At 40.3% G+C, this 71,878-nt stretch overlaps 2 protein-coding genes across 7 annotated transcripts; one reads left to right on the top strand and one right to left on the bottom strand.

Moving 5' to 3' along the window:
• Positions 1–16,171: 16,171 nt before the first annotated feature.
• On the bottom strand, positions 16,172–35,604 carry MFAP3 (microfibril associated protein 3). Of its 2 annotated transcripts, none has more exons than XM_032851626.1 (3): positions 35,561–35,604; positions 23,530–23,994; positions 16,172–20,538 (listed from the first exon to the last, which is right to left on the bottom strand). In XM_032851626.1, the coding sequence occupies exons 2-3, from the start codon at positions 23,822–23,824 to the stop codon at positions 19,745–19,747; spliced, it is 1,089 nt and encodes a 362-aa protein (XP_032707517.1). In that variant the 5' UTR covers positions 23,825–23,994; positions 35,561–35,604; the 3' UTR covers positions 16,172–19,744. The 2 variants fall into 2 exon arrangements, with proteins under 2 accessions (XP_032707517.1, XP_032707516.1); XM_032851625.1 differs by lacking the exon at positions 35,561–35,604 and adding an exon at positions 34,135–34,229.
• A 20-nt stretch (positions 35,605–35,624) lies between these two features.
• On the top strand, positions 35,625–70,739 carry FAM114A2 (family with sequence similarity 114 member A2). Of its 5 annotated transcripts, none has more exons than XM_032851624.1 (14): positions 35,625–35,694; positions 40,077–40,312; positions 40,650–40,749; positions 41,197–41,289; positions 42,744–42,835; positions 43,997–44,131; positions 44,635–44,793; positions 45,834–45,957; positions 52,602–52,681; positions 60,313–60,435; positions 60,946–61,085; positions 62,970–63,042; positions 66,203–66,256; positions 68,222–70,739. In XM_032851624.1, the coding sequence occupies exons 2-14, from the start codon at positions 40,091–40,093 to the stop codon at positions 68,321–68,323; spliced, it is 1,497 nt and encodes a 498-aa protein (XP_032707515.1). In that variant the 5' UTR covers positions 35,625–35,694; positions 40,077–40,090; the 3' UTR covers positions 68,324–70,739. The 5 variants fall into 5 exon arrangements, with proteins under 5 accessions (XP_032707515.1, XP_032707510.1, XP_032707511.1 ...); XM_032851619.1 differs by having other exon boundaries at positions 40,077–40,321; XM_032851620.1 differs by having other exon boundaries at positions 35,656–35,715; positions 40,077–40,321.
• Positions 70,740–71,878: the final 1,139 nt, after the last annotated feature.

Below are 71,878 nucleotides of genomic sequence, written 5' to 3'. Positions count from 1 at the left end.
AGATTTGAGTGCTAGTTTGTCCAGTTGCAAGTTGTTTCAGGGCAAAAGACTCCTGAATAAAAAGAAGAAGAAGAAGAAAAAAAAAAGGCTCCTGAAAGGGGTCCACAAATGAGGAGGCTGCACATGGATGTCCTAGAATCCTAGAAACAGAGTTAATGCATGTTGCAATATCGATGTGCATGGCACTGTGCCACACCAGTCCTCCCAAAGAACCGTATGCACTGGGGGCTAACAGTATCCTCCTTCAGCACATGTGGAAACTGATGCTCCTAGACCTTAAGTAACTTGCCCAAAGTCACTCAGCTGCTAAGAAACAGGCTGTGGTTTGAATCCAGGTCAAACTCACTCCCAAGCCCACACTCTTAATAGGGTTTATTGTTCAGCCCAAAGCATCTTTTTTTTTTTTTTTTTTAAGTAGGCTCCATAACCAGCATGGAGCCCAACATGGGGGTCTGAATTCACACCAGGAGATCAAGATCGGAGCTGAGATCAAGAATCAGAGGCTTCATGGCCTGAGCCACCCAGGCGCCACTGACCCACAACACTTCTGAGAGTGAGAGTCGCCGTTAATGCCAGGACAGAGGCAGACACGGCGATGTGTGGTCATCCCAGCTCTCGACTCCCGGGTCCTCCCCATCCCTCAGGACCACCACGAATCATTGTGCCAGGAAGAACCTACCGCAGCTGACAGCACCACCGTTTTTATTAACAATTAACACGTACATTGATCTCGGGAAGCATTTTAGGAAAGGGGCAAAGTCCTGTGGAAGTGAGGCATTTAGGATTGGGTACTTGAGATTTTGAAGAAGGGTGAGTTTAATTGCCTCTGGGGTTGCGACAAGAAACATCAATGAGCGGCTGCCACCTCCCCCCTGCTTCCCTTCACACTCTGACTGTAGGCGCAGGATGAGAAGGAGAGATGGATTAAAAGAGCAGTCCAAGGCAATGAAGATAAGTGACTTCAGATTTGGTACGATAAGAAGACCAAGGCATTTCTTAGATCCAGAAAAGAGACCAGACCATTATTAGGCTTGAAACTGCACGTACCTGTGACTCAAGGCTATTATCAGGTTGGGGCAGTGCTGGGGAGAATTGTCTCATCAGAATTCCCAGAATTCTGCCATAAGGCCCTTATCTCTTTGCATAAAAGTTTCATTCCTCTAGGACACTGTTTTTAAAAATAAACAACCCTAGAACTGTTTGAATTCATTTTCAGTTATAAACATGGGGAACTTAGCACACATCAGATTTCCTTCTGAATTTGACAGATGGCTGAGAGGTAGGAAAGGTAAGTTTTGACAGAGAAATGGGCAGAGGGGAAGCTTCAGGACATGGGTTTTTGCCTGAGGAGGTTACCTTAGCATGGGGTTCCTGGCAGCCAGGAGGCAGTGAGAAAGGCTTTGGGGCCTACGTGCTGAGAAGATGGCACTAGGAGGGTCAAGCCCACCTCTGCTGCCTTTACCATGCCAAGCTCCAGGGCTGCCACCCTGCAGAGAATGATGAGGACATGGGAGTCAAAGTGGGACAAGGCAAAGAGGCTGAGGAGCCTGGGGTGCTGGGCGGCTCTGCTCACGTGAGACTCCAGGTGAGTTAATCACCCTGGGACGCCTCATTGACCAAGCATGAATCTTGGCTGAAAATGAATAATCTCTGAAGTCTTCTTCAGCTCTCCTACCAGATGAGGTTCTAGACTGCATCACTAAGTGCATCTCCCTGTGCCTAAGTCAGTGGCTTGGAGCTAAAAGGCTCTTGCCTGGAGTGTAGGTGTGGCCCAAGCCAATGGCCTCCCCCAACCACAAAGCTCCTTCTTGCCTTCATTCTCTTGGTGATCAAGGGGGCTTTTCACCTCTTTTAGTCCCATTTCTTCTTTTTGATCTCTGAAGAGGGGACAGGAAAGAAGGGCCAGCAAGAGGGGAGTGAGGGTCCTACCTTGGGGTGTGGATCAGAAATTGTCTAAGAGAGAAGTGAGGAAAATAGTTGAGATCTTTGACTACCAAATGGCAGCAAAGATAAAAATCTTACCTGGAGATGGCCAAAGGACTGACCACAACATCTAAGAGGACACGTTCGGTAATATCAGCTAAGATTTAGCTTCTTGGTGCTCTGGGTTTTTGTCATCTTTAATGAGGAATCAGGGGCGGACTATTAATATGAAAAGGACATCTCCTCGGACAGGAGCTGGCTCTGTGCTTTATTATCTCATTTAGCGCTCACAACAACCCTACCAGGGAGATTGTATCTTCATTTTACACAGCGAGAGACAACAGCTTAGAGAGGGGAACTCATTTGCCCAAGTTTATACAGCTCAGAGGTAGAAGAGCTGGGATGCACACCAGGTCTGAGTGACCTTACGACCCAAGGCTGGGCCCCAACATTGTGCTACCGTTTTATGAAGGAGCCAGATTTCATGATCCCTCTAGCTCACTCAACAAGTTTTGGTACAGGAAGAGGGGGAAGGGAGCAGCCTGCTGGGGTCCCAATGTCATTTATTAGCCTGTACTTGGGGCAAGTTATTTAACCTCTCTGAGCCTTAGCTTCCTTACCTGTGCCCGGTGGGATCAGAATAGTCCTGATCTCACAGATGTGTTGTGAGGATGAAATGAACTTTCATTTCAAGTATGAAATGGGTTTACAGGCCCATAGTGAAGGCTCCATTCCTTGTAGCCATTATTATAATTCACATTATTCTTATATAGTATGAAAATCAAATGGTGGCTCCCCTGACTTCTACATGGGGGGGGGGTGAGAAGTGGGGTGGAAGGGGGAATTCTGATAAATCTCTGCAGTTTTCAAGGGTCATTTGTGAAAGCTAAGAAGTCAATCCCACCATCACCAGAAAACCCGACCTGACATGGGGCTGGTTCACCAGGAGCTTTCACTAGATTTCTTCCGCATGACTCACCCAAGAGGTGAGGTAGGGAACATGGATGTGCTGACCCCTCTGGACAGATAAGAGGAGTGGCCACAGTTGGAGGTGGGATAGAAGACCCCTTTTGGATTTGTTCTTAATTCCCAAACCTAGAGTGTTCATCTCATGTGTCACAGAGAATGAAAATAGCTTTTCTTGGACCCTTCAGGTGTCTCTGTACGTGGACCGATAGATGGCTACCTTAATGACGAAAGGGGAGAGAGCAGGCCTTGGAACATTCCAGATGGAGAAAGGGATGTATTCAAGCTAAGAGCTTCACCTAGCCTGCTGGAATTCTTGGAAATTTGGTTTCTGGACTTGGACTTGGAGTGACTACCCACTCGACCTAATTCCGACCCTGGGTTGTGTCTACCTGCATCAGTCCAAGTCCTTCCCCTCGGCTTTTCCCCAGGAGCTTGTAGCTATCAACCTCCACTGGGGACTTGTGGAAATGCACCCACCCTGTTGTGTTCCCTTCCCAAAGCTTCCGGGGTTTGGGTTGCAGCTGATCTCCAAGAGCCGCTTAGTTTGGTGTTGGCCACAAGGCTTTAGGAGTTAATAACTTGTGACATCTCAGCTGGGTGTGCTTGGCTACCCTGGTGCTTTCTGCTATTTCCCATTTAGGACTCTATATTAGACGGGTGGGCTGTGGGAGGATGGGCAGCTTCAGGCCTGTCCATTCTGTGACCCAACAGCGGCCTCTTGTGTCCATCACCAGAACTACAGGCACTTTCGTCTGGTTTCCCGCTGTTTCTGTTTTCTTCCGTCTTTCTGTTCATCTTTGAGACCTACTGTGTGCCAGCCATGGTTCTAGACAGAGTGGACACACCAGTGAACAAAACAAAACACTTTCAGTCATTACACTTTAATACACGTGCTGGGAGGCAGAAAATACACACACATGTATGAGCAGACAGATGCTGGATGTTCAGAACTGTGGAAAAATAAAGCAGGGAAGAGGGGTCGGGTCATGACAGGGCGGAGGGTAACACTTTTTTTTTTAATTTTTAAATGAATGTTTGTTGACTAATTGGGTATTCTTTTTTTTTTTTTTAAGATTTTATTTATTTATTTGACAGACAGAGATCACAAGTAGGCAGAGAGGCAGACAGAGAGGCGGAAACAGGCTCCCTGCAGAGCAGAGAGCCCGATGTGGGGCTCGATCCCAGGACACCGGGATCATGACCTGAACCGAAGGCGGAGGCTTTAACCCACTGAGCCACCCAGGTGCCCCAGGAGTGTAACACTTTTTGATAAGGTGGTCAGGAAAGCCTCAGCGATGAGGTGACCTCTAAGAAGGACCTGAGAGCGATGGGGAGGGGCATCTGGCTGGGTGGAAGGGCAGGAATGAAAGTCCTCCAAGTGAAGGATCACCAGCTTGTTTCAGGGACAAGGAGGCCAGTTGGGCTGCAAGAAGAGCAGCAGGAGATGCTGTCTGAGAAGCTGTGGGGCCAGGCGGCGTAGGGCCTGGGTCCTCAGCCTCGTTTTAGTGTCATGTGGGAGCTGGTTCCAAATGCAAATTTCCGGGGAGGACCCCAGACCTTTTGAGCACAGAGCTCGATGACTGGGCTCCAGCAAGTCCTCCTGTTGAGGCGTGGCGGCTGCGGTCTGAAAACCACTGATTTGGGGCCTTAGAGGCCATGGCTTTGTCAGAGTTGAAAACTTTGACTTTTATGGAGATGAGAAGCTGTCAGAAGTTTGGGGTGGGGGTGTGCCATGATACGACTTTAACAAAAATGTGGTTGAGATTCCAGTTTAATGAGTCGGATTGGGGCTCGGCAATGAAATTTTTAAAACTCTCCAGGTAATTCTAAGGGGCATCCAAGCGTGAGGTCACTGGCTCCGGGCTGGAGAATGGGCTGAAGGGGGTCAAGGGAGGAAGCAGGGAGCTCAGTGGGGAGGCTACTGCTGTAACAGCTTCGATGGGAGTGGCAGGAGCAGAGGTGGGGAGAAGTGGTCCGATCCTGGATATACTCTGAAGGTCGTAATGCCAGGGTTTTCTGAGGGGTTCGATGGAGGGTATAAGAGAATGTGAAAAGTTAGGATGACTCCAGGTTTTTCCCTTGAGCAGGTGAAATGATGTGGTTTCCATGTGATACCGTGGGGGAAGAACTGCAGGAGGGACAGGTCTCCCCAGGCAGGGCAATCAGGAGTTTGACTTCGAACATATTAAGTTCGACATATCTATTTGAGAGCCAAATGGAGATGCCAAATAGGCTCTGCGGAGATGGCCAGGCTGGACGTCCAGGTTTGTGCCTTATCAGTGAGATGATGTTGAAAGTCATACAGGACGATACTTAGGGAGGGAATATAGGTAAGGAAAGAGAAGGCTGAGGAAGCCTTAGGGGCACTTTGATGTAGGAAGGAGGGAAGTAGGGAGAGAACCAAGGGCCAGCGGTGTCCCAGGAACCCAAGTGAGAAACTACTTCAAGAGGGCTCAGAGAATGGTCCATGGTCACGAGCGGCTGACCTGTCATGCAGCATGAAGACTGCCGGACGTAGCAGCCTCTAGGTCATGGGGGCCACAGGGACTGGGGACAATGTCAGTGGAGGGGCTGGGCAAGGGTGAAGGCCTCTTTGTAGAATGGGAAGAGAGGAGCTGCAAACACAAAGGATAAATAAGTCTTTTGTAAGATGTTGCTGTAAAGGGAGGGCATTGAGGAGTACAGGGTCAAGAAAGCCCCTCCCCTCTTTGAATATGAGAGAAATAACAACATGTTTCCACCTTTGTTAGGAAAGATCTTTCAGCACAGGGAGAAATTAATAGACATTTTTATAACAACAAATATTTATTAAGCACATTTTTATGCTCTTGGCACCATGTTTAATGTTGCACATGAATTATTTTCCTTACAACGTTTCCTCTTCTCCATAATCCTAGAGGAGGTTCTATTATTAACCTCGGTTTATAGACAACAGAGCTTGAGTGCTGAGGAATGAACTAATGTTCCCAAAGACACAGAGCCAGTGCGATGGGAGAGCAGAGGTTGCATCCTGGAGTCACTTTCAGGGCTCGAGCCTTTGACCCCTGCTCTAAAGCCTAGATGCCAGGCTCCCTGCCTGTGGGACACCCTTCCAAAGGCTTGGATTTTGGTGTTCAGCTAGAAGAGACAAAATGACTCAAAACTGTCCCAAAGAAACCAACATTCAATTAAAAGTCAACACGAGGAAAGCGCTGCTATCAAGTTTCCCTGTTTTAACTGAGAGAAGCTTCTGGATGGCTTACTCTTTACTCTGTCACCCCCAGCACAGCAATGCTGTTGCATGGACCTGTTTACTGCCCGGGACATCCCAGTGTTCAGTCTGGTAGTGCTAGTCCTAGGGTCCCTGTCTGCAAGGCACAGTCGCTTTGATTCCATTAAACGCGCTCCCTTGCTTCAGCGCCAGCATTGATGCTCAGCTGTACTCCCAGCCCCTTCCTCATGGAGGGCCCCTCTCTGCACAGCCCTGCAGGCTGCCTGACCTGTCCAGGCCAGTGTCTGCTAACGGCCACTGCTGTAACAGTTTGTATCCTCAGCAGAAACAGAAAATAGCTCAACAGACCCTCAGGGAGAATGCCACGTGGGCATGGAGTCCGAGATTTGAGTGATACAGCTACGAGCCCAGGAATACCAAGGATTGCTGGCAAGACCAAAAGCCTAGAAGAGGCGAGGACGGATCCTCCTGAGAAGCCTTGAGAGTGTGGCCTTGCTGACCCTCTGATTTCAGACTCCTAGCTTCTGAAACTGTGAGGGAATAAATCCCTCTTGTGTTACAGCCACCACATTTGGGGCAATTTGTTCTAGTAGCCCAAGGAAACTAATTCAGTGCCCACTGGTTGGGACACGACAGTAGGCCAGTGAGGTAATGCAGGTCAGGCAGCTTACTTTAAAGATGTGCAAGGTAAAGTCCAAGAAGGGCAAGAGGTTTCTCCAAGATCCCATGGCTCTCTAATTGCAGGCCTCTGTATATGTTTGGTTCACATTGTACCCTCTGGAACCTGGAGCCCTGCCTGGTACCTAATAGGGTACAAATGTTTTTTTGTTGAGTGAATGAATGAGTCTCTGGCTCAGGGTTCCTTCAAATCATGTTCTCATGACTTGCCAAGTTTGAAACCAACACTGCTTTTACTAAATTGGCAATTCCTTTTCTCCCAATGTTGAGATTAACACCTACCTGTGATGGATTGATTTTTGTTGTTGAAAATGTCAAGGCTTCCTGGAGAATTAGCCAGAGAAAATTTCTAATATGGAAGCATAATGCTTTATAGGTTTTCCTTTACTACCTAAAAAGGACTTTCCTATCCCACCAGGCATTCCTCTTAAATAAAGGCCTGAAAACAATGCCACCTAAAGTTTCCTAATATTGTGCCAACCCACTGACTCTAGTTACATTCGGCCTCAGGCCTTGGGGATAAATTCTTGACTGGTTGTTCACAAGGATAAAGGCAACATGACTGATAGCCACCATCTATCAGGTAACTATGGGGTGCTGGAGATTTGTTAAGGACTTCTCTATGTTATCACCTATCTTACAATAAAGATTAATGATACCTTTCAAGGTATTGATTGTACCTATGTTGTCCAATAAGATAGCCACTCCATGGAAGGAGCTCTTTTTGGAGGCCTGATATTAGCAGTGACAAGCTTATGGTTTTGTGAACATATTGGAGGATGCTATGCTGGGTTTTAAAACTTCTAAGAACTTATTTTACAGATAAAGTCCCTCAAGTGTGCAAAGATATATGCCCAGAGATATTTTTTACAGAAATGTCTATAAGAGCAAAAGATTGGACACATCTAAAATGCCCATCAGCAGGAGTTGGTTAAAGGGTACGTTCCATTAACGGAATGCCAGAAAGCCACTCAAAAGAACGAGGCAGATTGATAGGTATTCCTACAGGAGAATGTTAAAGATACAGGGTCTGAAAAGTTCCATTTGTGTATGGTTCCACTTGGGTAAAATAAACACAGTGATAGAAGATACATATAGGAAGGAAGGTGGGAAAGAAGGAGAGTATAATATTATTTGTGTAAACTGAAGACAATTATGTAGAATATACAGAGAAAGAGAGGGAGGAAGAGAGAACATTTCTGGAAGAAGATGTAAATTACTACTAATATACAGGGAGTACAACCAGGAAGCATGCTGTGGGAAACAAAGAAAAGATTTTTTTTTTAACCTAAAAACCTTCTATACTGTTCATATTTTAAAATAATATGCTTGCATTCAACTTATCATTTAAAACCCAGTTACTTAAAAATAATAAGAAAAATAGAGGGTGTGTGACTTGTTATTAACATCCTTGGGGACGGCAAAGAGAGCACAAAGAAATCATGCAAACATATTTCCACATGGGTGCTCAGAAATTAAGACAACATTGGCTCTTAGCAGAATTTATACTGATACATGCAAAGCCCAGGTTAATAACATGCTCAGAATAGATAGACCAGGGATAGCAGCAGTGAACACATGCAGAACAGAGTTGGCCAAGCTGTTAGAGGAAAGATATTCCAGAGCACAAATGTTGGACAGATGGATGGTGCAAGATGCTTTCCAAAATGTTACCAAGTCCCAAAAGAATACAGAAAAATATAATATGCAACATGGGTTCTTAATTCATAAGGGGTCTCTTTTTTTCCTGGAGGAAACATTCACTTCCAAATTCTTTGTCCTGTTTCATTGGGCTAATGCGTTAGCCGTCAGATATTACGCTATACGGTTACAGAGTGATCTTAGTATTTCCCGACTGCTTTCTCTATGCCAGCTGTTTTAGCCCTCATAACACTCCAGTGAGGTAGGGTTTTCTCTTCTTTTCTTTTTCTTTTTTAAGATTTTATTTATTTATTTGACACACAGAGAAAGAGAGAGACAGTGAGAAAGAGAACACAAGCATGGGGAATGGGAGAGGGAGAAGGAGGCTTCCTGCTGAGCTAGGAGCCTGACATGAAGTGGGACTCCATCCCAGAACCGTGGGATCAGGACCTGAACTGAAGGCAGATGCTTAACGACTGAGCCACCCAGGCGCCCCTGAGGTAGGATTTTCACAAACAGGTAAAGTTGTGTTCAAAGAAGTTACTTACGGTTACTTGGTCAATAGGTGGCGGGAACTCCTTTGAGCCTCCTGCCTCCAAGCTGGCTACCTCTCAGCATTGCTGAGAGTGGGGGTGCCCCTTAGGTATCTTATTCTGAGGAGAGAAAACTGAGGCCCAGAGGGGGAGAGACTTGCCCGAGGCCAGCGCATGTTCACTCATCCTAACAAACCTCTCCTTATAACAGAAGGTTCGGATGACGTCGAACTGAATTAAACTGGACTCTTAACATGAACAATACTGCAACAGGCCTCCAGGAATGAGGTTCCTTTCTGAAACCTGCATTTTCCAAGCCTGAATACCTACTTCTCGAATTTTGCGCCATGTCTGTGACCCTGAACACCATCTGTCAACTCCACAGTTTGTGGAGGGCGGACGAACTGCGGTACACCTATTTTAACTTCGTCTGAACCAAAAACACGCGTGAAAGCACACATGAGTTTAGTGGGTGCTTAATTTTCTTATAATACACACCTTGAGGTATAATGCTGACCGTGCTACTCCTCTCTTTAAAAGCACTTCAGTTGTTTTTAGAATGAAGACTCAAATCCCTAGCCTGGCCCTCGGGGAGGCGGGGCCCACACTCTGGCCCCTCTGACCCTGCCACTCTCAGGAGCCGTGTTGGTCGACTTTCCTCTGCTCCAATGCACCTTGGCTCTCGGGGTTCACAGTCCCTACACAAGCTTCCCCATCTTCTGGCAGCACACTTCCCCTGGGTGACTTGTTTATAAGAGTCAGCTAAAAGGCCATCTCTTTGGGGAGGCCTTTCCCAAGCACCAGGGAAGGCCTTTGAGATTCTTGTCGTCCTTACTTGTTCACTGTACTTTTCCCTGGCAGACTGTGGCTCCAGGAACGCGGGGACCACATTCCTCTTGCTTATCACTCTGGGTAGGGTCCTCACTAACCAGTCTGCTGCTGGTGCTAATTACCCTACTTGTTAAAGTCAACGAGAGAAGAGAAAAACTAGAGGCCCCAGAAAGCATAATAGTTCTACATTTCTGCGATTTCAGAGTATGGCACTATTTGATACCCAAATATAATAATATAAGGTTATAATGATGTCCCCAAGTTAGTGGCAAAAAAGGCTTTGTTTAGTGTGCTGAGAAAGTGGCACTGAAATTCATTTGAAAACTATTTCCATTAAAAGAGTCAGAGTGAGGGGCGCCTGGGTGGCTCAGTGGGTTAAAGCCTCTGCTTTTGGCTCAGGTCATGATCCCAGGGTCCTGGGCTCTCTGCTCAGCGGGGAGCCTGCTTCCCCCTCTCCCTCTGCCTGCCTCTCTGCCTGCTTATGATCTCTCTCTCTCTGTGAAATAAATAAATAAAATCTTTAAAAAAAAAAAAGTCAGATTGAAAAAAGTCTACTTACAATGGGAACATTAACTATCTAAAAAAACAAAAAACACTTAGCAAAATACCTATTGATGCCAGATAAACAAAGTATTACTCTACTTCGAATTAATGTAAGCTGTATTTATGAATTTTTATATTACGAATGGGTACATTTCATTTTCCCCCATCTTACACAGTCCCCAGGAGGTTCATGGGTAATAAAACAAATGAATTTCTTTCTCCATTAGGCTGTCATTGCCACTTTCAAATGGCTCCTTGCCCATACACTTCAATAATTTTCTCATAATAAGTGGTAAAGCCTTCAGCCTTCCCATTTATCTCAGCTACCACCTTTGTGTTTCAGGAGACACAGGAATATAATACCTTCAACCTACATCCAGGAAGGAGGTAAGTTGAGGCAAAGATGCTAAATGATTTAAGTTCACACAATTATTCAGTATTCACCCACCCATCTTTATCGATCATGCAACAAATGTTTAGAGACTGCCAACCTTGGTGCCAAGCTCTGTTTTAGTTGCTAGAAATAAAATAGGAAACAAGATAGATTAGGTCCCTGTTTTCATGTAACTGATCCTCTAGCTGAGGGAAATTGGATTGACAAGTAAACAAAGACATAAAAAATTAATATCAAATAGTGTTGTAGACTGAATATTTGTATCCCCACAAATTCATATGGTAAAACCTACCCCTTAGTGTGATGGTATTAGAAGGCATAGATTTGGGGAGGTGATTAGGTCATGAGTGTGGAGCCCACATGAATAGAATTTGTACCCTTATAGGAGAGGCCCTGGAGAGCTCCCTCACCCCTTTCCACCTTGTGAGGACACAGAGAGAAGACAGCCCTCTGTGAGCCAGGAAATGGGTTCTCACTGGAAACCCAGTCTGTTGGCACCTTGACCTCAGATTTCCCAGCCTCCCTGTGAGAAAGAAATGTGTGTTGTTTAATCTACTCAGTCTGTGGTATTCTGTTCTAGCAGCCCAAATGGACTAAGGCAGACAGTGACCAAAACTGTGATGATAATAAAAGGGAGTTGTGTAGCCCCAACTCTAACTCCAGCCCTGGGTGGACCTTCTGTGGTGTGGTCAGGGAGGCCTCTTGGGAATGGGGACAAATGAGCTAAGATCTGCATACTAGGAAGAAGCCAGTGAAGGGCCCATCTTGGGGAAGATCACTGTATGCAGAGGGAACGAGACCAGAGGTTTCTGAGGTGGGAGCAAGCTTGTTGTGTTTGAGGAACAGCAAGGAGCACAGGATGACTAGGGGGTAATGAGTGAGTTGGAGGAGCAGGTGAGGAGCTCAGACACACAGGAAGGGTCTACCTCCTACACTTGTTGTAGTGTGGAGAATGGATGACCTGGGAAGAAGCATGGAAGCAGGGAGCTCAGAGGGGCCTCATGTAGTATGGGCAAGAGGTGATGGTCTCTCAGACTGGGATGGTGTCAATGGAAGGAGAGAGTAGTGGGTGAATTAGATACCGATATATTGAAGTGAGACAATATAAAGCGCTGATCTACTAGATAGGAAGAGTAAGGCAAATTGACTCAAGCATGACACAGGTTTTTGGCTTGAGCAAATGAGTAGAAGGTGGTGCCATTGGCTGAGAGAAGATGGTGCAGGTAGACACTGATGTATTCTTTTGGTATTAGGGCAGGGAATCAAAAATTCTGTTTTGGGTTTATTAATTTTGAGATGTCTTTTAGAGATGCCCAGCCAAGTGGAGATGCAAAGTAGGGAGGTGTTAGATCCATGAGTCTGGAAGAGAGCATTTAGAGCCAAAGATATCCATTTGGGAGTCACCAGTGTGAAAATGGCATTTAAAACTTTGAAAGAGCGTGATGCCACCAAAGAAGAGAGTGCTGTTGGAGAAAGGGCAGGCACACCCCCACAAGCCCTCAACCTTAAGTCCCAAACTGACCGATGGTCATGGTCGTATACCATAACATGAGAGTTTCACCCCTCCAATTGCATTAAATCAAACAAACATTTACTGTCTCTTCTATATGAAACGTGTTACCCTAGGGGCCATGAAGATAGGTGACTAAAGCATGATGCCATCTCTCAACCTGGTCACAAGCTGGCAAGGAAAGAATAACTATAACATTAAAGGAAGGCTATGTTAGTGTATTTCTAAGGGGGTGAAAGGGTCCTCAAATGATAAACTTGGGAAGACAGATGCTGAGCAGATCCTGGAGGGTCAAGAAATTGGATGTGTTTTCTGCTTCATTCCTAGGACACCTTCAACGATTCCCGAGTTCCGTGATCAGATTAACCCACGTCTTTCGCATCCATGACTTCTTCGCCCTTCTGTGTCTAGCTCAAATCTCCCCCCAACCACAAATATTGCCTATCCTCTGCTACCACTGACTTTTCATCTTTAGCTCTTCTGCACTTACTATCTAGTGCTAATCTATTTAGCACTTTCAGGTGGCTTACTGCAGAAACATCTTACCTTTTCCACGGATCTACAAATTCCTTCTAAGTGCAATCCATGACTTAAATCCATAGTTCCTTGCTCAGGGATAGGAACATAATACGCCCTCAAGCTGTGCCTATTGCTTCAAGTGTTCCTTCTTCAGTGAATTCTTCCCTAGCCTCTGATGAGATTAGGCTTCTTTGTTCTTGGCTCTCACTGAATCATTTTCCAGCGCACGTCTCAGTTTTTAATTATATACCTTCTATGTAACTATCTGAATAGGCTCTGTCTCCCCATAGGCTGTGAGTTCCCAAGAGCGGAGATCACCTCTGATTTTGCTTGTGGTAGCATCCCTAGTTTGTGTGCAAGAAATATTGGCTGAAAAATTGAAAAGGCATGGCCTGTGGTGCTCAAGGGGTCAAGGGGGCTGAGTGGAGTAGCCTCAGGCATGGTCCAACTGTCTGCCGGCGGTTTCTGAAAGAGCAATGAAATTCACATGGCAAAACTACTGCACAGAGAGAGTTTCTACTGATGAACTTCCCTTCTGCTTAGGGACAAACTATTTCCCAGGGGGTGGCTCTTCTATCGGAAGGAGGCTGATTTATCACCACTCAGGGCACGCGAGTCCTCCCTTTTGCACAACTGAGCAGGAGGCAAAGCAGAGTTTCCAACTGTTGGGAAGAATAAGCACACTGGCGTAGCCGCAGATCTTCCAGGCAGATGGAGGGACATATGTATATTTACATATATATTTCCTAATCAATAGGTTCCAGCAAAAACATGAAAACTCAAGAACATGATTGGAATTTAAGAAACTCTGAAGGAGTTTAATTCCTTAAAGGAAATTAGCACAATTGTTTCTTTAGCTGCAGAAGACTTCAGGACAAAATAGTGCTATTGAATGATCAAACTTTCCTCCCTAAATATGTAAATCCCCTCTTCCAAATTAGGTACTTTTAGCATTTCTTCATTAAAAAAATGCATTTCTGGGGCCAGCCAAAACAAGCTTTGAAGTCTTTTTTTTTTTTTTTTAATTTATTTGACAGAGAGAGAGAGAGATCACAAGTAGGCAGAAAGACAGGCAGAGAGAGAGAGGGAAGCAGACTCCTACTGGGCAGAGAGGCCGATGTAGGGCTTAATCCCAGGACCCCGAGATCATGACCTGAGCTGAAGGCAGAGGCTTAACCCACTGAGCCACCCAGGTGCCCCAGGTTTGAAGTCTTTTAACCATATTTCTGGTCCCTGCCTGCTTCTCCTTCTCACCTCACCAGCCATGCAGGCCTATTTCTACTCTTTCTCTCTGACAGGCCGAACTTGATCCTTAGGAGCTTTGTCACTGCTCATTCCTTTGCCTGGAATGCCCCTTCCTCTAACCTTTGAATGTCCATGCCCTCATAAGTTGGGTCTCAGTCTGCTTTAGAGAGGGGTCTCTGGCCCTGATTAAAGATACCTCCCGCCAGTTACTACCACTGTGGAGTCCCTGGCCCATGGGAGCACCTGGCATATAGTAGGTGGTCAGTCCGCATCTGTTAATGAACTAGATTAAGATAAGACAATGATGCCCCAGGAGAGTCCTATTATCTATTTGAGCCCTCTGTATTGGAGACAACGTGACAATGTAAGTGATGGCTTGAAGATTAAGACTTAAGATTTGTTTCTGATTCTTGTTTTGTTGATGCATGTGAATATCTTCAAGGAATATGGATTGCAACTTTATCCCCTACAGAACCCTATTTTGCTCCTGTTAACTCATGTGAGGATGACCTTGTTGCATATTACCAGTTGCCTACAACTTATGTTCTATCCCTACTTCCTTCATAATAGAACCCTTTAAGGCAACATGCCCAGTTAAAAAATACACATTTCCTCTTCCCGGGCTTTCTTACAGTGACAGCAGGTAGCTATGTAATCCAGCTCTGGCAGTGACTGACAGGAGTCAGGTGAGGCTTCAGGAAAGCTCTCTTCTTGATAAAAGTTGCTGTGTGTCTTTGCCCTTTGACCCTCTACCTTTCCTCCTGCCTGGAATGTAGACATGATGCTGAAGGTGCAGTTATCTAGTGTAGCGGGTGTTGTCAGCGTTTGGCCCATGACCCCGACACTCATCATTCCTATGTTCAACACAGCCTTCCCTCCTGAAAGCTCCTGTAACTCCTAGAGCTTTTGTTGGTTATAGGATCATGCTAGCCTATGTGTGGCAGGTTGAAAGTGCCAGAGTTAGTGAACCTGGGGGCAGCCCTCAATGACAGATGGGAGTTGGTGCATAAATATCTGAGCTCTTTGGCCTTCAGGTGAGATCTTTGAGGCATGAGCTACATATACTGGGAACAGACAGAGCTCCCTGAGGTCCCCAATGGGACTGAATGAACAGCAGGGGCCCAAAACAGTAACCCAGTCATTAATGCACCCTGGATTTGGTTTTCTTTTCCATTTCACTTCCCTACTCTATCTCGGGATCACCTTCCAAATCAACTACTTACAGATGAATCCTTGTCACAGGCACTCCTGGAGGAACCCAATCTAGGACATTTTGTGACCATGTGGATGAAGCCACATCCTAAGGGTGGAGAGGAATCTAGAAGCAGCCTGAGTCCTTAATGCTGGACTTGAGCCCTGTACCAGCCTGGGACTGGCTTCCTCTGGACTTCTTGTTATTTGAGAAAAATAAATGTCTTATTTAGGTAAGCCACCACAACTGGTTTTCTGTGGCATGCAGCCAAATGTAACTATAACTGAGAGAGATCTGGAGGAAGTTTTAGTTGACTCCAAACACAACCAGTCATGGCTGCTAGCAAAGTTGATGCTCTGAATGCACGATTACTGATCGCTTACCCTCTATTGGCATGTTACAGCTAGCACAGTGTTTGCTGATGTGTTGCTTTGTTGAAGGCCCATGTTAATTTTGTGAGGTAGGTATCATCACCTCCATTCTCAAGTCCAAAGAGGCCAAGTCACATTTATACACGGCTAGTGGTGGAATCGGGATTCCCAAGTCCAGTGATCTTTTGCCATAGGGACAAAGAAACTAGGTTTTCATTCTAAGAATGAAAGATCCGTGGTTTTTAGGTGATGAGTTGTAGCGTTACCTGTTCCCTTTGCCTGTCTCCTGAGTTCCTGTGCTTTTCCATCATCGCCCTTCACTCCCATGGCACTGCGGGCCTTTGCTCATACCACAGGTACCCCTCCTACATGCCAAATCTCATCAGACTTTATATACTAATTGTGTTTTCCAAAACATGTGCTAAGTCCTCTTTAGGCCTTTGCCAGGAATGCTCTACCTCAGAAGTGAAAACCTGATGCACTTGGGCCTGCTAACTGCCTCCTCATGGTAACTGTGGGCAAGACATCCATCTCAGTACGGCCCATAGCATCAAAAACATACAGATGCTCACTAAATATCTACAAAATAAAAATGCGCAGCCATGGAAGAATCCAAGTTGAATTCAAATTTACTCCTGTTTGAAATCGTTAACATAAAATTCCATCACACATAAAAATGAATATATACTCAGTAGAAGATTTCAGACAAATGAAATAATAGTCCACTGAACATTCGATAAATATATTCAAGCATGACTTTTTTTTAAAAGAAAGGACAAAATCATAATGAAAGTGTTCATTAGAATGGTGACCATTTAAATGTCACCTGAACCATACCAAATAACACTCACTTTTATGAAATGTGTTGAGAACCTAGGAGTTTGTGTATAAAGCTGAGCATTTTCAAAATTCCTGGGCTAGATAAGACAAGGTTGTGTTCTCTTACCGGTGACTCGGGAGATATCATATACTTGTGTTGTAAGTGCTGGTGTGTGGAGACAGGGCTAGCACCCATGACCGGCCGTGCTCTGGAAAACAAGCATGCCATGCTCCCATGCTATTCTGGGACCCGGGAGACAGAGTCTGATCTAGAGTAAAACTACATGCAGGGTGTGGAGAGAAATGCACCAAGGGGTTCACGAGGCTGGAGGACCAAACAGAAAGCAGCATGCTTTGACTTCAAAATGCATGTTAAGTGAGGCGAAGAAGCCAGGAACCTTCTCACAACTGTTCCAGATCAGCAACTTCTAAGGTATTTATACCGGGGTAGTTGGAAGAAACACAAATGCTCACTGGTCCTGAATCAAGAATTTAACTATCAGAACAGATGCGACTTTGAGGATAGGCTTATCAAACTACCTAAAACTCAAGTCAGGTATCAGCTCAAAAGATGCCTGTCCTGGTATCAGCTGGCAAGCAATCTATAAAAATGTTTACATATGTATTTTTGGTAAATTTATTTCACAAAGCCACCGTTTCATTTCATAAGGACAATAAGGCTCATTAAGTTACAATACAAAATTTATAAATGAGATGACAGGACTATTGAAACACATTTGCTGAGTAAAGGCATTTTTACTAACTATAAAATCCAGTGAAACAGAAGATTAATTACACCACGGTTATTGTCAAAAGACTTTTAGACTGTAGGTTAAGTTCAAAAGGTTAAGGATTTTATAAAAACGATAACATGAAACTATTAATTATATATGAAAAGTATTTGATTAGATACAGAAAATAATAATTGCGGTTTTCTTCCTCTTGGAAACTAGTTTCAGAAAGTAACACCATCTCCAATTAAATTTTGACTATTGTAATTCTTTATCAGTGGCACTATAAATTGGAAAATTCAAAATAATCCAGTTATTTTGGCCTCCAAATTAAGTCACCATTATGTTTCTGAAGTAATTCAACCAGGACACACTGGAGTAGCCTATAGTTACACAGTATCATGCAAGCTTAGATTTTTTTCATTAGTTCTTCTATTTTTCCTAAGTCTCATTTCCAAGAACTCTGACCTTTCAATATGTTTACCTAAGGTTCCAAACACTCATGTCCATTGTGAGAATGTGGGGTAAATCCATTTTCTTTAATGTGAGAAGCTACATTCTAAGAAATGACCCCGAACTCACTACACTGGGACAGGGTTGGAACTACTATCTAAAAAGATCTGAGGGATGGTCAGGGAACACACCTCAGATAAGAGATTTTTAGCATTTTTAATTTTTTAAGATAAACAGCCTGGGAAGGGAAAAAGTGTTCTGTAATCTAGGGTATGATGAAGAGCCCTTGCTCTCATAGCTAACCGTATGAAAACATTATTCCTCAAAGACACGCAGGTCTACGAGCCAAGGCAAGCTTTGGGTGAATGATTGGTAGCTTTTGTTTGGCTCTGGAGGTTTCCATGGAAACAGCCTGAGAGACAGAAAAGGCAGCATTATCATCTTTATCCATAATGCCATCTGATAAAACTGCACACTGATTCATTCATGCTCTCCAGAAGAGATGTATTACTTGAGATAAGCCTGGACAAAGGGAGGTGTGAGCTCTACCTGGTTACATTCTCTATTTCCTTGCCTTCCTCCATTTGAAACCTTAAATTATAATCCTCATAAAACCACTTCTGAGCATTTCCCTCAGGAACCTCTAGTTCAAGTAAGGCTTCAATAATCAGAAGCCAAATGAAGAAACGTTAAGCACCAAATGGAGCTCCACTGCCAACTTCTTAAAAATCATATGACACCAAGCTTCCTGTAGCTTAAGAAATTATTCTGAAGAATATTTACAATTCTATTATATATCAGGCCTCAGCCAGGCAAGAAATACTGTCTCAAGTGTTCATTATACATAGTTGAATCAGGTGGCATCATCCATAATTTTTCTCCCTCTTTATATCTAGAACATTTGTGTGTGAATATAAACCTATGTACTGGTACCTATCTCTATGCCTACATATTTAATATATTCATATATACCACACACCATTACCTAATCTCAGTTCAGGTTAGTGCTTTTAAGAAAGACCACAAAAGCAGCCCTAGCTCAGAATTCTGTATCTGAAGTACACAGAAATAAAAACCTTAACAACAAAATATAAACACAATAAACCAGTTAATGAGGCATGTAGCCTTTAGCACCATATTAACGATCAAGGAGGCCAAGAGTATTGACAGAAGTCTAAAGATGAACCCAGCTCTGAGTTTCCCCCCTGGAATGGGATCCCAAACACAGAAACCTCTTACGGAGTCCAGTACTTTCAAAAAGGGAAAGCCTGAGAAATTCTATTAACAGAAATGTCAAAAATCCACGATTTGCCAAAGATAGATATATGATTTGACATTGTTTCTTATTCTAGAAGCACTGAAGACATTATTCCTTAAGAACAAACTGCTCACTTTTGGAGATCAGTTGGGAAATCACTGCCAGTTCAATGAACTAAATGGTACTTCAGTAAGTTAAAAAGACATGATATATCCCCCAAAAGGACCAATTTACTCATGGAAAGTAGTTTATTAATGAGCAGTTAGCTCCCTGATTAACTGTGTAACAACACAGACACTGGTTACACTAAAGAGACCCACCCTAGCACATATAATTGCACACGCCACATGGCAAAACACCTGAAAATCACCCATACCTCTATGCACTATGGCATTGGTGTGGGAACCTAAATCACAAAATAAAGTCTCAGCTTGATCCTTTCCATAAAAAGGGACTTAAAGTCTAAGAAAGGGTTTACTTCAAGATATGCTGATGATTCTGGCGTTTAACGGGGACAGGTAAGAAGTTACAGGGCTAGAAATGACTTATCATCTAATGCAAATCCCTTATCTTACTCGTGGGAAAACTGAGGCCTCTGGGTAAGTGGCAGCCCTAACCACTGGAAGAACCATGACCAGAAGAGAAGCCATGGAACTGTTACTGTGGTACTTAGTTCATTATGTTTCTCTCTCAAGCGTCTTTAAATCTTAATGTATGTCATTTAATCAAGCTCGAGGAAAATGACTGAGAAATATCAGATATGAAAAACACTGAATTTTTACAAAGATTTTGGCAATAATTCACATTCTGATGTGCTTAATATTAATGAGGGGGAAACCCCAGTTATCTTTTGGTAAAGATGTTATTTCCTGCACGAAACAGGTTCCTTTTGTGAAAGCTCTTTTTGTAGGTACTGGCAGAGCTCACAACTGATGGCTTTCATATGTCCCATCTTTGGAGTAAGAGTTTGATTCAGCAGATCCTATGTCATCAGGTGGGCTGAAATGATTGCTGTCTTGAGAATCTGTATCAATACTTTTGGTTTCCGACTGAAGGTGGACAGAAACCTGAACTGCTATCTCCTGGCCTTGTTCATTCAGAGAACCATCATCCGAATCTCCTCCTGGTGAATTACTCCGGCCCATCTCTGGGTTAATGACATAGATGCCACCTTGAGCATTCAAGGCAGGTCTTTCTTTAATTCTTTCTCCCATGTCATCAGGGTCATCCATTCGCACAGCCTCAAACATCTCCTCAACGAAGGCCCGACAGTTTAGAATAAGGGGTGGGAGAGGGACGCTTCTTGCCAGTTCTTCAATATAACGGGCAAACTCCATGGTCTTAAACTGTGTAACTTTGGCGAGCTCCAGAGTCTTGGCTGAGGTGATGATGGGGATGCGCTTTGCAATCTCAAAGGCCTTCTGAAGCTTCTCAGCCCCTTCAGTCCTGAAGAATTCGTTGATAGCCTTCTCGGTCTTACGAAGATGGCTGCTCATCATGCAGAGTCGTGTGACATTCAAGATGAGGGTGATTGTAAAGGCAATCAGGCACACAATCATGTAGTAGACACTCATGTCTCCCGAGGTGAAGATAACACGCAGGGTGACAGAGTAGGAGGCACGAATTGGAGACGTGACGAAACATGTATAGAGCCCTCGGTCATCAAAGACTACACTGGTGATATTCAGGAAGTTATCAGAAACCAACCATTTTCCACCTGATAACCCAACAGAAATAAAAAAAATTACAGCATAAAGAATATTATTACTGAATAAGCCAACTGCCTTACCATAAATTTGCCACCTCTTCATGAGAGTACTTTACTCCAACTCATCTCTTAGGTTCTTCTACTTGTTTGCATCATGGAACAAAGGGCAGACTTTTATGTCCAGAGTAGGAATTTAAACAGTCTGGACATTAAAAGGAAATCTTCCTCTCTGACATGAACCGTAGCTACATTTCACGGCTAGACATAACAAGCTTTTCAGGGAGATAAGGTATGTCTATATGATGCTAAGTGACCAATCTTTAAAAAAAAAGTGTGTGTGTGTGTGTGTGTGTGTGTGTGTGTACACTACATCTCTAACCTATACATTTTCTTATCCTAGAAGGAAATGCCTTAGAAATACCAAACAACGGTTTTTTCTGGGGTAATGGGTTGAGTGATTTATGTTTTCTTATTTAACTGTATTTGTTTACTTTTGATAACAGAGACAAAAATTAAAAAAACAAAACAAAACAAACAACCCTACCAATTTAGTTGAATTTAGTTCAACTACTAACTGGTTCATCTGGCATGGGTTGCACATTTAATTTGTTTTGTTAGAAAAGGTTTGTTGATGTTATATTGATTTTCTGGCAAGAGGAACTAAAGCACAAGCCAAAAGGTATGTGTCACAAGTCAGGGCAAACAAGCTGCCCGGCAAAGAGAATAAAGTTGCCCTTAAGATGCCTAAAGGATCTGTTTTAAAACTAAGACATGCTGCCTGTCTTCCTTATACAAAGGTACCTGTACTCAGGGAACATGTACAGAAAGTATCTAAGAGTATGAAAAGCAAAGCCTACGCACCACCCACCTTGATTCAACACCCTTTAGTAACTTGGCTCTGCCCACGCAATTCTGTTTGTGGTCAATTCTCAGTATATCCTGTACTTTAACTACAAAAGTCATTCAAAGATGGGATGGACAAGCTAACCTGGGATATAGGCAGAGTCCCAATGACTAGAGGTGTTGTCCTGGAGGAGGCTGGGGGACTGCTTGCTAAGCACCACCTGAGTGCCTAATCTTAAGAAGCTGAAGTTAAGAAATCTTCAAGATCTCTTTCATCCCTGAGATTCTATGGTTCTGGATTATTTTAATGGTACACCCATGAGTAAGCATTCGGGATTATGTCCATTTTTACTGTCATCAAAATTTATCTGAATTCTATAGTTATATTTAAGAGCCATCTCTTCACTAATGTAAAAACAAAGAGGAAAATATATAGTTATGTAATATATTCATTATTCCACAAGCTTCTGTTCTATGAATTTGGAGCTATGGAAAGGCTTTCCTATGAATCCAAGGTATGAAGAAGTACATACACTCCATTCATCAACCACTGTACTACCACCGCAATGTAAACTCTCTAGCTTACTTGTTGCTAATAGCTCAAGATTTATGAAACTTATACTAGACTGACAGGCTCTTTAAACTCCTCTCACTGGAGATTCATAAAATTTAATGCAGTTTTCCAGAGCTGCTATTGAAAGCATCAATGATAGATGTTAGTGGTTTTCAAATTAAAGGCAAAAAGGAAGATGAAACTGCCATTCCACTTGGTTGGTCTCATCCTAACCAATGCTTTGTTGATGTGGTCAGTCTGTAATGATCACACCGACTGAATAATTCAAATCTCAGATGTGTTTGGTCAGGATCCTAGAGCCCAAAGGAAGTAAGAGTCGAGATCATTGAGTCCAAATGTGAAACCCCAAGTCACATTCAAAATATATATTCTGGGCACTACTCTAGAGATTCTGACTCAAAAGATCCATATTCTTAAGAATCTGATTAAAAATATTCTGTTCTAACAACTTAAACTCTTAAAACCCCTGGTGGCCAGTTAACTCAGTTTATACAAAGTTAAAACGTTTAGCATATACTTTAGAAGAAAACACCATCTGTCTCCTTTTCTGTTTTCCATTCTAATATGAATAACCAAATATGCTTTGTATTCCAAGAGGTTAGACTATCTTTCTAGCAAAAAGGGCAAGAAGGGCCTTTCCTGAAAGTGTAGCTTAGGAGTATACCAGAATTGAATCTTTATCCCATTGATTTTTCACGGTGATTTCTTTTTGAGGTATTTTAATACAAGTAGTCTTCAAAAATTTCTAGCAGAATATTAGTTATGGAAATAATGTTCTGATTAGGATGTGTTCACAGGTTCACAAACAGCAAAATCAAATAAAGGCCTGTCAAAAAGGAGACCTTGGTGCATTATTATGTCTGGATGATTTTTAAGACTGAGAGGCAACGGTATAAGAGAAGCTCTCCTGTTTTCAAGTTCATTAAGGTATAGCATAGAAAAAAAATTGTGCTGGAAGGGTTTACAGAGCTTCTTCTCAGTGCCCTTCTAATTCTCAGATGGACTTAAAGTTTTATGCACAGAGATAAAATATTTTAAAAACCATCCTGGGGAAAAACAAAACAAAACAAAACAAAACACACCACACCATCCTGGATTTCCTCTAAAATTTTTAGTGACTCATTTCCAAACAAAATTTTAAAATTTATGAGAAATTTACTTAAGTCTAGCCACAACCCTTCCTCCTGTATTCACAAAGGGCCATCACACTGTATTATTCACATTATAGTCTAGGTGAATGGGGTTGTGCAGTGCACACCCTGCACAGCTGTCAGCAGCAGTCCTGACGGAGTCTACCTTCAATGAAGAAGGAAACCAGCTCACCAGCAGAAGAGACAATAGCTTCCTGTCATCATGTGAACACCTTTTAAAGTTATAACTATTCTTTTTCTTTCTTCTTCTGGTTCAGTAATTATAATTATTTTGCTTTTTCTCATAGTTATAACATTCCAGGCTTTTCAAAAGTTTTAACCATCCTCTGGCACCTCATCATTGAGATTCCTTGTTGCATATGCCATCAAACCAAGGAGATAGAAGTAATAGGAAATGAGTAACCTTGATTAATTATACCCTGGCATAGTTACCTCTGCCTCTGCCATCCAGCTGCTGTCCTTTTGAGTTGTACCAATGGACATCTTCATAGTGGTTGACTGTGAGAAGACACTCGAGTGAAACACTAGTTCCCTCTTTGGCTATGATGACATCGTCCCCTGCGTGGGAACCTGCTGAGAGCTCAAAGCTTGGAGGAAAGGATGAATTGAAGGAACTATGATTTGTTCCCCGGGGGGCTATTTGGTTGAAGCTTACATCTTCCAAAACAAAAGCTGCTGGCACAGTAACACTCAACACTAAAGTGAACAGATAACAATGTGGCTTCATGGAAAAATGGGAGGAAATTTTGTTTAGGTTTGGAGAACTCAAAAGCTTGTATTCTATAACAGGAGCACGGTGGGTAATTTATTGCTTGATACTGGGAGTTTTCCAAAAAAGTGGGAGATTCAGGCGTATTCTGAAATCTTCAAGATTAAAATATGTGAGTGGAGACCAACCTAAAAGAAAGCCAGATATAAAGTTTAACCAACAAAGACTCATAATGGGGTGAAACTCTTATATTCTAGAAATGAATAGACGTGAAATTGATTAGAATAATTGGGGCTGACATCAGGGAGCAAAAGAGAAAGAACACCACCTAAAAATCTCACAAAGAGAAAGTAGAAAGAGCACTGAATTGGGAAACGGCAGACAGACCTAGATTCTCCCGGCTGTCCTACTAACAAGTTTTAAGACCTTGGCAAGTAGCATTCTCCCTTGGCCATTTTCTCATCTGTCAAATGAGAGACTAGATGAGACCTCTCTAAAGACTCTTCTAGTTCTGAAAGACTATGATTCTATTTTATTCTGACAAATCTTATGCAACAGGGATTCAATGAAGGCTAAAATATTTAGCTTAACGATCTTTTATTTCAACCTGCACCATTACCATCTGTTACTATATCAATAATGTAAATCAACTGATACATCATGATCATAACCACCGAGCTCAAAATTTGAGCAATCCAAGTACATAATATATTAGCTTTAAATAATGCAGGGATACTTAAGGTAGTTTTCTGTTTGTTTTATTATCAGAAAGAAAACTGCACTACTATATACACATAAACAGTTATTGACTTCTGAGGCTTTAGAACCCCCCTCTTGGGGAAGGCTGTTGGACAAAAGCATTTTCCTTTAACAGTTTCTTCAGTATCAAGAGACAAAATACAGTATTTTTAAGTTTGTGAGAACACCAAATTTTAGCTCAAAGTCTGCAAAATCAGCTCAGGGAGGAACTGACATCTTCTATGTCTAGTTGGTAGAAATGCAAATATAAACCACAGGGAAAGAGTGCCAGACAGATAAAATACCACGAACAAAGAACAAAATATCCCAGCATAAGAGTTTATGTGATTATGATCATCTTCCTGGTAATTTGATTCCTCTTTTAAATCAGTGACTCTCAAAGAAAAATTTCAACTTCTACTTCTGTAAAAGATAGGATGAAATGCCTAGCTTTATTTCCTATAATGGCCCAAAATAATTAGTTTTGGAAATGACTTGCCTTTGTACTTACATGAAGGCTGTTTGATCACAGAACGTAAAAAGCAGTGGATCATTGTATTTAGCCATTAAATCTCTCAAAGTCTGAATCACAGTAAGCTGTAAATGTCATTTAATTTTCATTAGCCCTTGAAAGGATGGTTGAATGATAATAATAATCTTCTTTATCTTGCTATATCTTTAAAATATAAGAATGGACTATTTAGAGTAAAACAAAAGACTTTAGACTTTGTTATACATAGTTGATTGAACACATGTGTTTATTTCCATTTCCTCCCCAAACCCAACTAAAATGACACTACAGTAAACAAAGAACTTGGGCATTGGAGGGGATTTCAGAAATGATCTAACTCATTCACTTTACAGTGACTTGCTCCTTTTAATTATACTGTATGTTAGTAGGGAATCCTGGCCTCTATTGGGCCAGAGTGGCAAGTGGAAACAATGGAAAGAAAACTTAGTAAATGACTGCCGTAAGCCAGGCACCATGCTTGGAGCTTGACACATGTAAGCTCCTAAGTTCTTTTTCAGTACAATATATATAGTTGGTGGACAAAACTTTTGTCCTTTATTCTAGACTGCTGCTTCCCAAGTGTGAGAGGACATGACTGTGCTGAAAAGTGCTCTAGGTCTTCCCTAGAATTTCGATAATGAGTTCCTGTAGCTGTATCCAAGTCAGCATTTTCCCAGTTTCATTCATTTCTTCTATTGGCATGATTTTTTTTTTTTTGCTTTTTATTAAGCCAACTCATTATTTTACTTTCATACATTTATTTCAAAAGGGAAGTCTATATTACATCTGTAAATATAAGTAACCGTACACAGAAATACGATGAAAACAAAGCAATGTCATTAACTGCTGTCTGCTAAAGGCTCTGAGCTGGGGGCCTCCTCTCTGTCAGGAAAACAAAAATAAAACAAATAAACCACCCACAACTCTACTTTATTCTAATATTACCTCATTTCTTTTTTTTTTTTTTTAAAGATTTTATTTATTTATTTGACAGAGATCACAAGCAGGCAGAGAGGCAGGCAGAGAGAGAGAGGAGGAAGCAGGCTCCCTGCTGAGCAGAGAGCCCGATGCGGGGCTCGATCCCAGGACCCTGGGACCATGACCTCAGCTGAAGGCAGAGGCTTTAACCCACTGAGCCACCCAGACACCCCATACTACCTCATTTCTTAACCTACCTATCTACCTTCTTCTTCCCTACCTATTCCACCACTGAGTCAAAACCACAGTTTTATTATTTCAATTCATTTCATTTCATTTCAGAGAGGGAGTGTGCACGTGAGCAGGGAAGGCACAGAGGGAGAGGGAGGAAGAATCTCAAGCAGGCTCCACACTCAGCTGGAAGCCCCACGCAGGGCTCAATCTTATGACCCTGAGATCATGACCTGAGCCGAAATCAAGACCTGGACGCTTGGGGCGCCTGGGTGGCTCAGTGGGTTAAAGCCTCTGCCTTGGGCTCAGGTCGTGATCCCGGGGTCCTGGGATTGAGCGCATGGGGTTCTCTGCTCAGCGGGGAGCCTGCTTGCCTTCCTCTCTCTGCCTGCCTCTCTGCCTCCTTGTGATCTCTGTCAAATAAATAAAAAAGACCTTAAAAAAAAAAAAAGACTTGGACGCTTAACTGACCGAGCCACCCAGGCACTCCAGAACAACAGTTTTAGACTAGCAGTTATGCGTTTTCATTTATACTACACTGAGCACTTTCTATCTGCCAACCTATTGTATGAGGACACTGTCTCTGCCTTCATGGAGCTACGTCTGGCAGAGGACACAGACACTAACTAAAAACACATGCAACATACGGTAACTGCTGCCCGAAGTGAAGTACAGGACGCTACGGTAGTGCTGAATGTCAGGAGCAGCCTGAGCCACAGATACAGCTGCCCCGAGAAAGTGAAGCTGCAACAGTACTTGAGGGATAAATAGGAATCGAGAACGGAAGAGAAGTGTCCTAGTAAGGGAACAGAGGAAAAAGCAGAGGGATCACTGGTTAGGAGGTGTTCAGGGAAAAAAAGCTACAAGTCTGGTAATGAGAAGGGGGGGCCAGAGCGCTGGGTCTGATTCCTGATCTGGAGGGGAGCAGTCTGGGCCAACAGCACATCTGGAGGTGGACTTCAGAAGTGGAGTGGGAGGCAGAGGTGAGTGAAGGAGATAGCTGTGCAACAACAAGAGGTCAAAGAATGTGGAGGCTCAAGGGTCGGAACGGGAACGCCCACCAAGATCAAGGCAGCTAGAGGAGAAGACACTGGAAATGGAAAAAAAATGGACTTTCTCTCCCTGCTGAGATGCAGGAGCTTTGGAAGAGTAAACAGCCTCCATATGAGAGGGCTGTGGGGCAAGTGGGGTCCTGGCAATGTTGCTGCTGTGTGGAATTCCTTCGTGCAGCTTCCCCGAGTCTCCTCTCAAGTCCTGGCTCTCCCTCCCACGCGGTCCAGAGGATACCTGGATGCTGGCTGGCTTTGCCCCACACTGCCGGTAGCTGTCACCATTACACTACTCACCGGCTCCGGGATGTGCTGCTCCATACTGCTCGGAGGTCCACCCCATCTCACCTAGGAGTTCCTAAAGCATAGGGGCTATATTTTTTCTTGCTATACTTCAAAACTAGCACATGTTCAATAAATACCTACTCATGGAAATTCATTTAAATTTGATAAAGCATGTGATATACCTTTGTAAAGTGAAGAATGTTATGCAGTAGGGATTGTAATTATTCAAACTGACATGCATTTACTAGTGCTTATTATATTGGGACAGCCAATGCTAACAATCTCCGGAGAACTTTAGAGGCATAATGCCTAAAGGCAGTCCTTGAGTCAACCCCAACTCCCAAAATCTTTTTTTTTTTTTAAAGATTTTATTCATTTATTTGAGAGAGAGAGAGAGAGGGAGAGCATGAGAGGAGAGAGGTCAGTGGGAGAAGCAGACTCCCTGCCAAGCAGGGAGCCTGATGTGGGACTTGATCCCAGGACTCCAGGATCATGATCTGAGCTGAAGGCAGTCGCTTAACCAACTGAGCCACTCAGGTGCCCCCAACTCCCAAAATCTTGATTCACCATCTTGTCCTAGAAGATAATAGTGGGGATAAATGATTACCAAGCCCAGGCTGACTACCAATATCCAGGGAGCTTGTTAAAAATATACATTCCTGTGATCCACACTAGCCCTAGTGAATAAGAATCTCTGGACTTGGACTTTGGAATTTATGGTGTTAATTAGCTCCTTGGATGATTCTGAGGCCGAGGGTCCATGGATTGGCACCCAGAGACTACGACTATCTATATTTCCTTATTTCCTCTCCAATAGCACTGCAGACTGTCTGAACACTTCCAAGAAGAGAGAACTATCAGTCACATTCCATTCTGGACTTAGATTACTCTGGATCAGGGGAATTGTAGGCCTCTGAGAAAGGCAGGGTAGCAGAGAAGTTCAAGGTACAATCCTTAGAGCCAGATTTCCTGGATTTGAATCTGATGGACTTTAATCAGCCTTGCAACTTTTATAAATGACTTAATCTTCCTGTGCCTCAGTCCCCTCATCTTTAAAATAGGGCAAATAATAGTGCCTGTTCTATAGGACTGTTGTGAGGTTTGAAGGAAACTGTATAAAACACAGGGTCTGGCAGTAGTAATCACTGAATAACCTTTACTTACTATTGTTGATTGTCCTTTTGGACACTCTAAAAATCTACATCTGACAATAAAACCATTATTTAAGATAAACAGAACACCTCTACTCAGAATACTATGCAACCATTTAAAAATCTTCGAGGGGAGAAATTATTAATTTCAATCTGTAATTTTAAATTTCACATTTTTCTTTTGCTCATTGCAAATAATTAATAATATGGATCAAACAGGCACTGTAAACTGAAGTAGGGAGTCCAACCATGATATATTACATTGTGTGTGTGAATTCTGAATTCATGGTAAATAATCTTTGTTGTGATGTGCCTAACTTACCTTTCCCTTTTCTGAGATCTACCTCTATGTTCTGGGGCCCAGGAGGAAGTCAACCTTTTGCCAACTAAACTGATCAGAAGCTTTGATATTGGAATTTGGATTTGTGACACAGTGGGTTAGGGCCATTTGAGAAAGAGAAGGAGCTGAGGCAGTCAGGTTCGGGCCACATATAAAGAGAAGCAGAGACACAGGACCACAGGGATGCAGAAGGGAAAGAGATGGTGAAAAGAAGAGAGGGGAATGGAAAGTAGAAGGAGGGAGTGGGAGGGGAGCAGAGGGGAGGAGAAAGAGACTCACTAAAGTGCTGCTCTGGTTCTTCATAGAATTCTACTTCCTCCCCCCAATATGACTTTTTTTTTTTTTAAAGAAATAAAGATCTTTATACAATTTCATTAAAAATTAAAACCACAAAAATTAAGACAATGTAAAAACAAGAAAGGAAATGGAAAAATGGTTAGGTAGGAGAAAAAAGATTAGGTTTGCAAAAGTGACTGAATTGTGGCGGTGACTACCAGGCAATCCTCATCATTGGATTTCCACTTCCTCTCCTCCTGACGTACCAGAGTGCAGTGCACAAACTACCCAAGGGGTCAAGGTTTGCTGTTCCTATTCTGTAGGGACACAACCATTTGCCTCTACTAGAAGTTTAAAGGAGCCTACAAGACAGGGTTTAGAAAAATACTTTGAATACTTTTAAACTGCTCTTAGGTCAAAGGTGGCAGAAGTAGCCTGGTACACTGATTTTATGCCAGAAGGACAACAGGTCCTATATCCTCCAGTCAATAAAAGGAAGGCTCAGCCTGGGCACTTTGTACTCATATCATGGGCATCCCAAACACAAAAGACTTCTAGTCTGAGCTCCTAAAACACATCCAATCCAGGTAAACAACTGGGAGAGAAAACAGTGGTGAAGGTATGGGTCCGAGAAGGTGACAAAATGACAGAAAACAGAGTGAAGGAACAAATCACCCTTGGAATCAGAATAGGTCTTCCTATTCTTCCTAAATTTCCTTGTGTCAGAATCAGTTTGTTACTTTCAACAAAAATTACATTGACTATATCCATTCTGTTCAGGCTGGTGTAATAATTTCCAAACAGCTCAGCTAAATCAGGGGCCCATCATGCTGAAGATGAAGTAATGGGTGCTGCCAGGGATGCCCAGGGTATTAGGATACTATTTCATACCTCAGGAATTTACACACTAGTTTTGGGGCTTTCCATAATAGTATCATGCCTCCTAATTTTTTTTTTTTTTAAAGTAGGCTCCATGTTCAATGTGGAGCTTGAACTCACGACCCTGGGATCAACAGCTGTGAGCTCTACTGACTGAGACAGCTATTTCTTAATGCTGCAGCTGACATCTGAGGCTAAAAGGAAAGAGTTCAAAAAGGAAAATCAAAGTGCCACCTTATAAACAGTTAAAAAGGGCTATGCTAAACTTGTGCGTGAAGTTACTTGGTAGAATGTTTTATTACCTTTCTTCAGCATTAATAAGAATAACAGAAAAGTGATATTCAAATTTAATCCAACTCCTTTTTCATCTTTTAGATACAATAAAACACAAGCTCTTCTAGGATCATGAATAATCAGAAATGTAGATGATTTTACCCGATAGAACCATTCTAAATATTGGCTATATCATAAGAAAAATAAAGAATGAAACAAAGAACAAAGAAAAGCCCCTAAGCTGTCATCCCTAACAGATTGCCTTGTTGCTGTTCCTGCCAACTTTAGAGAGAAGAAATATTTCCATTCGGCTCCAATTCTCAACAGAAGTAAATAAGGAAGTAATGTAGCTGATTTCCGTGCTCATGGCTCAATGTTAAGTTGGTTGAGGAAACTGCTGTTTGCAGAAATAGTTCTGGGATAATACAAAGTGGGGAAAAACACGGATACCCAGATGGTACTGGTTTCAAGTATACTGGATATTAATGCTTTATTCCCCATAATTAAATGTGTTCTAGGTTGTATTACAGCTCATCTACTTTTCTCTGCCTGCACTGTTATACTTGGAAAATGGAGAAGATCCCTCATGGCTGGCACACAAATGGACCAAAGTGGCACTCCAAGTTGGCAAGGGGGAGAAAAAGCAAATGAAGAGCGGATTGTTACTACTCCTCCATTCTTTGCAAAGAACAAACATAAAACTCTTCTGGTTATACTCAAGCATTATTATAGAGATCTGAACCATAAAAAGGTTAGTAATACCCCAAAAGACATCACTATTTTGAGGATCATTTTCTGAAAAGTTCCTAATTAAAACAGCCCTTACGCTCTCAGTAGTATCTTAGAACCATCACACACTTCATAGCTGGCATTTGGGCGCTGAGCTCAAACTTCAACATATTTTCTGAAAAACACCTTTTTCTGTATTTACCGGAGCTTTGTTTTAAACTCAGGATCATTTCCTATAACTGTGACTTATACCCTTTTGCCATAAGCATTTACTGAAGCTACTGAATGCAAATGATAAAAATACCTACTTGATATAGGATGTAATGGGTCTAGATTTATGATCTCCTTACCCACTTTTTTTCCCTCTATAGTCTAAAAAATTAAACTCAGTATAACTAAAACAGAACGTCTCATTCTCACCTTCAGATTTATTTGTCTAGTATATACATATCTTGGATGATAGCCACACAATTCAGTTCCTTAGTTTTGCAAGATCAAAGTTACAAGATCATCAAGGCTTCTTGGTCAGGAGCATGGAATGAAGTGCCTGATCCTATTCCTGGATGAAGCCGTGGGCTTATGAGGCCTTAGTTTTCACATCTACTGAATAAGGTTATTAGCAAGAATGACCTCATAGGCTAGTTACAAGCATTAGATGAACTAATGTGGGTACATTATAAATACATGCTATTGTTATTATTATTCTACTTCCTAGATGCTTTTCAATTAAATCATACTGTGTCCCCACCCTAGTCACAGTCCTTTTACCTTACCTGGGCACCACACTATTCTTCTAATTTCTAAATGGGTCTCACCAACTCCAACTATAGCCCAAACCACTCCTCTAAGAACTGGTCCTAAACACAAATCCAAGAAAGTCATTATGATTAAAGATCTATTGATTTTCCACTGCCCAAGAGATAAGCTTCAAATTTTGGTCAGGCATCATAATTTCCAGGAAGATTCAACTGGTAGAACAGAAATGGCCGGAGGAAGCCCAGCGGTGTCTGTGTGCAGAATAATTGCTTGTTGAATTGAAGGAATGAATCGATCTAGAAGCTTAGTCTTCAGTTACACCTGTCACCAATTAGCTATAATCCGTTTCTTCATCTAGAGGCTGATTATCATTATCGTTCCCTTCTTTGCTTAAATCTTACAATCTTTCCAGTTTTCTGTCATGGCTCAAAGCCTTAACTACACTTGTTTTACTGTAATCTCTCCAAATGACTTTTTACTTTAAAGTTCTGGTTCTAATTGTCCCTTTTGTTGGAAACTTCCTGCTCCTCCCCACAAATCTTCCTGTGGAAATTCCACCCTCTCTAGAGTATCGAACTCAAATTTCACTTTATTCAAGAAGCCCTCTCAACCTTTATCCTCTTCATTTTGGATGAATTTCTTTTGCTCTGTTAGTTGCCTAGCACAATGAGAGTACTCAATTGTTAAGACTTACCGGTTTCTCTCTTCTATTAGTTATCCATTTGTCCAAAAGACTGTAAGCTTACAGATTAGAGTCTAAAAACTTTCTCAGTCTTTGGCATAGGACTGGATTAAACGATCTGAATTCAGATGCTCATCAACCTGGCCATTAGAAAGGTACTTGCCACAAACTTCTTGCTGACTTTCCAGAGTCTCAGTCTCTGGAAAGTGTTAATGGAAACTTTTGAAGATATGGAAATATAGCTTTTATGTATAAAATTTTAGTGGGGAAAACACTCTGAATATGACCTTTAACTGGCTTTCTCAAATCGCAATTTTTGAAAACATATCAAATTAAACTGTGGTGCTTGTTAAAGATGAATGTTTCTTGGTCCCACACAGGCTTACTGATGTGGCATCTCTAAGGGCAAGGCCTGGGCATTGGCTTTTTAATGTGCATATAGTTTTAATGACTTACAAATCAAGCCCGTATTTCCTTCGATTGTCCTAACAATATTGCAATCCAGTGATTCTCAAAGTGTGGTACAGAGGCCCCTGAGGTCTTTGAGACTTTTTCAAAATGATTTTCATAATAATACCAGAATCTTATTTTCCTTTACACTCTCATTCTCACACAATGTGGTGCAATCTTCCAGATGCTATGTGATGAGTGCTATCACAAGAGAATGAACGCAGGAGATATGAGAATCTAGTTATCTTCTATTAAACCAGATATTAAAAAGACTTATAAAAATGTCATTCTTTATCTTTTTTATTTTTTGGAGAGGGAGAGGGGGATGGGGAGAGAAAGAGAAAAAGAAAAAGTTGGGGGGGCGTGGTTGAGGAAGGGCAGAAGGAAATGGAGAGAATCTTAAGCTGACTCCATTCTCAGCACCAAGCCTGATGTGGGCTGAGATCATGACCTGAGCTGAAATCAAGAGTCAGACTCTTAACTGACTGAGCCATGCATGTGCCCCAAACAATGCCATTCTTAATGATTTCTTTTGTTTTGTTTAGGAAAATATTCTTCATAGAAATGCTACCCATGTTAACACGTAATGAACTTATTATCATATGTAAATTTTTGAAAGTTGTTTTGATCCCTAAAATGGTAAACACTGATAGATATAAGTCACACGCACTAACTCCCTGGTGTTCTCAGTACGTTTCAAAAGGGTAATGAGATCCTGAGACCAAAATGTTTGAAAACTGCTGCTATAATTATTATCAACAGCATTTTAAATGTAAGATTAAGACACAGTTAAGTGACTTACCAGAGATTCCATATTTAAGCCCCAAATTGCATTTCCATTACCACAGAATACCAGAGGAAACTACCTATTTTATATTTATACATTTTTTTTTTTTGAATAGGCATTTTTAACAAGCTACCAGATGACAGTGATGCCCTTAAGTGTGGAGAAGCACCATGAAAAGCAAAGGAAACTATCTGAAGGGTTTTAGGAAGTGACAATTATTACATATGAACATTGAGAAGATAATCCTGAAGACAACAGATGGAGTTGGCATACCTGGGTTCTTAAAATACCAAATCCCTGGGCACCAGTGTGGCTCAGTCATTAGGCGTCTGCCTTCTGCTCAGGTGGTGGTCCTGGGGTCCTGTAATTGAGCCGCTCTGCTGGGCGGGAACCCTGCTTCTCCCTCTCCCACACTTCCTGGTTGTATTCCTTCTCCCGATGTCTCCCTTCACTTCTCTGGGACTTAGTTTTTCACATCTGTACAGTGAAGGTATCTCTAATGTCTCTTTCTGGCTTTCAGTCTGGGTTTCATGCATTCTCATTGCTCAAAGACAACTTAAGAGATGCATCTTTCTGATGGTCAGTTTTAATCTTAAAATCATAAATAAGAGCACACCACTCTTCCCCATAGAAACCTTCAGTGGTTTCCCATTGTTCTCCAAATAGAAGTCCAGCTCCTTGTCCTGCTCATAGACACTGTAAGATTTGGCCCATTTAAGCCTCTGGCCTCATCCTCCTTCCTCTTTTTGCACCAATAATAGTGGCTTTTTTTCTTTCCCTTGACCTTGCTAAGTTTCTTACCACTGTTAAGGCCTGGTTATTCCTTCTGCCTGGAATGCTCTCCTCAAGATTTTCCTAAGGATTAGTCCCTCACTTTGTTCCATTACTTTATGCTGTTTAATTTTCTTTAAAGTACTCACTAACATCCCCCCCCACTGCTATTTTGTTTATTGTTTCTTATTTTTTTTTAAAGATTTTATTTATTTATTTGATAGACAGAGATCACAAGTAGGCAGAGAGGCAGGCAGAGAGAGAGAGGAAGGGAAGCAAGCTCCCTACTGAGCAGAGAGCCGATGTGGGGCTCGATCCCAGGACCCTGGGATCATGACCTGAGCCGAAGGCAGAGGCTTTAACCCACTGAGCCACCCAGGCGCCCCTCTTCTTATTTTTTAAAAAAGGTTTTATTTATTTGTCAGAAAGAGAGCGAGAGAATGAGCGAGCACTAGCAGGGGGGAAGGGGCAGAGAGAGAGGGAGAAGCAGGCTCCCCGCTGAGCAGGGAGCCCAATGTGGGGCTGCATCCCCACACACTGGGATCATGACCTGAGCCCAAGGCACAGGCTTAACCGACTGAGCCACTCAGGCCAACCCCGCCCCCTCCCCCGCCAAGCTACTATTTCAGATAATAGTGTTTGCTTGTTGATTTGTTTACAGTCTGCCGCGACCCAGAATGTCAAGCACCTGGGAGCAGGGCCAGGGGCGGCTTGTAAGCCGGTGTGTCCCGGGCCCCCAGGGGAATGCCTAGCAAGTAGCCGATTCTCAGGAAACCGACGATGGGTGAATTGCAGCTCAAGCCTGGCCTTCTGAAAGGACTGGGGGTAACCTAGCTCCCTTCACGTTGGCCCCCGACCCATCGGCTCAAACTCATGTCTTGGCACCCCGAGTACCTTCTCGCACGACCCCAACAGAATCCTCACTTACCAGACTGGCAGCTCAGTTCCTTCTGGCCCGAGGGGTGGCTTGACCCGGAAGTGCGCTCGAGTAGGCGGGACCGCCTCGCACTGAAGGAGTACTTCCGGGGCATTAGGAGCGGCTTCTCGGCGACTGTGGCGGCGGTGAGGGTGGCGGTGGGCTAGGTGCGGGGCTTTCTGGGAGGAGGCTGGCGGGGTGCGGGGGCTCGGAACTCGGGGCCGGCGGGTCCAGGAGGCTGGGGAGGGGGAGGAGGTGGTCTAGGGCTGGGCGGCCGACACTTCCCGACCGGACGTGGAGGCTTTAAAGCGCTTTGGTTATTGAAGCGCTACGTTTGTGTGAGGAATTCTAGTTGTCAGCGTCGGAGAAGTTGGGAGCTCTTCCTGACCTCTGAAGTCCCGTTTGAGACCTGGTCTTGTATGTGGAAAGAAGTGAGAGCGCCTACAGACAGCCGTATTAATAACGACAGTAATGACACGACCACCTCCTCCGTCCTAAAGCCCTTGTTACCTCTGTGAGGCTGTACCAGCCTCCGTTCCAAGCCCCTCGCGTACCTCAGGTGGTGGAATCCTTGTAGGAACCCTACCAGGCGGGCTTGCTACCCCCTGTTACAGTTGAGGAAACGGAGAAGCAGCTAGGTGAACCGACTTCCTCGCAGTTAGGGCCGTCAGGAAAAGTTGGAAGAAAGTCCAATTCCGGAGCCCGTGTTCTTCGCTGCTAAACTAAACCCCCTGCATTTTGGTAACTGTGTGGCTGGAAGTTCCCAAGGAAAATGGGGGGGGGGAGGTATATGTACATATAATATATGTACATATAAATGTGTGCGTTTTTATTTTTAAGAAACAGGACTCAGCCGTTCAATTTTACTTGTGTCAGTTCCTGGAGTCTTTCCACTCCAATTATGAAAATAACATATACTCACTACAGGATACTTGGAAAACTTCCAAAAACCTTAAATACTGCGATTCCGTATACCTGAAATTTATTCCTTTTTTGTTGTTGTTGTTGCTTTTCCTGTTAGAGTTATGAATCCGTTGAGAACAGGGATAGCAGCCATTATAATAATGAAAGTGACGGTAATGATAATAGGAACAGCCACCACCTTTCCACCTACCCAAATGTCTAGCGCATTCTAGATGCTTATTAAATCTTTGGTGCACAAATGAAGGAATAGACTCAGTGTTTAATATTTTGGAATATGTCCTTCCAGTCTTTTATAAAATCATATGAATTATTTATGGAATATGTATATTATACATATTATATAGTAGTCGCCCCTTATTTACGGGTGGTATGTTCCAAGATGTGAGATGATAAAATGCCTATGTGGTGAGATGAGGTGAGATGAGGTGAATGATATAGACACTGTGATGTAGCATTAGGCTGCTATTGACCTTCTGACAACACCTCAGAAAGAGGATCATTTGTTTCCAGACTGTGGATGACCGCAGGTACCTGAAACCTTAGATAAGGGGGACTGCTGTATATAGTATACTACTTATAAAATATATATTATTATGTGTTGTAATTTGGGAAGAGCATATAAAGAAAGTGAAATGATAGTGTAAAAAAATACATATTTATTTAGCCACACAAAACATTGATTGAACTTTACGCAAGAACTGTGTAGTCTTTTCTCTTAGGTTCTTGGAGTAAATGGGGCAGAAATTGTCATAAATTTATCTTTAATCTCCAAAACTTGGTACATAGTAGGTATTCAAAAAATGTTTGCAAATGAATGAATATTTCAGAGTTGGTGTGTATGTGTGTGGGTAGTTTCATCTGAAATTTTTTTCTCTGTGTTTTGGTAATGTATAATGTACATATGTCATATACCCTTATGATCTAGGCTCCGTGGTACTGTGTAAATCTATCTTTCTAGGCTTATGAAAGATAGATTTACACAGTACCACGGAGCCTAGATCATCTTTTCATCATTCTTCCTGTATATTAACTACTGTTATTTGTCGATATTCCATGTCTATCCATTCCATTCACACTTCTTTCCATGTGTCGTTTCCACACTTTTGAATTTTCTCATTGGCACCTTCACCTGTCAAAATCCCAAGTGCCCTTCAAGGCAGGTGTTGCAAGCTCACATGTATACTTGGGCTAATCAGGTAACAAATGAGCCAAGTAGGTTTAGGTGGAGATTACAGAGAACTAGAGAACATTATCCTGTCTAAAAAGGCCCAGCAACTCTTTGGTTTGAGCTGATTATTACCATGTTAAAAGTGGGCCCAGTGTTACCAGATAGTTCAACTTTACTAGAGAAGTTGAAAATCTGTATTTATGTATGAAGTCTGATTTTTAAAATTTTTTATTTTTAGGATTTTATTTATTTGAGAGAGAGACAGAGAGAGAAAGCATGAGTGGAGAGAGGGGTAGAGGGAGAAGGAGAAGCAGACTTTCCACGGAGCAGGGAGCCAGATGCCGTGCTTGATCCCAGGACCCTGAGATCATGACCTGAGCCGAAGGCAGTTGCTCAACCGACTGAGCCACCCAGTCGCCCCTGAAGTCTGATTTTTAAATGTTAGCAAATAATATAAAAGTTTGAACACTGCGCAGGCCAAATAACATTTAAAGCCTGGATTTAGCAGTCACGTTCTCAGTTTATGGCCATTATTTTTTGCTCTTTCAGATACTTTGTGCATGAATCATATTCTCTGATTCCAGCAGACTTCTTCTTCTCTGTTCTTTTAGCATTTTATATATACCTCACTTATAATGCTGTTTCCAAGGTGCTTTTGTTTTTGTTTTGTTTTGTTTTGAGAGGGAGAGAAGGAGGGGGAGAGGCAGAGGCAGGGGTGGGAGAGAGAGAATCCTAAGCAGGTTCCATACTCAGTCTGAGTCTGACTCAGTCTGACGCGGGGCTTGCTCTCACAACCCTGAGATATGACCTGAGTGGACATCAAGAGTCAGATGCTTAACTGACTGAGCTACCTCAGTGCACCTGTTGAGCTGCCTTAGTTCCTTTTTTTTTTTTTGAGCTGCCTTAGTTCTTAATATGTCTTTCTCTTCTGTACACTGGAAACATTTGATATATTGGGATAAAATACATGCTTACGTATACCTGAGTCTTTGGTATATATGCATTTATTTCTCCTTTGGTTATCTTTATTTCTTCTCTACTTGGTTATTTTAGAAACTAGCATCTGCTTCTTGTAAAAACACCAGTGATATCTTGGCTTTAATTGCTAAAGAGCTGTACTTATGGAAGGGACTGAATTGGTTAGCATTGCTACTCAAAAGCTGGTTTGATTTAGATTCTATCTGATGGCTTAAATTTTAAAATTTAATTTATAAATTGAGATAAAAGTAATGATAAGATTTTTTAAATAACAGTCAATAAAAGGAAAAATTGAAAAAGGACCTCATTGAAATGAAAAACTTTTGCTCTGTTAAGATGAAAAGATAAGCTATAGGCTGGGATAAAATGTTTGCAAACTACGTATCTGACAAAGGACTTGAATCTAGACTATATAAAGAGCTCTCAAAACAGGAAAAAAAAAACCAACAAAGAAAATGAGCAAAAGATTCAAATAGGGATTTCACTGAAAGGGATATACAGGTGGCAAGCACAGGAGAAGATGTTATATATCATCAGCCATTATAAAAATACAGTTTAAAGCCACAGCGAGATTATTACAGAATGGCTCAAAAAAGGAAAAAAAAAAAAACAAACCACCAAATGGTGGTGAGAATGCTGAGAAACTTGATCACTCATACTTCACTGATGGTGATGTAAAATGGAAAGAGTAGCAGTTCTTAAAAAACTGAATAAGTACTTAACATGATCCAGAGGCTACACTCTTGGTCATTTATTTCAGAGAAATGAAAGCTTATGTGCCAACAAAAACCCGTATATTAATGTTCATAGCCATTTTATTTGTAATAGTTCCAAACTGGGAACAGCCGAGATGTCCTTTAGTGTGTAAGTGGTAAAACAAATACATCCATACCAAGGGCTACTGCTCAGCAAAAAAGGGAAGAAACTGTTGATAAAACAACTTGGATGGATCTTGAGGGACTTATGCTGAGTGAAAACAGTTGATCTCAAAAGGTTACATACTGTATGAATCCATTTATATAACATCTTATATGGAGATGGAGAGCAGATTAGTGGTTGCTGTGTGGTGGTAGTGGGAGGTGGGTGGGGAGATATGGCTGAAAAAGGACAACAAAAGGGATCCTTGTGATTGAACTCTTCTGTCTCCTGAATGTGGTGATGGTCACACAAATCTATACATATGATAAAATTTCATAGAGCTAAATACCCACACCTGAGCGCCTGTAAAACTAATGAAATCTGAAGAAGTTAATGGATTGTATCAAGTTCCTGGTTGTCATATTACACGGTGGTTACAAAGTCATTGCCATTGGAGGAAACTGGGTGGAAGATCTACAGATCTGTCTGTATTTCTTACACCTGCATGTGACTGTAGGATAATCCCAAAAAGCTTAAACAAATAACCTCCACCCAAAAAGCCTATAAGATTAATTTTTTTCTTTGACTTTTATTTTACAGGCAATGATCTAATCATGTCAGAGAAAGATGATACTGAGACTCCAGTGATAACTGAAGCAACCTCCACCCTTGAAGATGGGAACTGTGAGCCAGCCAAGAATTCTGAGTCTGTTGACCAAAGTGCCAAGCCAGAGAATAAATCAGAACCTGTAGCTATCACTCGGAAAAGACCAGAGTCCAAACCTTCCAGTGACCTTGAGACTTCAGAAGTTCTCCCTGTTGAGGCATCACAGGCTGTAGGCAAAGTAGAGTATCTTTTAAAACACTGGGATTAAAAGGCATTTGGAACCAAAACCAATTTAGGATTGTATCTATCTGTTTCCTTTAAAAGCCATAAAAAATTTTCTCAGTTTTATAAATGACTTTATGAGTAGTTGCCTTTGCTATATGGTGCTTAAATGCAGGTGACATAACATCTGTCAGTCAAGCAATACAATTCTTTAGCTTAATGATATGTATTTCTTCACCTGTACTAGGGGCTAATAATTAAGATACCTTGTCTGTGCACTCTCTTACTCTCTACTTTTCCGCTTTTCTGTTGCCTTTTGTTTTTCTACCTACGGGGAAGAATAGGAGACTGTTTCCAAAGATGTACCTCAGACTGGATGGGGATATTGGGGCAGCTGGGGCAAGTCCTTACTTTCTTCAGCCTCAGCTACAGTAGCTACAGTAGGTAAGATCATTTGTCATTTTATTAATTTTTGTGTGGATGTTGCTACATATCTGTGTTAAAAATGACTGTTAATAATTCTTCTTCCATGTTTACTTAAGGGCTTTATAGTTTGAGAATTCATTAGGAATGATGGACTGGTTTATAGTATACCTGGAGTTTGCAGCATTTTCTCATTAGCATTTCTTATTAGAGGTTCTCATTTTCTCATTAACGAGAAATTGTTAATAGAAAACTATTGTTTGGTGATAAAGCAAGTTTGTTGGGTTTTTTGTTTGTTTTATTTTTTGGTAAGATTACACTCCCAAACATTAGGTAGGTATGGTCAGAATAACATGTCTGTGACCATAGTGATTTTAAAAATCTACAGGATTGTTTTGGTTTGTTTCTTCAGTTTTGGTGGCTAATAGTAATATTCAAATGTAAAAATGTAACCATTTTTCTCATTAGGACAAGGTATTTCAAATGTTATTGAGAAGGCAGAGACTTCACTTGGAATTCCTAGTCCCAGTGAAATTTCAACTGAAGTCCAGTATGCAGCAGGTCAGTATGTGGAAACATTAAGATCTAGAATTTTGGGTCAAAATGGAACAGTTCAGCTCATTTTTCAGTATATATTTAATGAGTGTCTGATATTCAGGGCATCATGGGACTGGTGAGAAAGGAATTTGGAATCTTTGACTAACAGGGGTCTGTGTCCTTTAGCCACTTTAGTCATCTATGAAGCGGGATGATCTATGTCAAAATACTGTTACAAACGTTAAATAAGGCCCTGAATGTAGAATATAACAATTTCCTAGTGTTGTGTTGGCATAAATGAGTAAGAACCCAAGAAGAATTAACTGAATTTGACTCCATTGTGACACGAAAAAATATTCTAACATGTTTAATTTTGGGGGTTTATTTTTTTGTGTGTTTGGATTTTTATAAGGTGAAATTTAATTTAATTTATTTTTTTTTCTTTTCTTATTTATTTATTTATTTATTTGACAGAGAGCGAGAGAGATCACAAATAGGCCAAGAGGTAGGCAGAGAGAGGGGGAAGCAGCCTCCCTGCTGAGCAGAGAGCCTGACATAGGGCTCAGTCTCAGAACCCTGAGATCATGACCTGAGCCGAAAGCAGAGGCTTAACCCACTGAGCCACCAGGCATCCCAAAATTTAATTTTAGATACCTGCTTTGATTAGTGTGCTCTTACTTAAGCCACAGAATACAGAATTATAACCAGGAATCAAGGTGGCCTGGGACAGAAAACAGGAAACTTTTCAGGGCCTGATTTTGCTTTCTCCATCACTCAGGGGCTTTATTGTCTCTCACTCTTGTTTCTCTTTGATCGTCTCATTTTTTTCTCCGATAAGCATAATTTTCTGGGATAAAATTTTAAATAGGCCATATTTTAAAAAGTCAGATTTATTGATTTTACAATTTGTATGTGTAATTGAATGTAATTTATATGTAAATGTATAATTTATATATAGTAACGCTTATTCTTTTTAGGTATACAGTTCATGTGTTTCAACGAACATACAGTCTTATTTACACAGTATAATCACAGTCCATTGTGATTATACAGTAAAGAATATATCCTATATGTATATTGATAATCAAAATATAAGGATATTTTCATCACCCCCCGAAAGACTTCTCATGCCCCTTTGAGGTCACTCCCATCACTTACTCTCAGTTTTTGGCAACTGTTAATCTATTTTCTGCCTAAATTTGACTTTGTGCAGAAGATCACATACATGGAAACATACAGTATAAAATGTATTGTAACATATATCAGTAATTGTTCAAACAACTGGATTTCATTTTTGAAATGAAAATGAAAAAAGCTATGTTTTGGGTAGATAGTTTAAAATAATAAAACAAAAAGGGCTAAGGTTACCCTGTGTATGGGAAGCAGGGTCTAGTTTTTAAAATTTCACATAGATGCTGATAAAGCAATACTATTTATGAACCATTCCTTCATGTTTACACATCCCTTTCCTCCTGTAGGAGAGACAAACGGCAAAGAGAATGCAAACTCCTTCCCATTGACTGGGCCATTTGGTGTATTCTCAACCATCTCTACTGCTGTTCAGACCACAGTGAGTAAAATGCACGGTGGACTGTACCCCTCTGTGAATAATAGTGTTTTTTGTTTTTTGTTTTACCTCTTCCTTTTTTTCTTGAAAAGCCATGAGGACTGATTACTATTATGGGAGTCCAAATTGCTGAAGATAGATCACTTTGACCTTAGGGGAAGAGTGAGAGCTCCTTGAAAACTTTCTTTAAACAAGTAGAGAGCAGAAGGTGAAGAGTAACAGAGAGGCAATGTACATAATAATTTATGGAATATGAATTCTGTGTTTGGTGGCCTAGAAAATGTTCCTACTTTACAAAATATTTTTCCCCATAATTGCATAACTGTAGATGATTAGAAACATTTTTAAAGGATTTTATAGGAAACATAATGTCTGTCTTAATTGAGAATAGATAACTAGTACTTCTTAATTTTAATCTCTTGAAGTAAAAGATATATACAGGAAAATGAAGTCATAAGTATTCAGTTTGAATTTTTACAATGTTTACAGCGTGAACACACTCAGACTAAAATTCCAACATGATGGTATATCATAGGTTTTCCACCTGTACCCTCTTCCAGCCATCTGCTTCTTCCTTTTGCCCATCAGAATAACCACAATCCTGACTTCTACCATCATAGATTAATTTTGCCTACTTTTAAACTTGACATAAATGGAATCATACAGTAAGGTACCTTATTGTGTTTGGTTTCTTTTACTCAACATTATGTTTGTGTGATTTCTCCATCCTGTAGTCTGTGTGGTATATTCCATTTTCTTTGCCATATTCCATTATATGACTATGTAACATTTATTTATTCCATGGTTGGTGAGTACTGGGGTTGTTTCCAGTTTTTAGCTTTTACAACTAGGACTGCCATGAACATTTTGTATATCTCTTGATGAGCCTCTGTACACATTCTGTTGAGTATGCAACCATGTATAGAGTTGCTGGGTCATAAGGATATTCATATGGTAGTAGATACTGACATACAGTTCTCCAGAATGTTTGAACCTGTTTATAGTCCTACAAGCAATGGATGATTGTTTTAATTGCTCCACATTCTTGCCATTGCTTGGTGTTGTTAGCCACTATTTTATATAATCAAAACATGCATATGTCTTTTTTCAGTATTACTGTAATGAATTTAATTACTGAATGTAATTATTGCATGTGTTTCCTAGGGAAAGAGCGTGATCAGTGGGGGTTTGGATGCCTTAGAATTCATTGGGAAAAAGACAATGGATGTAATAGCAGAAGGGGATCCTGGATTTAAAAGAACGAAGGGTCTGATGAACCGGAATTCTACATTGTCTCAGGTACTGTTTGTCTTTACCCATTTACTTCATGTTTCTGTTTTGATCTGTATTTTTGCCTGTAGTAGACCTTGTTAATAATGCCTTTTGAAAAATTTTCAATGATATTTTTATTAAGGCTTTTTTTGGGGTCAGAGTGTGACTGATGAGAGCTTTAGTGTTTAGAAAAATGCCCAGTTCTTTTTTTCCTCCTCTTTCTTTTCTGTAAGAGGCTCCTATCAGTGCAGTAGAAGGCAACAAGCCCTTTCAGAGTTGTTGAGTACGTTAATGTTTAAAACACTTTCCATCCGGTTCCTTGGGTGTTATTTATTCTGTCCAAGATTGAATTATGTGTGACCATTTTTTCCCCAGCAGTTCCTTAGCCTATCAGGTTTGAATTGCCATGCCAGGAATGAAAGGGCACTGCTCTGTCCTGTTACCATCTCAGCTTTGCTTCCTTCAGCTCTCAGAACTCACACTTGAGCTCCCATTACTTGCTGCAGGGTAAGCCTCCACCTTTTTTTCAGGTTTTACGAGAGGCAAAGGAGAAAGAAGAGCTGTGGACCTCCAATGATGTTGCCTTGGAAACGGACAAGAAAACTCATTATGGGCTCCTCTTTGATGAATTTCAAGGCCTTTCACATCTGGAAGCTCTGGAGATGCTTTCCCGAGAAAGTGAAATAAAGGTAATTCCAAGTCAAGAATTTCAATTGGATGGCCTCCAAACAAAGGAGTGCTGCATAGGTTTTTTTGTACAGTTGGAAGATGAAATGTATTTCACATGGAGGCTGGAGACTCTTGGAAAATACTACACCACGACAAACAAATGTTTGAACTAATTACTAGGAATAGAATGAGTCAGGTGTTATTTCTTTTAATTTAAATAGAAAAGGATAGGGGAACCAAGAGATCTTTTTTTTTTTTTTTTTTTAAAGATTTTATTTATTTATTTGACACAGAGAGAGAGATCACAAGTAGGCAGACAGAGAGGAGGAAGCAGGCTCCCTGTTGAGCAGACAGTCTGATGCGGGGCTTAATCCCAGGACCCTGAGATCATGACCTAAGCAGAAGGCAGAGGCTTTAACCCACTGAGCCACCCAGGAGCCCTAGAACCAAGAGATCTTAATAGCACATCTGTGTTTTCCCTTTGCCTTGGTCTTTTATTTTTTTTATAGTCTCTCTGGCTTAAGCTGCCAATTTGGATACAATTACCTGTTAGTTTTTAATTGATTCAAGACTGTTTAACTTCCCCCTAATTTCCTAGCCATTGTTAAGCACAAATAATTCCTGGATGTTTCTGGTTTTTATTTTTATTTATTTATTTATTTTTAAAAGATTTTATTTATTTATTTGACAGAGATCACAAGTAGGCAGAGAGGCAGGCAGAGAAAGAGGAGGAAGCAGGCTTCCTACCGAGCAGAGAGCCCGATGCAGGGCTCGATCCCAGGACCCTGAGATCATGACCTTAGCCGAAGGCAGAGGCTTTAACCCACTGAGCCACCCAGGCGCCCCTGTTTCTAGTTTTTAATTTTTTTTTTTTTTAAGTATAAATTCTCCCTATCTTCCTATAATGACTAACCTCTTGTATTAAGATTCTTAAGGAATAGTTTGTATTGACTGGTGAGCTCATAATTTTTATTTTAATTCGTCTGTAGCCTCTTCTCCATTTGAAAAAATTTTTTTCTTTTGTACTCTCACAACTTTTTATTATTTTATATCCATTCAGGTGAAATCTATTCTTAATTCTCTAAGTGGAGAAGAATTAGAGACTCTAAAACTTGAATTGGAGCAACTCAAGGAAGCATTTTCCCTAGCAGAGTTCTGTGAGGAAGAGGAAGAAGAGAAAAAAGGTAATATGAAAATCCAGTATTTGAGTGGAAAGGATGTTAAATGTTTATATGCAGTGTATTGTCCTTGAAACTAATTATTTTCTCTAATTAACTAGTCTGATTTTATTTTTTTGCTGTCTTGCCCCTGACTAGGTATTTGTATGAGCAGTTGGTCTTAAGTGCATATCTTTGCCCCACTCCTCCCTTCTGCCCCCCAAACTGTGACTTCTCCAGGTCTCATCTTGCAACTCACAAAACTGCCTGCTTTTTTTGCTTAGAGAATTGCCCTTGTTAGATTCCTGCCTCAGTCTGGCTGGTCATCCCTGTGAGCTTTTATATCCCTAGAAACTGGTCCTGTGCCTCTCTGACTCCTATGATCCCTGTCCTCATCTTGAATTCAGCCATGCATGGTGGGTGATGATTTGTCCAAAATGTGGGTGATGATTTGTCTTTTTATTTTCCAAAGCTTTTTTTTAATGCCATATTCTTAGTATCTGCATACTCCTAAAAATATTAGTAACTACTCATTTTTGCAAAATTACCAGGAAACAAGGTCATTTACATAAGGCATAATTTCTAGTCAACTGAATCTTAAGCTTTTGAGAGTTTTATTTTAAAGTTTAGCTGGAAATATTTCTAATATGTATTACACACTAACTTTTTTTTTTTTAGTAGACTCTAAAGAGTACAGTTTTTTGCTTTTTTTTTTTTTGATGAAATGATCAGTTACAAACATTAAAAGTAAAAATAAAAACAAAACCAACATTAAAAATGACTAGAAAAATTCTTTCAGGGTCCATCAAGTTGTATGAGTCAATCACCCATATGGTAGATTAAGTTAATGGTTTGAAAAGTGTGGTCTGCAGATTCTTGTGTTCCCAGGATCTTTGCAGGGAATCCATGAGTCAAAACTCTTTGCATTATAATACCAAAATGTCTTTTTTTTTTTTTAAAGATTTTATTTATTTATTTGACAGACAGAAATCACAAGTAGGCAGAGAGGCAGGCAGAGAGAGAGAAGGGGAAGCAGGCTCCCTACCTAGCAGAGAGCCCGATGCGGGACTCGATCCCAGGACCCCGAGATCATGACCTGAGCCGAAGGCAGAGGCCTAACCCACTGAGCCACCCAGGCGTCCCTGTCTTTTTCTTTTTAAAAAATGTGTTATTTTGACATTCACACTGATGGTGCAAAAGCAGTGGTGAGTAGAATTACTGGTGTCTTAACACAGATAAGGCAGTGATACCAAATTGTGCTAATACTGTGTTTTCACTCCCAGGCATTCATAGTAAATACATAAATAAATTAAATATTCTTATTTTTATTTTTTTTAAAGATTTTATTTATTTATTTGACAGACAGAGATTACAAGTAGGCAGAGAGGCAGGCAGAAAGAGAGAGGAGGAAGCAGGCTCTCCAAGGAGCAGAGAGCCCGATGCGGGGCTCGATCCCAGGACCCTGGGATCATGGCCTGAGCCAAAGGCAGAGGCTTTAACCCACTGAGCCACCCAGGCGCTCTAAATTAAATATTTTTAAAGTGCCAGTTTCATTTAAGCTTGTCCTCATGAAACAGTAACAGTGATTTATCTCACTGAGTCTTGACCCTTGAGTACACTTATTTTTCATTATTTGTGTGATGCGTACTGAAATTGTCTCAAGGAAAAGCACTGTTATTTCAGTTGTAAGCGCAAGTACCTGTTTTTTCATGGGACACTATTTTTATTTAAAAAGATTGCAGCCACACAGACTCTTCCGAGCAGGGTATATGGTAAACAGTTTCTTGAAAATGAATGAAATGAGCCTTCACTTGAAGGAAAACTATTTGTGAATAGTAAAATTTAAATTAACCTAAAGTTAGAATTTTGTAAAACTTAATGTTTGTTGCTGTGGTGAGCTTGACAGCTTCCCAGTGCTTACAGATTTTTTTGATGAAATTGGTGGTCATAGTAACAAATTTGATCTCCTAGGTGTATTTAAATGTGTTGGCATTTAGAAAATTTGCATAATTCAGAGAACCAGTATTTTCCAGATGACTAATGAGTGGTGTTGCAAAGTCATGCCTGGGCAAAAAATAGACCAGTAGATTTTAATTTAATGTAACAAAATTTCATTATGCGATTTCAGGCTCTACATTATAACTAGCCTTTAAGACTATTTGTTGAGTTTTAGTGTGGTATTAAAGAATATCCACAATTATCTGCAAAGGCAATTAAAGTTGTTCTCCTCTTTCCAACTATGTGAGCTTGAATTCTTCATGTACTCAAAACAACATATCACAACAGTGTGAAAATAAAAGCAGATAAAAGAATCCAGCTGTCTCTAAGCTAGGCATTAAAGAGATTTGCAGAGATATAAAACAGTGGCATTCATCTCACTAAAATTTTTTCTTTTTTGGAAAGTATAATTGTTTTTCTTAAAAATTATGTCAAGTGAATTTAAGGAATTCAAACATTTCAGTTTTAATTTTTAATATAAGTATTGAGAGATATGTAACTTACATTAAAAAAGACTCTTGGGGGTTCTCAAAAAGTTTTAAGAATGTAAAGGGGGGGGCGCCTGGGTGGCTCAGTGGGTTAAGCCGCTGCCTTCGGCTCAGGTCATGATCTCAGGGTCCTGGGATCGAGTCCCGCATCGGGCTCTCTGCTCAGCAGGGAGCCTGCTTCTCTCTCTCTCTGCCTGCCTCTCTGTCTACTTGTGATCTCTCTCTGTCAAATAACTAAATAAAATCTTTAAAAAAAAAAAAAAAAGAATGTAAAGGGGTCCTGAGATCAAAGTGTTTTTGAGAACTGCTATATTAAATTATCCTAAACTGGGGTACCTGGGTGGCTCAGAGGGCTAAGCCTCTGCCTTCAGCTCAGGTCATGATCTCAGGGTCCTGGGATCGAGCCCCACATCGAGCTCTCTGCTCAGCAAGGGGGCTGCTTCCTCCTCTCTCTCTCTCTCTGCCTGCCTGCTTGTGATCTCTCTCTCTCTGTCAAATAAATAAATAAAATCTTTAAAAGAAATAAAAATAAAAAAATAAATTATCCTAAACTGCTATGCTTTTAGAGATGTTTCTGTTATTTTCCAGAATTGTGCATCTTTGTTCTGTGCATTTATCTGTCCATCTTTTAATTCTCTTCACTTTCAGTGAGATTGCTTCTAATATCCTCTGAATCTCATTTTCTATCTTTAATCAAGCTTTGGGTGGAAAACTAGTTAATCTAGTCTTACTCAAGTTGTATATATTAAAAGGACCCTCTGACTGAGAGTCTTAAGGCCTTTCTTTGAGAGAAGGAAGTGAAGTAGAATGTGTGGATTTTATACTAAGAGATACTTCCTCTTTTTTGTTCCCATCTGTGTTTTGTACTGCATTCTAAGAGGTCACATTGGCTGGTTATATAACACCTTGCTATATATTCTATGTAAAGATACTGGTCCTGATATAAAATGGCTCTTTAATAAAAGTTTTTAAACTTACCTGAAGTATTGATTAGACAGTATAGCATGGTGGATGAAAGGATGGGATTTGGAGTTAGACCTGGGTTCAAAATCAAGATCTGCTGTTTCCTAAGTCATGTGACCTTGGACAATTACTTAACACTGAAATTCTGTTTTCTCATCTGTAAGAAGATGCTAATCCCTCTCAGGTTGGTATAAGGACTAAATAAAATATTTAAGGTCTGACACATGGTAAGCACTTAACAGATGGTGGCTGCTATTTTCATTATCAGGGTGGCATAAGTAAATAAAGATCTGTGCTTAGCAGAAAATCCATAAATTAATTTTTATTTACTTAAGTTGCTCCATTGTTCCTAACTAAACCCAAGTGTGGCAGTCCCCAGTTATTTATAAACTTAATTTATTTGTACATAATACCATTAACAGTATTTGTTCAATTTAGTCAACATCTGGCTTTGCATAGTAATCAGAAATCCTGATCTTTAAGTACCATTCTGAGGACTCTAAGGCGTTTCTGAAAAGAAGAATTTGTGTCTTTGACATTTTTCTCCCCTACCTATTTGCCAGAGATAGAGGGCTCTGAAAAGAGAGCACTACAGTGCTGCACACTACCCTCCCCAACAGTTTTTCCCCATGGATTTTGGGTGAAAATGCAACACTGACCTTGGTATTACATCTCAATGAAAATGTAAAAAAAAAAAAAAAAAAAAGTCTGTGGTATCAAAGGGGAGAGGAAACCATAGAAGATAGAGACCCCAGCCTCTTCTGATTCCGAGCAAAGCACTAGCCATGCCTCCTTTCCATCCTCACACTTTTTTTCTCCCCTCACTTTTTTTTTTCCCTCACTTTTTTTTTTTTAAGATTTTATTTATTTATTTGACAGAGATCATAACTAGGCAGAGAAGCAGGCAGAGAGAGAGGAAGAAGCAGGCTTCCCATTAAGCAGAGAGCCCGATGTGGGGCTCATGACCTGAGCAAGGCAGAGGCTTTAACCCAATGAGCCACCCACGCGCCCCTCCCTCACTTTTTAAAAAAGATTTATTTGTCAGAACGAGGGGGGGAGAGAGAGAGAGAGAGAGAGAGAGAGCACATAAGCGTAAGCAGGGGGAGTGGCAGGCAGAGGGAGAAGCAGACTCCCTGCTGAGCAGGGAGCCGGATGCTGGACTTGATCCCAGAACCCTGGGATCATGACCTGAGCCGAAGACAGACATTCAACCAGCTGAGCCACCCAGGCATCCCTCATCCTTACACTTTTATCTTAACGCAGCAACTACTTTTTATACTTAGGTCTGTGGGGAGTACATGACAGGCTCTCCAAACATTTTTTGATCAACCTTAGCAGTAAAAGTTTTTTTGAGTACTTAGATTTAATGTATGTACATTTGATGTTTATAAATTATATATATGCACTGCTATAATAATATATTACTTATGTTCTAAAGTATACCCTAAAATAGAAGTTTTTAAAGGAGGAGACAAATGTCTACAAATAAAATGTTCTGTTTCCCCCCCAGTACTTTATTGGATTATTTTGTGAACCCCTTGGGGTACATGGATCCCAGTATAGATTCAGATACTCCCTTGCTCCCAAATAATTTAGAAGTTTTGCTAGGAAAACAAAATGCCTGTTAAATTTTAGACTTTTAGGCAGTAGAATTTGATTAGGTGTTGCTAAGAGGAGTGATAATAGGTTACAGCTATAGTATTTAGAAGACCAACTTTTCCCAACCCTTTTATAATGAGGATCACCAAACCATTTGAATTCTGTCTTGAACACCAAGAGAGAAGGGAAAAGGGATAGCAAATGGAGAGGGAAGAACAAAGATGGAATTTTTTTCCTAAGGGTTTTGGGGAGAAAACAGGTATGAAGAAGTAATTACCCTGGTAAACCATAAACTGGTGATTAAGAAATACTTGTATGGATTATAAGTGTTAGAAGATTTCTATATACAAGAGTTCTCCCTACATTTTACAGTTAGGAGCAGCTTTGGTCTGAGGAAATTAAGTAAGATTTAGATGAGTAGAGAGGAAAACAGCATTTCTTGCCATTTGTTTGGATGTGGGTTTTTTTTTTTTTTATATTGACTCACCTATTTGCCTGTATGTTTCTCAAATATAAGCATTATATGTTTCCCATCATCTCTTAGGTTTCTTCTCTTCTCTTCTTGTCCTTTCTTTTTATCCATCATTATCTCCTGCCTGGATCCTCAGCCTTCCTGCTCCCCTTCTTGTTCCCAATTCAGTTCATCTCCACCCAGGAGCCAGAGTGGATCTTTCTAAAATTTCAGTTGGACATACCTGTCTCTCTTTAAAATCATTCAGTGCCTCCTCACTCCCTTAATAAAAAGCTTGGATTCCTCACCATTGGTTTTTAAGGCCATCTTTTACCTGGATCCTTTTACCTGGATCCTTAATGTTCTAGCTCCGTTCTTACCTCTCTTCTCTCCCTTACATTAAGGCACTTCCAAACATATTAAACTTGTTGCTTTGCTTTCTTTCACCTTGGTATCTTTTACTTGTTTTCACTGTCTGAGACTCTTCTTTTTCTCCTGGCTAAGTTATACTCACTTTTTATATCCTGACTTAAATTCTGCTTTCTTGGAAGAACGGACATAGTACCTGCTTAGTACTCTGCCTTCACCAGTTCTCATTCCTACATCTGGAATATAATATAAAGAGCACAGGATTTGGACTGGAGTGGGAAGGCCAGGATTTGACTCCTAATCTTTGCTATGCAATTTTGTGGAAATAACCCCTTCAAGCCCTAGTTTATCTCTAAAATGGGATAATGATACTTTTTTGCAAGCCTATTGAAAGAGTTCATTGGCATATATAGAAGGATTCTGTAAGCACTAATGCGCCATGCTCATTTAAATTGCTGTTACTATTAGTGCTGCTGCTCCTGCCATGCCTCTCTTCTTCCTTACTGCCCACCACCCCCATCCCTATCAGTCTTTCTGCAGTGTCTTAAATGGGACTTGGGTTTTGTTTTTGTTTTTGTTTTTTTGTTTAAAGATTTTATTTATATATTTGCAAGAGAGAGAGAGAGCACGAGCGAGCGCGCATTAGCTGGGGGAGAGGCAGAGGGAGAGAGAGAAGCAGGCTCCCCAGTGAGCAGGGAGCAGATGTGGGGCTTGATCCCAGGACCCTGGAACCATGACCTGCACCCAAGGCAGATGCTAAACTGACTGAGCCACCCAGGTGCCCCTGTTTGTTTGTTTTTTAGGGGACGAAGACTTTACCAAAGAGATAACAGATTTATTTTCCCAGCTGCATGTCTCCTCCAAACCTGAGAAACTTGCCAGGGTAAGTTATTACTTGGTGATTTTCATTATTTTTTTTTAACTTGTGTTGATTTAGTAGATAAAGAATATAAGATTCTAACTTCGTGGCAAGGGTGTCAACAAACTGGGGGTATATTCTGAGTTCCATAACTTCTACCTGCCTCCTGTTATCACAGGTTAGCATGCAGATCTCACATCTGCCCTGCCTGCCCCACACTTCTGCCACCCTCACCTGTTTTCATTTGGAATGCTGCTTACCTGAAAGCTCTTATTAGGCCACAGGGTTGGCAGCCTTTGTGAGACCAGTGGGCTCACCTCAATTGAGGTCTCCCTCTTCTCAGAGCTCTGAGTGATTCAAAGATGATGGAATGTGGCCCCACCCCTTATGGACTGGATGGAGGTTATCATTTCCCACAGCACAGTGACCCTTTAGCTTGTGCAAATGAGAGTCCCTTGGCCCGGGCCTTGGTCTTTGATGGTGATGTCTGAGCTATCTTCACACATTTGGAACATGGAAGGGCTTTAGTCAAAGTCAGTAGGGAGGGTCTGTTTTCAGAGCAATACTCACCTAGTGTATATGCCAGTTCCAGCTCATGGGACACTATCCACTGGGTCTTGAGCTGCTTGCTGCCTCTTCACCATCCTCTCCCAATCTCTGGAAACATCTCTGGACCAGTTAATGGCAGGCACACGTTGCTGCCTGGCCAGGATAGCCATTATAGTCGCTTGCATACCACAGGGCAAGGAATATGATGCTTGATTTGCTAGCCCACTCTGTCATGCCCAGTGAAAATGCTACATTCCCCAGGAAAATTTTCAGGTCATCCCCAGGCAGCTCATCTTCCTTTCTCACCTATAGCACTTGACCTCAGCACTTCTAGCTTGTATCATCGTAGTATTTTTTGATTTGGAAATAATACCAAATTTAGAGAAAAGTTGCACAAATAAAGCAAATAAAATTCAATATCTTTTATGCAGATACATCCTTTGTTAACAGTTAACTCCATACATTAAATCATTTGTGTTTGAGCATTTGTTCTCTTAATACATCTCCTATCCCTTCCCCCCCTTTTCCCCTTCTTCCCTTTCTCCCCCATACAGCACCACACACGTACACATGCACGCATGCATGTTGTTATTATTGGGACTGTTTAGGGGAATTAATTGTAAACGTGATAGCCCTTTACTCATAAATATTTTAATATGTACCTGATAAGAATACAGATATTTCCTTATGTCACCACAGTAGTTCTCACCTGCTGTAAACTTAACATTGACACCATATTTTTTTTTTTTACAGATTTATTAGAGAGAGAGTAAGAGAGCAAGAGCGTGAGCAGGGGAAGGGCCAGAGGGAAAGGGAGAAGCAGACTCCCCACTGAGTAGGGAGCTTGACTCAGGGCTCGATCCCAGGACCCAGAGATCATGACCTGAACTGTAGACAGAGGTTTAATGGACTGAGCCACCCAGGCATCCCTGATACCATATTTTTATTTAATCTCTTGTCCACTTGTCCACATTCTGGTTTTGGCAGTTGGCCCAACAATGTCCTTTGTATCAAATTTTTTCCTCTAACGTTGGAGCTAGTACATAATCATGAATTGTGTTTAGTTGTCAAGTACTTTTATTCTCTTTTAATCTGGAGTAGTTCCTCATCTTTCCTTGTCTTTTATGATGAGAAATACAGACTCCTTTCCCCCTATATAAAAAGAGAGTATTCCTCATTTGGGGTTTGTCTGGTGTTTTCTCATGAGTAAAGCCAGGTTATGTCTTCCCAAGCAAGACACTTCATAAGCGACATTGTATCCTTCCCAAGCTATCACACCTACAGCACATGATGTCCATCTTCCCCTTATTGTGATGTGTTGCCTGGTTTCTCACTGTATTGTTACAATTTTTTTTCCTCTATTATTTCCTAATAAACTTTCTGTGGGAGACATTTTAAGACCAACAAACACCCTGATTCTCATAATTTCCCTCCTAGATTTAGCATCTATGCATGATTCTTGCTGCATCAGTGTTTACTGTAATGGTTGCAAAATGATGATGTGTTCTAACCCCAGCATTTGCTCCACATTTATCAGTTGGCTTTGGCATTCTACTATAGTTATGAGCTCTCCCTTCTCCTATTTCTTTCTTTATTATCTGTTATTTAATATGATCTCACAGGTTTCTGTTTTTTTCCTTTGGTTTGTGATTCATTACTGTTTTAGTTAGTTTGGTATTCAAATTGTCCTTCAAACGGACTCCTGTGTGACATGCACTTATCATTGTTTGGAGTTTTTCCTTATTTTCTGTCATAACAAGATATCCTGGACTCACTTTGTATCTTCCATATGCTGTCCCTGGAATCAGCCATTTCTTCAAGGAGCCATACTTCCTAAAATTTTTAATAGTACAGGCTATGATGTGAGTAGTGGGTGTGTCTTCTTCACTGCTATGCTGTCCTTGCTTCTAGGCCTTGTGGGCAGAGCTAGGAAATGTACTCTGGTGTACACACCCCTGTATTTGTACATGTACATACATACATACATTAGCGATCATGAGTTCATCCTGGCAACTCCCAATTTCAGTCCATCCCAGCAGGATTCTTCCTGCCTTGCCTTTCCTCATGACACGTTTGTGTCTCTCTTCTTCCACAGAAAGAACCCCATATCTCCCAACATTAGCGCATGTCCTTATTTCCTCAGTTCTGTAATGCATCTGAAATAGTTTCATTGCTTTGCCCATTCTACTATAAAAACAACCTATGGAAAGAATATATAGTTTATTCGCTATCCCCATGTTAATTTTTGAATATATAGAGTATTATCATGTTTCTGAAAGTCAAAACTGTATAATTCCCATCCATTCCATTTTCCCTTCTCCTTTTAGATATTAAACTTTCTTGCTTTTTGGCATGTCCTTCTTATGTTTCTTTTTTAGATAAGTAGATGTATTTTAAAGATAAGCAGATATATTTTCTTATACAAAAGTTAACATGCTATGTATGTTCTTTAGCATTTTGCTTTCTTCTCTTAACCTTATGCATATTTATTTTTATAAATGTGTCCTAAGTTGTTTTTGTTTTTTTAAATGTGTATACCTTACCTCCCATCCTAAATCTTTTTGTTTTTTTTTTTTTAAGACTTATTTATTTGAGGGATAGAGAGAAAGAATATGACCTGAGCCGGAATTAAGAGTCAAACGCCTGGGTGGCTCAGTTGGTTAAGCAGCTGCCTTCAGCTCAGGTCATGATCCTGGCGTCCTGGGATCGAGTCCCACATTGGGCTCCTTGCTTAGCAGGGAGCCTGCTTCTCCCTCTGCCTCTGCCTTCCACTCTGTCTGCCTGGGCTCTCTCTCGCTCCTCTCTCTCTGACAAATAAATAAATAAAATCTTAAAAAAAAAAAAGAGTCGAATGCTTAACTGCCTGAGCTACCTGGGTGCCCCACCTTCCATCCTAAATCTTAAATTTCTTCAAGGCTAGATCTTTGCTTTATTGGTCCTTAAAATGCCAAATGTACTATTTCTTACTTTGTGGTGTTGAGTAAGTTGTTTATCCTCTTTATGAGAAAGGGATGATGTAGAGTTCTTGTGAAGAATTAATGTGTTAGTTAATACACACAAAACTTATGGAGTCCCTGACTCATTGTAAATGCTCACCATTAATGGTCCTATGTATAGAAGCTAGCCTCATGTATTATACATTCAAGTATTTGATAAATACACATATGTCAATTAACTTTATTTTGCTAGGTGCTAGGGAAATAGTAATTAATAAAACATAATTTGTGTACTCAAGGAGATCATAATAATAAGTTATTTTAAAAAATCAAGTAACCCCTTAGCTGTTTGGTACTACTAGTCATTCTCTGGAAGCAGTCTTCACATTGTTTACATTTTGGGTGTCGAGTCATAAGAGGTAGAATAGTTAAAGATCAGGGCCTGATTTTCCCCAAGGGTTTATATGGGAGACTGTGTCATAAAGGGGAAAAGCAATGAAGCAGGAGTCTGAGAACACAGTTCTGATTCTTATTCTGATACTTGTGGTGTGGGCAAATCCCATTTTTTTTCTAAGCCTCATTTTTTTTTTTTTTTCCCCAACTGATAAAAAAATAAGTGGTTGGAGAAACTAAGCTCCAAGGTGCCGTTTAATTCCTAAGTCTCCAGGCCTCTCCAGTGGGAAGGTCCAGACTGAATTCTGGGTGTGAGGCCTGGGTAGCATTGCTGATTTTCAAAAGGTATAATAAATTACCTTGATTTGGCACAGTAGTTCATAATGACTTCAAGAGCAGTCATTCTGAGTATGTGCTATGCCTACTTAAACATCTCCTTTAAATGTACTACATTTATGATACTAGTTTTCTTCTTTTGTGTGGCCTTATCTCTTAATTTTTCTTTTTTCTTTTAATCTGAGATAAATCAATCCCGGTTTTTCTCTCATTTTATCTCTTCAAAGGAATTGCAGAGCATTTCCCATACTATTTAGATTGTTAGTCATCTGTTAGGATTCTTTCCAGCCTCATCTCTCACTGTTCCTCTTCTCTCAAAATCTCACCACTCCCAACCTCATCTTCTACCATGCTTCTCCCATATTGGTCTTCCTTCTGTTCCTTCAGTACACACACCTGATTTTCCTCTGCTTATAGCTCTCATTGTCTAAATATTTGCATGGCTGACTCCTTTTAAACTTCAGATTTTGGCTCAAATTTCATTCCTCGAGACCCTCCTAACCACCCAAGCCAAGTCTGCCTTCTCTTCCAGTCCATCTTTCCATCTCTCCATTTTATTTTCTTTGCTAATTTGTTAGTTTGTTAATTGTCTTTCTGTACTAGAGTAGAGAAGAACAGGACTATGGTTTATATTAGTCGCCACTGTATTCCCAGCACCTAGAACAGCTTGTAGTAAATATTTATAATGGATGAACTAATTAATAAAGGCCCCATCTGCGCTGGTCTTACTAGTTGCTTCACAGTTTTTTCAGCATACTTTGAGTTTTCTTGTTTCCAATCTTTTATATAGTTATTATTTTTTTAATTTGAGAGGTTAATGCAGAGGTTAATGCAAGTTAATGCAAGTTCTGATCTGAACTTATAGATCAGAGCCAGATTGTTCTTGAGGTTTTTATGGGAGTTCCTGTGTCATAGGAGGAAGAACCTTTCCGTGAATGTCTGGGTACATGGGTTCTGCTCTAGGTCATTCATGATTTAGCCTTGGGTGTAGCCCCATCTGTTGATTTTAAAGGCTCAACCTCAGTGCTATATGTGTAATAAAACCTGTGATTTTCATTTCTCAGCTGGAATGACTCTTACAGTCTTCTTTGGATTCCTAATTGCCTAGTTACAGCTCTGAATGCATTCTGTCTGTATAAAGTTCCTCAAGTGGATGCCTTCATTTAATAACAATAAACCTTTTCTTAGAAGCCAGGACACACTCAGTTACAAATGACAGAAACTGTAGTCAGACTGGCTTAAGAAAAAAGGGGCATTCATTGGCTCAAGAAACTAGAAAATCAAAGGGCAAGACTGACTTCAGGCATGGCTCTCTACCCAGGAACTCTACACCAATCCCCACACCAATCTCTTGACTCTGCTTTCTTCTGTTTTGGCTTTATTCTTAGAGAATCTTTTCCACATGCTGGTAGGATAACCACTGGTAACTTCAGGGTGACTTTTTTCCATTTGAGTAACTCCAACAGAAGTACCTCCAACAGTAATTTTATCAGATGTCTTGAAACTGATGCTCATTGACCTTGGTTGGGGTCACTTTTCCATTCATGAAGTAATCGGTGTATGAACAGGGGGATTAATATTCTTGGTAACTAAACCTGAATTATTTGCCAACCCTTAGAGCCAGAGGGTGGAAGCAACCCTACCCAAACCACATGAGCTGAGAAAAATCTGGAACCTCCTACCAAAAGAAAGGAGATATGAATGCTGGCTAGGTAAAAACAGTTGGTATCCTCTGTAGTGTGCAGGCACTGGGTGTGTAAATTGAATTAAGACAGTTTGTAACCATCCTATAGCAATGTTGTTTATGTAGGAGATACGCACATTTAATTTCAGTGTCTTTTGGTAAGTACTAAGTTTAAGGGGTGTTCAGGGGACTGTGGACATAGAACAGGGTTGTTTAGGTGCCCAGTCTCCTGGAAGGTTTTTGAAAGTTACCTGGAAAGAACAATGTCTGGTTGGAGGACTGAAAGAAAACTAAGAGCTGCCTTTATTTAGAGAAAAGAAAAGGGTGAGGAAGGGCATTCTAACCTAAGGGAATAGCATGAACGAAGAATGGGGCACATTACAGGTCATTATTATCAGATCTTAAAATGGAAAGTGGTCAGAGATGAAGCTGGAGAAGTAGGTAGGGTCTAGGTCATGGGTACTTCTTTAGTCATGCATAAGATCATGTTCTTATGATCATGGGGATTGATGGGGAGCCATTGAAGGGAAGCCATTGAAGGGAAGAGGAATGATCAGCCTCTAACATATCCTAATATATATGTCCAGCAAACAGTTGGAATATGTCGTTTCAGAAGAGGTCAGTGCTGGAAATAAGGATTTAGGAGTTTGCGGCAGGTAGAGAATACTTAAAATTATAGAATCAGGATGGGTTGAGGGAAGAGGAATAGGGTGAGACAAGTCGAGGGCTAGGTTAGAACTCCAGGTGATGCTGTGTTTAAGGGGCCGAAAAACAAGGATCAGTACATACAAGAGCCTAAGGAGGAATGCTTGTAAGGGTGGAGGCAGAACTGGAAGATGGTGGTATTAGAAAAGTCAAAGAAAACTGGAAACAACTCAAAGGCCCATCATCAGGAGAATGGCAAATTATGATATATGTATAAAATGAACTACCACACAGCAAGAAGTAAGAATCAGCAACTGACACTTGCAGTAGCATGGATAAGCCTAACAGACAGTATGTTAGGTATAAGAAGCCAAACACAAATTAGAAAGGATTTAAGATCTCATTTGTATGCATTTTAAAGACAAGTGAAATTAATTTACAGTGAGACAGAAGAACCATTACCTTTGGGCAAGGGGAACAGTGACTCGGTTTGAGCAGTATTTTTTTTTTTTTAAGATGTTATTTATTTATTTGACACACAGAGAGAGATCACAAGTAGGCAGAGAGGCAGGCAGAGAGAAGGGGAAGCAGACTCCCCGCGAAGCAGAGAGCCTGACATGGGGCTCCATCACAGGACCCTGAGATCATGACTTGAGCTGAAGGCAGAGGCTTGACCCACTGAGTCACCCAGGTGCCCCTGGTTTAAGCAGTATTGACTTGGAAGGGACATGAGGGGACCTTCTAAATGCTAGGGTGATGGGAATATTCCAGATCTTGATCTAGGTTGTAGTTACAAAGGCATATACATATGTGAACATTTCTTGAATTGTGCTCTGAAGATTTGTGCACTTTATGTAAGTTATACCTCAGTTTTCAAGAAGGCCAAAGGATTAGAGAATTTCAAGAAGGAATGAGTGGACTGTAGTGTTAGGTGTTGTCAAGAGAAGTACTAAGGTAAGTAGGTAGGTGTATGATAAATGTATGTTTGGGTGAGAACAATAGTGCTGACTTACATGATGCTAACATATTTCTGGTAGGTGCACAATGTATATAGTCACCTTTTGGTGAGCTGAATTGAATTGTTGATGGGCAGTAATCTTTTTCTTATTTAGGCAAGAAATACTGCCTACGAATGGATCAATACATCTCTGGCCAAGCCATTAGAAGAGAAGGAAGAAGGAGAGAAACAGTTGGAAACAGAAAAAACTGACCAAATCAATAAAAATTCAATAGAGGTACCAAAGCAACTAAACCTTTTTTTCTTTTGTAATGGTGTGGAGATGTTGGTATCACAATCAGGGACATAGGCACCTTCTGTTTTGTTGCATTACTACTCATCATTTCAACCTTGTAATCCAAGATTGTAGCAGCCTTGTTCCAGAATGTAGAATGAAAGAAGGAGTGAAGAAAAAGAGACTAAGGGTTTGTGTGTGTTGGATGTATCATGAGGAAAGTTCCGAGAAGCTGCTATAAACCCCTTTTTATCTAAATCTTTTGGCCAAAACTTAGTCACGTGGTCACACCTGACTTCAGGGGAGCTTCTGTTTTTGTAGTTATGAGCCCAGCTTGTAAAATGACATCCCTGCCCTAGTAGAAGAGGAGGTTTACTGAAGGGCAGCTACTGGTCTCTGCTGCTTTCAAGGTACCAAATCCTCCAGTATGAGAGAAGCAAGCTGACAGCATTTCCTCTGGGCTAAAAACAAAACAAAACCAAACCCAGTGCCTTGTTTTGTTTTTCTGTTCAGGATATCCATGCATTTGCAATCCGGAGCCTAGCAGAACTGACTGCCTGCTCAATTGAACTGTTTCACAAAACAGCAGCTCTGGTTCTGCATGGCCAGAAGCAGGAAGTGACCGCCATAGAGAGGAGCAGAGCTCTTTCCCAGTAAGTATAAAGGGTATTCCTGTAAAGGGTGCAAATTGATCAGTTTTCTCAGCTTCCTTCCAAAGTTTTAAGAAACTTTCCTCTCAACAAGATGCTATTCTCAGGTTAGAGATTTGTTCATTTTGGGTTTTAGTTATTAAGTAACCGAAGGGGTTATTTCTTTTCATTGACCCATAAGTCTACATTATAAATGTTTTTATTAACTGGTTGTTTTAGTAATTATTTTTTATTGTTGATAATCTGAAAACTAGTTCTCAGATATTGGTTTTAATAAAAATAAAATTTTACATAAATAAAAACAGTAGTTCTTTTTTAATTTTTTTTTTAAGATTTTATTTATTTATTTGACAGAGGGAGAGAGAGCTAGTGCACAAACAGGGGGAGCGTGAGGCAGAGGGAGAGGGAGAAGCAGGCTCCCTGCTTAGTAGAGAGCCTGACATGGGGCATGATCCCAGGACCCTGGGATCATGACCTGAGCCAAAGGCAGAGGCTTAACAGACCGAGCCACCCAGGTGCCCCAAAACAGAGAATAGTTCTAAGAACCTCAATTCTTAATAATGGTTATATTCATTATTGAGAGCTAATTATGTGCTAGGCACCATGCTAAGGGACTTAGCATGTATCATTTCTAATTTTTACAGTAATTCTAAAGGAAAATGATTAGTCCTGCTTTGAAGAAAAGAAACACACTGAAGAAAAATGAAATAATCTGCCCAGTTTCTGCAGACAGGGATTTAATCCCAGGCCAGGCTAAGTCCCTAAGCCCCCTTTCCCACCATATTGCTGATTTTGAATAAAAATTTCAAAAATAATAGAAAATAGATAATCACAAGAGAAAAAAATACATCTGCTGCTTTCTAAATAAATCTAATTAAATAATGAGAATTTTCATTGGAAAAAAAAAATTTGTGAGAATGTTTAGTGTGTTAGGATTGGGAGGGACCCTTGATGTTTTCCAGACCTCTACTTCACTGTTCTCTGACATCCCACAACAGAGGGCTGGTTTTGTCTTCAACATACTTGGGATGAGGGACTCGACTTCATGGTGTCGTGTTCTTCGGAAAAGTGGCTATTTCTACTTGTCCACCTCTGTACCTGTGTTTATATGTACACACACACACACATATATATATGTATGTGTACAGTAGGTGTATTTGTGTATAAACACACACACATATGTATAGTCTCCCCATTAATCATCAAATAAGTTAGAATCCATGGAGGGGTGCCTGGGTGGCTCTGCATTCGGCTCAGGTCATGATCTCAGGGTCCTGGGATTGAGCCTCGAGTCGGGCTCTCTGCTCAGCGGAGAGTCTGCTTCCTCCCTCTCTCTCTGCCTGCCTCTCTGCCTACTTGTGATCTCTGTCTAATAAATAAATAAAATCTTTAAAAAAAAAAGAAAAAGAAAAGAATCCATGGAAACTGGGCCTTTGCTTGTTTACTGATAAATCTGCAAAGCTTAGTTGGTATATAGAAGACTTCCAGTAAATATTTCTTGAATGAATGCATGCATATTTATTTTAACTACATTTGTGAATGGAATATAAGATCTTTTAAGTGCTGTCTTATCTCCTTAAAATGTATGTTCATTATTTCCTTTCACTTAACTTGAAAATCTAGTACTTTCTAGAGGATTTTGCAGAAAAAATGATTTTGCAAGGACTGAGACTCCTCTTCCTGTAGCATGAATACCTGCTCAAATGGGTCCCCAGATACATTAGGTAGCTGATGAAGGCATATTTACTGCCTTTAAAAAAAGCTTTCTTCTTTGACATTTACTACCAGGAGTGATTTTTCTTATAGTTGTTAAATATGCTTATTTAAAAAAAAGAGAGAGAAAAACAAAAAGAGGAGCCTTTCTGACTTTGCTCACTTCTTTCCTAGGATGACAGTTGTGTTGTGTAAAGAGTTGTCTTCTCTGTCCAAAGAGTTTACTACCTGCCTAACAACTGCTGGGGTAAGAATTCTTGCCTTTTATTGGGCTAATGTCTGTTCTGTGGGCTTTTTAAAAACAGCTCTATTAATATAAAATTTTCATACCATAAAATGTTCCCATTTCAATTGTACCATTTAGTGGTTTTTAGTATATTTACTGGGTTGTGCAACCGTAACCATAATCTAATTTTAGACAGTTTTCATCATCCCCTAGAAAACGTTATACCATTAGCAGTTGCTCCCATTCCCTTCCCCTCCACACTTTACTAGTGCTAAACATCACTAATCTGCTTTCCATCTATAGATTTGCCTGTTCTGGACATTTCATATATATGGTATCGTACAACATGTGGTATTTTGTGGCTGATTTCTTTCAGTTAGCCTAACGTTTTTGAGGTTCATTCACATTGTAGCATGTATCAGTACTTATTTTTATAACCAAATAATCTTTTATGGACATATACCACATTTTTCTGTTCATCAATTCATAGACATTTAGATTGTTTCCATTTTTCAGCTATATGAGTAATGTTGCTACAGACATGCATGTGAGCTTTCCTTTCTCTTGGATAGGTAGGAGTGGGATTGCTGGGTCATATGGGTGATATGGGCCATTGAATAACTGCCAAACTGTTTCACAAAGTGGCTGTACCATGTAACATTCTTGCAAGCAATGTAGGAAGGTTCCAATTTCTCCACAACCTCGTCAACACTTGCCATTGTCGATTGTTTTTTGTTTTTGTTTTATTTTGTTTTTAAATTTTAGCCATCCTAGTAGGTATCAAGTGGTATCTCATTGCAGCTTTTATTTGCATTTCCCTGATGGCTAATGATGTTGAACTTCTTTTCATGTACTTGTTGGCCATTTGTATGTCTTTAGAGAAATGTATCTTTCTGTCATTTATTATTTTAATTATTTGTGTTTTTATTACTTACTATTGTTGAGTTGTAAAAATGCTTTATATATTCTGGGCATAGGTTCGTTATCAGATACATGATATACATGTATTTTCTCCCAGGCCATGGGTTGTTTTGTTTTGCTTTGCTTTCTTGGTAGTGTCTTTGCACAAAAGTTTTTAATATTTGTCTAGTTTGTCATTGTTCTCTTTTATCACTGTTCAGTACTTTGGGTATATTGTATCTAAAGAATCTTTGCCTAACTCAAGATCATGAAGATTTACTCCTGTGTTTTCTTCTAAGTGTTTTATTGTAGCTCTTACTTGTATGTCTATAATCCATTTTGAGTTAAGTTTTATGTAGGGTATGAGGTGGGGGTGCACTTTCATTCTTTTGCATGTGGATTTCTAGTCGTCTCAGCACTATTTGGTGAAAAGCATTTCCATATTGAATTGTCTTGGCCCTTTTGTCAAAAACAATTAATCATAAATATACAGGTTTATTTCTGGACTCTCATTTCTGTTTTACTGGTTTTATGTGTGTGTATCCATATGCCAGTTCCATTTTGTCTTAATTACTGTAACTTTGTGGTAAGGTTTGAAGTCAAGATTGTAAATCTTCCAACTTTTTCAAGATCTTTTATCTTTTTGGGGCCCATGCGTCTTCATGTGAATTTTAGGATCACCTTGTCTTTGTTTAGCTGATTTTTGCGACTTATTTTTGTTTTCTCTTTTTATGAAATTTGTAGTATATTTTGTGCTACTCTTTGATTCCTGTACTGGAAATGTAGACCTTGATAAAATAAAAACCCCAACATTTGGCTCTAGGTTTTTTTTTTTTAAGATTTTATTTATTTATTTGTCATAGAGAGATCACAAGGAGGCAGAGCAGCAGGCAGAGATGGAGGGGAAGCAGGCTCCCCACTGAGCAGAGAGCCCAATGCGGGGCTCCATGCGGCGCTCGATCCTAGGACCCTAAGATCATGACCTGAGCCGAAGGCAGAGGCTTAACCCACTGAGCAACCCAGGTGCCCCCATTTGGCTCTAGTTTTAAGGAGCAGTTCCTTACTTAGACTATGACGATCCTTATACTTTGCAGTTGCCAACTAGGAGTAGAGTTGTAATTAAAACAGCTAACTTTTTTTTCTTTCCTTTTAAAGGAATTGTAAAAATTTACTGAAGGTGTGTAAACTATAGAACATCAGAAATCAGTAACCACAAATAAGGATAAAATCAGGGCATTTTAAATGAGCAGATAAAAATCATTTTGTGGTAAAACCAGATTCATAGATACAAAGAACAGATTGGTTGTTGCCAGCAGTAGGGAGTAAAAGGTGGCCTAAATAGGTAAGGGGGATTTAAAGGTCTAAACTTGCAGTTATAAATAAGTTATGGGGTATAATGTACAGCGTAGGATTGTAGTTAGTAATTCTCTATTGCATATTCAAAAGTTGCTCAGAGAATAGATCTTGAAACTTCTTATCACAAGAAAAATATTTTGTAGCTATGTATGGTGACACATGTTAACTAGACTTATTGTGATCATTTTACGGTTTATGTAGGTTCCAAATCTTGTACACCTGAAACTAGTATGGTGTTGTATATCAGTTATACCTCAATTTTTAAAAAATCACTTTGTGGTAAATATGTAAGTGTCAGTGTGGCAGCAGATTCTGGGCCTTTCAACTCATTTAAGAACGTAGTCCAAATTAATTTTTCTTTATGAGTTTAGATTATTCCTGTAAGGGATAGTCCTGGGATATCTCTTTTCCCCTTAATATTGTCTTTAAAAGAGCTTCTGAGATTCTTGAAGTTAATCTTCTGAGGCCAAATCTTTTCATGTTTCATAAAGATACTTTAAACCTGCAAGTGAGCTATAAAGTGCTAACACATGAGTAATAAGTTTCCATGATATATTTCCGTGTTTTTCAAACAGCCCATCTTAAAAATCATTGAGTATTTTGAGCACATGTTCCGTATCTGCATATTCTGTTTTAAAATTGTTCTAAAGTTTCTGATCATATGTATCATTTCTACCCCTCTTCCAAAATGAAGATACTTTTTAAAGTCAATAAAAAAACTACAAAGGAATACACAGTCAATTGGACAGCACAGGAAGATAAAAAGAAGGAAATTTAAAGCACTTCCAGAGATGATGTTTTGCTCTTTCTCAGTCCAGACTTTTTCTGTGCTTAAATTATGTATGCGTGTGTGTGTGTGTGTGTTTCCAAGTGGGATCACACTCTGCCTACTGGTGCGCACTTAACAGTGTGTCTTCTATTCTAGGTCAAAGAAAAGGCAGACATCCTTAATCCCCTCATCACTGCAGTATTTCTAGAGGTCAGTAGTTAATTTTAAGTCTAACTTTTAGGGTATTATGTATTATTAATGAGCTCTTTTTCAGTCTTTCGTTTTTGGCTTTTTTTTTTTTTAATCAGATTGGTAATTTAGCCATACTGATGCAGTTATGACCAAAATGGTGTGTAGTTGATGCAAATTCCCTGTTGATTATTACAAAGCGTAATGATGAAGCTGCTGCGTAAAGCGCAACCCGGCAGTAGGCTGTCGGTAGTCAGCACTGTCCACTGGCTGCTGATGGATGATCCTTAGTCATGAAATACCTTCTGGAGACCAGGGGTCAACTTGAAGGCTGAAAATTACAAACAGGCAAACACTGCTTCTGAAAGGACTAAAGTTTATACAGGGAAGACTTGTTACAAAACAAGACAAAACATTCCTTGCTAAGAAATTTACTTTGTTTTGTCAAAGGTGCCTGTGTTTACAGAATCCTCATCAGTCCATTAGATCTAAGGAAGGGGGTGGGTTAAGTCCTTGGGAAAGAGGGATGTAAGAGGATCACATGATGGATTATATTGCCTCCTTGTGCAACCCTTTCTGTATTCCAAATTTTAAAAACTCTTTCTTGTCAGTTGTGCAAACAATTTAGATGTTTGATACTCTGTTTAAAATATATTTATGTAAGTCAGGGGAGATAATTAGTTAGGTTTTAAATAGGAATTGAAAAAAGTTTTTTAACTATTGGTCTATTACTTCTTTAGTTTTAAATTCTTTTAAAATTATCACCAAGGAAATGCCTTTAATTTGTTAACTGCACAGTTTCCCTTGAATATCAGGATAATTATTCTGATAATTAACACTTAGTGTTTTTGAAAATTTGTGATTTAGTAGGTGGCAGAGTAGTATAGGTGAGAAGTTTGCAAACCAGGAGTCTAGTCCTGTCCTGGGCCTCCCCTGATTTGACCCTGGACCACGCATTTACCTTCTTGACAATCTCATTATCTTTATATGAGATATAAGAGATCTAACCAGATGATCTCTGAGACCTCTTTTGGCTGGAAAATTTGGCAGCAAATGTCACATTAAAGTTTAAATAGGGGTACATGCTATTGATAAATCCAAAAAAGGTTAAGTCACTTAATAGGTTTTCCTTATTGCTATTTTGATTTGGTTGTTCTTGATTACATATCTGAAACACTCTTGTCCTTTTAATTGTACATTTTTATCTTAATGTAATGAGCTCTCTATTATTCTCCTGGAAGATTAGAACTTGTTAGATATTAATGAAGTCTGGAAAACTCTGAGCATGGTGATTCCATGATGCTTCTCATAAATATGTCTGTTATACCACATAGAAATTTATCTATACTTATCATCTGAAAGCAGTTTTCCTTGTTCATATTTGTAGTCTCTGTCTTGTATTCACTAATTTTATTGAGTCCATGGAAGAAGAGCTGTCATAGTGGACTGAAAATCTGGTTCGTGTAAGAGTCATAGACTTCTAAAGTCCTTTGGGTAATTGACTAAAAGGTTGTGACAGAACCTACCCATTTAGTAGAGGAATAAATAAGCTTCAAATGCCAAATTCAAGCAGGATGTCAAAGAACAGCTACCATTTCAGATGGGCAAGTTGGACAAAAATGCTGATATTCTTTTTTGGTACTGTCATATCTTTTTTTTTTTTTACCTTTTTTTTATTATGTTACGTTAGTCACCATACAGTACATCATTAGTTTTTGATACAGTGTTCCATGATTCATTGTTTGCGTATAACACCCAATGCTGCATGCAGTACTTGCCCTCCTTAATGGCCCAGTGATGGGTACTGTCATATCTTAAGAGCTAGATCATTCTTTCCTCTCTAACTTTAACTAACTTGAGTTTATGCTTTTGTTTGCCAGGTTACAGATTCAGTTAGATTGTACAAACTAATCTAGTTTTTTGTTGTCTTTTCAGTATATTTTCTCTTTTAAGTGACTGATATTTTCTTCCTTTCAATCTTGACAGGCCTCAAACAGTGCTTCCTATATTCAAGATGCCTTTCAGCTGCTCTTACCTGTACTGGAGATCTCTCTCATTGAGAACAAAACTGAATTACCAGAGGAATGAGCTGCAGGCCCAGGGCCTTTGTCAGAACATTGAAGAATAGAGAAAATTCAACCCAAAACTTGTGACAGCTAAGAAATGTCACTCTCTTTTGGATACCCCTGAAGAAGTGAAGGAGAAAGGATTATTTTAGTGTATAGAATTTAGGCAGGAGAACAGGTTTAAAGGAGGTTTGTTGCCTTCACTGCTTGGCTAAAATATTCAGGTCTTCATACTGCCCTTCCAAGTTGTTAGAATTATTAAATTATTTGAGAAGAAACTTTTATGGGAAGTTCAAGAATAATAGCTCTAGGTAAAGGTTAATGGGGTACTCGGGCAAAAATATTGGTCTTCCTTGGACATGATACAAAACACTAACAGTTTTGTTATGGTTCTGTGTGATTTAGCAGCCCACTGATAGAACTGGTTGTGAAGCAAGAGAGAAACAACTTAATTTAGTATTCTACAATTCCTGTGCTTGATCTCTTGATGCCATTACCTTTCTCCTTTCTGTAATAAAATCTGTGGATTTAGGAAAACAGTATATAGAAATTGTAATGATTACCTAAATTCTTTGGACTTGGTTAGAAAGTTTCATGTGCCCTTTAATTCTAGTAGTTATTATGGCATGGAGGAGAAACATCTGAAGTATCCACGAAGCCACATGAATTAACTACAGCAAAGTGCCCTTTGGCTTCAAATTGTTCTCCTGTCCTAAGGTGACAAGCTTCAAGTTGTAGTTGAACCCACTCAGCTGGGTTCTAGACAAACAAGTGCAGCTTAGAGAACCATTTCATGTTTGCGGGTATTCTGAGGCGCTCCAGGGTGTTTTTCATGCATACCCTATGTGCAGGGTAAATTCTCTAACAGCCAGCTCCAAAGGAGTATTGAAGCTCTTTTAGTAATGGGGTTTTTGTTATTTGAATATTGTTGAAGGGGATTATAGAGTCCCATAGAAATTATTTGGAACAGGATTTAACCTGTAAGATACAATGTTTCTCCTTATTCTTTTTTGTTTGGGTTTAATGTATTTCTTAGCATGTTTATAAATATAACTTTTATCCTTTAAATCTTAAGCCTTCTTTTGCTCTCTTCAACAATGTAAGAGGCCACTAAGGTGTGATCTTCCTAAAAGTTTTTTGGTATCCACTCTTTTTAAAAAATTCTCCCAACTTTATGGTTGGAGGTAACTATTGTGAGCTCTACTGCTCATCTTCCAAAATCTTTAAATAAAATGTAATAATTATGTTAATTGATCCTTTACTTACTTACTTTACTTACTTTTCCAAACATAAGCCCCAATATTTTTTTAGACCACAGAAATAGCAAAACAAGTCTCTAACATTGACTGATCTCAACACTATTTCTATGTAATTGCCTTCTTTGGGGGAAGGGAGCAGTTTGTAAGCAAGGAGGAAATAAATAGATTTGGGCTAAAAAGATACCCCATTAGCACTAAAATGTTACTCTGCTTATATTCGGTTCTGATATGATCTGAAAACTTTTGGAACATTTCTTTTTAAGATAAATCTCACCCTTCCCAAAGTAAGTAATTCTGAAATTTCAGAAAAAACAGTTGCCTGTGGTTACTAAAGCTGGTGTCCCCAGTCCTGATTTGTTGCCTCAAGCCCAGTTGCTGTGTCTGAATCTGGTTTCGAAGCTGCTCACACTGCTGACCACCTGTTCAGACGTTTGTATAATTGTGGCTTGCAGTTTTTACTTTTCAATCTAGAAACATAGCTAAGGTTTTTCTTTCAAGGAGAGGGATATAGATATGGGGACAGTACAGTGACTCTTTTTATGCACCTATCCAGATGGTAGCCCTGAATATGACCAGTTTTAGGTTAGATCTTGCAAAAGGCAGATGTGAATCACCTCCTCTTTTTTCTTACTTATCCCTCTCGTCAGCTTCCCCCACCCACCCAAATGTCCTTTTAAGGATTTAGGAGACCATCAGTGAAACAATGATGAAAGGACCAATTAATTCCGAATAACAATTGCCTACCTTTTACCTAAATATAATTAAAAAGAATGAAAGTTCCTTGATTGAGTAGAGAGAAGAATAAGAGCATAAAAATTCTTTGGCAGGTGAAAAGGTAAACTCGGGATGCTTCGGAACTTACTGGATTATGGCGATGATTTTTGGATGGTGCATGCTTCATTCTGTTTGGGGTGGATACAAGATGTAGATTCCTGATGATACCTCGTCTTTTGGTGCTATTTCTTTTAAATTTTCTCTTGTCTTTTACTGTTATGTCCTAATGTGTGCTACAACACCCCCGTTTCGCAAATCATTTAACACCTTATTGGTAAATTGTTGTTATTACTGGGGTAAGATGCTTCTCTTCCTACTATTGGGATCTATTAGGATCTTTAAAGGCTGTGATTAAAAGAGACTTCATTAATTTGGTGTAAAAGAAATAGAAACATCTACAAACTATTTCTTTTTTTTTTCTTTTTATAATGCCTTGCAGGTGTGTTAAGGACAAGCTATATTTACCTTACTTGCTTTTGATAGTTTTTTTTAAGGCATAGACACCTAAATTGACAGGTTTGTGAAACGTGAATCTACAGTCCATGTGGCTGACATTCATAGGAATCTGAAATCAGTGTGATGCACGAATGTGGATTTTCTAGGCCTATAATTAGGAAACAAGGCCTTGTCAGTCCTACCCCGAGTGAGGACCCTCTCTTTCTTGTTTTTATCTAAAGATCTACTTAAAGGAGAGGTGTTTATAAGTAGCTGTTGATGTCATCATTTGAGAAATAGACCTCTTTTTTTCTAGATGTATTCTGAGTTTTAAAGGTGGGAATATTCTTCCAGTTGGAAAAACCCAGATTAAAACTGTAGTAACAGGGGTCCCTCAATAAGCATATTTCACAAATGTCAGAGATTGAAATCTTTTACTCCTTACCAATATAATGTGATGTTCATTTTCATATAAGACTTAAAATGAAGCATTTGAGAAATGAGGAAGTTCTAAAAATAACAAACCTTAATTAATGTGTCATCAAGGTCTCTGGCTGATATACGAGGAGAATTCTGAAACCTCCCCCAATAGTATCACTCTCCAGCTGCACCCTGATAGTCCACAAGCACCATGCATGCATTTCCCCGCTTCACTTGCAGCCCATGTTACGATATCCTTGCTTGTGATTACATCATGTCGCCAAACCCCAAACTTCCTTCATGTCTAACATCAGTTCCCCAATCAACTTTTTTTTTCACAATGCAACAGAAAGTGATTTTATCGCTGTGAACAAAATACAACAAAGCTTAGCAGAAGCCCAGTCAACTCTTTAGGAAATTTTTAAACAATTGAAATATTCTCTGAATTCATTTGTCCTGTAAGCCTCACATCGGTGCCGCTGAGCTCTCCAAGAAAGGAAGTGGGGCAGACGCTCTGTTGGATGAATTGTGGCTGGGTTGGATGGACGTGTCTCAGATCTCATTGTCATTGTTGGGTCAGTCCAGCTTAGCAAATGTTTGCCAGATGCATCCGTCAAAACTCTCAAATCACTACTTTTGGTGGCTTGTGTCTCAAGAGACCAGTTTTTGCCATTTACATCAAACACAGA

This window comes from Lontra canadensis, unplaced genomic scaffold (genome assembly GCF_010015895.1).
Source record: "Lontra canadensis isolate GAN:19392208 unplaced genomic scaffold, GSC_riverotter_1.0 scaffold5, whole genome shotgun sequence".
Classification (NCBI taxonomy): domain Eukaryota; kingdom Metazoa; phylum Chordata; class Mammalia; order Carnivora; family Mustelidae; genus Lontra; species Lontra canadensis.
The sequence above is the reverse complement of the archived record's forward strand: the minus strand, read 5'-3'. Positions and strand labels throughout refer to the sequence as shown.

Excerpts from the sequence above, each read along its gene's own strand:
- MFAP3 (XM_032851626.1), bottom strand. The coding sequence starts at position 23,824 with ATGAAGCCACATTGTTATCTGTTCACTTTAGTGTTGAGTGTTACTGTG. Across the intron at positions 20,539-23,529 it reads GCTGGATGGCAGAGGCAGAG|GTGGAAAATGGTTGGTTTCT; the intron begins GTAACTATGCCA and ends TTGGGTTATCAG.
- FAM114A2 (XM_032851619.1), top strand. The coding sequence starts at position 40,091 with ATGTCAGAGAAAGATGATACTGAGACTCCAGTGATAACTGAAGCAACC. Across the intron at positions 42,836-43,996 it reads CTACTGCTGTTCAGACCACA|GGAAAGAGCGTGATCAGTGG; the intron begins GTGAGTAAAATG and ends TGTGTTTCCTAG. Across the intron at positions 60,436-60,945 it reads TCAATAAAAATTCAATAGAG|GATATCCATGCATTTGCAAT; the intron begins GTACCAAAGCAA and ends TTTTCTGTTCAG.